General features: G+C 51.6%; 2 protein-coding genes across 8 annotated transcripts; one reads left to right on the forward strand and one right to left on the reverse strand.

Annotated features, from left to right (window-relative positions):
* The first annotated feature begins 6,443 nt into the window (after positions 1–6,443).
* On the forward strand, positions 6,444–47,245 carry Ccdc63 (coiled-coil domain containing 63). Of its 7 annotated transcripts, none has more exons than XM_046446260.2 (14): positions 6,444–6,556; positions 14,014–14,137; positions 14,912–15,457; positions 19,712–19,808; positions 20,212–20,381; positions 22,669–22,858; positions 29,219–29,338; positions 32,751–32,932; positions 34,526–34,707; positions 38,210–38,430; positions 40,161–40,235; positions 42,693–42,885; positions 45,547–45,747; positions 46,781–47,242. In XM_046446260.2, the coding sequence occupies exons 4-14, from the start codon at positions 19,800–19,802 to the stop codon at positions 46,906–46,908; spliced, it is 1,671 nt and encodes a 556-aa protein (XP_046302216.1). In that variant the 5' UTR covers positions 6,444–6,556; positions 14,014–14,137; positions 14,912–15,457; positions 19,712–19,799; the 3' UTR covers positions 46,909–47,242. The 7 variants fall into 7 exon arrangements, with proteins under 7 accessions (XP_046302216.1, XP_046302215.1, XP_058435855.1 ...); XM_046446259.2 differs by having other exon boundaries at positions 6,456–6,568; XM_058579872.1 differs by having other exon boundaries at positions 6,456–6,568; positions 14,917–15,457.
* A 1,271-nt stretch (positions 47,246–48,516) lies between these two features.
* Myl2 (myosin light chain 2) lies at positions 48,517–55,766 on the reverse strand. Its single transcript, XM_046445992.2, has 7 exons — positions 55,699–55,766; positions 54,391–54,480; positions 52,023–52,098; positions 51,031–51,135; positions 50,349–50,427; positions 50,218–50,266; positions 48,517–48,798 (listed from the first exon to the last, which is right to left on the reverse strand). The coding sequence occupies exons 1-7, from the start codon at positions 55,699–55,701 to the stop codon at positions 48,700–48,702; spliced, it is 501 nt and encodes a 166-aa protein (XP_046301948.1). The 5' UTR covers positions 55,702–55,766; the 3' UTR covers positions 48,517–48,699.
* Between the last annotated feature and the right edge of the window lie 14,279 nt (positions 55,767–70,045).

A 70,045-nucleotide genomic window follows, 5' to 3' on the forward strand; every position in this document is an offset into this window, starting at 1 on the left:
ATGAATTAATCCATCAATGAGGACGAGCCCTTGTGATCCAGCCACCTAGCCAAGACCCCACCTCTGATCACAGCTGCTCTGGGGACCAAGCCATGAGCTTTTGGGGGGACATAACAAGTGTGAGGTTAAGAAACCTGGACTTGCAGGTCATTGGTTTGCAAGAACAAAATTGGGGGATCAGGTTGGGGGACTATGTGAGCAGGCTAAGTTTGTTCTCTGTTTCACTGATTGGTGAGAAGCTCTGGGGTAAGTTTCTCTGAGCACCTGCTGTATGCCAGGCATTTTCAGGTACATCATCATGCGTGGTCAGCAGTTAGATCTGGTCACTGCATTATGAGAAGATGAGGCTCCGAGAGGCCCAGTGTCTTGCCGGAGGCTGCACAGTTGTTAAGCTATAGAGCCTGGCCTGATGACCTTTGGATCTGCTCTTGATCCTATGGACTTGCCCTGCCATGTCCTGACTCTCACTGGGACTGAGGCTTAGGAAGTGGCATATGGGCCTTGGCTCTCTCCTGTCCCAGCTCTGGTGGCAGCTTGGTCCTGGAGATGCCCCAGGGATGCTGATGCTTATCCTTGGCCTCAAGCTGCTGCGCAGGCATCTGGGTGGGGGGTGGGGTTGGTTGCTCTGCACTGTGGGTACAGATTCTGCCCTGAGCCCAGAAACCATGTCCTCTGAGTCTTGGCTGCAGGGACTTCAAGAGCAATCACAGGAAGGTCTGGAGAGCGGGGCCTGGTCTGAGTGGGGAAGGGAAGGATTAGCCATGTCCCTGGGCTGTACTGGGGCAGGAGAGTCCACCTTAAGGGGAAGACTCAGCTTCAGGTGACCGTGAAAGAGAAGCAGGAGGCTGGTTCATCAAAGTGACACTTAGCCTTCCAGCCACCCTGCTAAGTTGCATCCAGAACCCCATGGGGTGCCCAAGCCCCATGCCTAGGTGACTGGTACCACATCCCTTTGCCAGCGAGGAAACTGGGCTCGCGGGGGTTGTTGGACTTGTCATGCAGACAGAAGAGGGGAGCTGGGGTCTAAACCCAGGCCCCTCTGACAGCCGTGCTGGGCGCTCTTTCTATGCCGTTGCTTGTTACGTTTCCACCACAGCCCTGAGAGGTCGGACTTCTATTCTCCATATTTTAATAGAAGAGGACAGAGGCTCAGAGAGCATAAGTGACTTGCCTAAGGTCACACAGGTGGTAACTGGTGCAGCTGGAATTTGAACCCATGATTTCAGGGTCCATATTTCCAATCAGTAGGTTATGGAAGGAAGGAAGGAAGGAATGGAGGGAAGAGACAGAAACAGACAGGGCAGCCATCAGGGGGACATGCCTGCGGGCCAGTCAGGTCCCAGGTAGCAGTTATCTGTGTCAGAGCTGGGGTCTCACCTTCTGAGTCCTGGCCTTCCCTGCGGCCCATGTGCCAGCCCAGGCTCACACAATAGGCTGGGGACGCTCCTTTATGGACCATGTCACCTACCAACTTGCTTTGGGCCACAAAGAAAAGGCAGCTTTGAATGTCAGAGGGGTCCTTTGGGAAGGTCATTCCGTCCTGTGCTCTTGACTGGGTCTCAAGAGCATTATTATCCCGCGGCTTCTGAATCGAGCCCAAGTTCTAGAAAGGACTCAGCTACTCTGCCCCGATATTTCAGAGGGTACATTCTCAAGGGTGTGAGCCAATAACCTGGGCTTTCTGGGCCCTCTGGATTTTGGCCAGAGACCCCCACGGAATGTGAGGGGGTCTTGTGCGAGATTGGGGCAGGGACCATGCTCCTCATACCACCTTTTTTTTTTTTTAATATTTTCTTAGTTATCAATGGACTTTATTTTATTTATTTATATGTGATGCTGAGAATCGAACCCAGTGCCTCACACATGCCAGGCAAGCGCTCTGCCCCTGAGCCCCAGTTCCAGCCCCAAGTCTGTCCATTTTAAGCACGTGTCAGACAGTGTTGAGAATGTGACATGGGCCCTGCCTCCAGTTACCCTGTGAAGGACATCCTCTTGTCTCTTCACATAATTTTGTTCCCTCTAGTACTAGTTGTGGCCTTGGGCCAGTCCCTTCATTTTTCTGAGCATCCATTTCTTTTTGATATTAGAAAGATGCTGGGATTTGCCCAAAGTCATGCAGTTAGTGAGGAGGAATGCCAAGTTCGTCCATCCACAAGTTTCCTGAATCCTTAAGGTCTGAAAACCTTTTACAGTTTTGAGCCAGGGAGTGGGCAGAGCTGATTGACACCCCTTGATCACAAAGAGATTACAATTTTGAGAAGGGTCAATAAATGTGGCTTGTATTGCCTGGATCGTTTTCGTTCACTGATGTCTACCTGGAGGGCTGCATCTTGGATCTGGAGGCAAGAGTTCAAGGATCAATTAGTAATGTCTGCTGTGGGATCAGCCTTGGGGAAGTAAATGGTTGCCTTGCCTCCAAGGCAAAGGAGGGAAGGGGAGAAAACTACTTCAGAGAAGGCCTTTTGAGATATGGCCCAAGGGCAGAGTGTTGGCTGTCTGCAGGCATAGCCTCCACCCAACTGAATTCTGTGGAGATTGATAGGCTAGAGAGAATACAGGCTCTGTGGATTCAAAGAAATTTTGAATTAAAACCCTGACTCAATCATTTATCCAATGCTTGTCCTGGGGCATATTATTTAACCTCTCTGAACCTCGGTTTCCTCTTCTGTAAAATGCTGAGGTAATTGGGATGATGGCCAAGTGCCTGCTTTTGCCACATTGAACCCTGACAACTGTGCTTCACCACCTTGCAGGACTCCATAGTCTGCATATGAGGCATCCCCTGGTGCATCACTATGATTGGCATTTCCTGAAGTTGGCAACCTGCGTCAGGCAGAGGCCCAGAGAGGACAAGTCACTTGCCCAAGTCACACAGCTAGCACATGGCAGGAGCCAGATTTGAGTTCAGGTCTGCCTGACTCCACACCCCCCGCCTGTCTCCACCATGCCTTCCTGCAAACCACAGTTCACCAAATCTGGACTGGCTCAGCACCCGTGGGCTGAGGGCGGGAGACTGCGGAGCCTGGGAGCTTCCTGCGCGGGAGCAGGGAAATGAGCGTCGGCCACCACATCTCTGCACGGTGCAAATCGGGGTGGTGGGGAAGAGGGGTGCCGGGAGAATCTCCCCCGCTCTGAAGCTGAGAAGAAAACTCTCAGAGATAGAGGGTGACCCCCGTGCTTTCAGTGGAACAGGGTCAGATGAGTCTTGGGCCAAGGCAGAGAGGTAAAGGGGGGTGGGAGGCACATTTGGGAGAGAAGGATTCTCAGCTCTCAGCAGATGCTGGGTGACTGACGAGCTTGTCACAAATCCTGTGGGTGGGAGAAAGGGAACCAATAGGGACCGGGAAGCGCCCAGGCAGGCAAGAGTAGGAGGAAGACTGTTCCAGAATCCGAGGGGGACTCCCCAACAGGAGCCGGACTGCGGTGGGAGGAAGCAGATGGGCCTGGCCAGGCAGAGCCCTAGATAGTACCCCAACCTCCAGAGGAGGGAGACCATCCTGCGGGAAACCAGGGCGCTTGTACCGGGGAAGGCAGGCGGGAAAAACCAGCAGACATTCTTTAGGCAGCCCCAAGCCAGGTAATTCAGAACATTCTGGTAGCTCTCAAATTCTTTAATTTGATGACCCTTAATTTGATCATCTTTTATTTTCAGGGACATTAAATGGAATTAAATGGAACTTTAAAATGACCCAGATTCAGGACAGGTGATGCCTCGGAGGCTTGGGCACAGATTGAAGGCTCCGGAGGTCTAGTGAAGCCCAACCTTGGGTGGCCTCTGCGCCTGAGTGTGGATGTTCCCAGAAGGTGAAACACACGGTCCCCAAATGCCCTGCTGTGATTCATCACCAGCAAAGATCTCAGGAGCAGGTGTGCATGAGGGAATTTCGGGGTCACAGCGGGTAATCCGGTCTGGCCAGGCTGAAGCAGGTGACCCGACTGTCCGCCTGATCCTGAGCTACTGGATAAGGAGATTAATCTAAATCTGTCTGAGGATAGCACGGCTCTTTAAGAGAGCCTGGGACCCAGAACCTGAGGGCTGAACTCAGGGACTTCATGCTAAGTCCCCAGCCCTCTGCCTGTGTGGCTCAGACATCCTCAATCAGTTCCTTGGGAAAACTGCCATGTGGTGGAGCCATGGTGGGGGTGGGAAACACAGAGCCCGGGGGACCTGGGAGGAATGGAAAGAGAATATTGCAGGGGGACTGAGGTGAACTGGGGAGTCTCCCAGCTCAAAGGCGGCAGGAAGACCCGGCACCCGCTGATGGTCACTGGGTTTGGACTCCGGCTTTGCTCCTTATATCTGTGCCACCGTGAACCTGTCTTGTGGCTGAGGGGTCTCGTTATCTCTGTCGTACGGATGAGGAAACTGTGGCTCAGAGGAAGCCTGGTGGCTTGCTCAAGGGCACAGCTTGCTACCCCAGGAACTGCTCGGGGGCCAGGACTAGGCAAGTGGAGAATGCAGGGTCCAGGGCGGGGCGCTGGCCTCACCTCAGAGACCTGCTCTGTGGGCGGGAGCTAAGTCCCCCTCCTGCTCGAGGCCTGGGTCTCCCCTGAGACCTGGGAAACGTCCTGCGGCCTTTCCCATGGAGCGGGGGGATGGGCAGGTCGGAGTGAGGGAGCCCCCTCTGTCTGTCCCCTGGCTGAGACCTCCAGGAGCCCCCTCCCTGTGCCTTGAAGGGGCACCTGCGATTTGCTGAATCGGGGAATTTCCTGTGTCATTGGAAGCCGGTGATGAGGGTGGCTGGGTCCTCCGGGACACCAGCGAAGGCCACCTCCATTGTCCCTCGGGCTCCTGTCAGGCCCTTTGGTTACAGGATCAGCAGCCTCGCTCTCACCCTGGAGCACCGTCAGGGCTTCCTGTTAGAGATGCGACCCTCCCCCTTGTGCCTGGACCTCCTTGTCTATAAAATGGGACAGGGACGGAGCCCCTCCTGCAGTTGCCGAGGGCTGGGTGAGTGCCAGACCCCCAGCGTCCCTGGGCAGCCTGCGACTCTCCTCGGCCTCCCCTGTCCCCACCACGTGCGCTGACTCTATTAAGTTATTCTGTTAAGATGACTGATGTGGTTTCCGTTTTCCTGCCAGAACCACTGACTGGTGCGCTCCAGGCCCCCACGGAGCCGCAGGTGCCTCTGGGACCCAGGGTGAAGGCCACCAGGGACCTGAAAACTGCGTCACCACGGGGCAGGAACGGCTCTGCTCATGCAAACTGGTTCTTAGCAGTTCTTTCCAGAAGTGATAGTGTCCTCCGTCCACGTTTCCTCAACCAAAGTCGGTCCCTCAACCACTCCTGAGTTCAGTAAGGAATGGGCCGTGAATACCACTGACCAACAGAAGGACCGGTGTCTTTGGAAAGATACAGAAGCGGTATCTGCTCTCTTCTTAACAGTCAACCCTAATGAGGTCCCTGATTAGATTTTCCCGGACAATAAAATCCAGCAAGTTATTGAGCATTTGCTTTGTGCTGGCCTAAGCACCCGTTTTCAGAGAACCCGTGTGGTAGGCAGCTCTTACCCTTGGTTTTTAGAAAAGAAACAGACGCTCAGAAAGGACCCCTGACCCTCTTGACTACCAAGCTGTGAGAGGCAGGGCAGAGATTTGCACTGAGGCGTCAGATTCGGAAAACCCGTTTCCTTGCAGCCACGCTCCGTGACTGTCTCTTTCTCCTCTTATTCCAGAAACCCAAGAGTGAGGAAAAGCTGGTACTTAAGCAGCTCAGCCCTTGACCTGGCAAACCCCACCCTGCTCTCAGGGCAGCAGGGGTTGTGCCGCGTGGCCCAGTCTGGAACTCGGCAACCCCGAGACCTGTCCAGGATTCCGTTGCCCACTGTCCACCTCTAGACTTGGCCAGAGCTACCTCCACCCTGCACTGGGCTCAAGACCAGCCTGGCTCAGGATTCTGCCTATGAGCTCTCCAGGCCTGGGGAGAGAAGGTGGAGGGTCCTAGTCCCCTCATTTTAGCTCTTCCAGAAGGGGACACCTCAACCTATGGCAGACACCTGACTGTTCTTATGGCAATAGCCATCTGAGTCTCAGACATCAGTTTCCCCAACTAGGACACAAGTCGGAGAGACTCTGCTGTATTTTGATACAATAATAATGGCAGCAGCTGCCTGGGGGCCCTAGGCACCGGGCTCTGTGGTCAGTGCCTGTTGTGATTTCTTTCATCGGATATGACGTGACTCAGGCACAGTGACTGTCGTGGAGGAAGGACTTTACACCTGCCGGTTCCCAGAAATGGGGCTCTGCACGCCAAGCAGGGCCATGCAGAGGAGCCTGGGGAGGGGGGTCAGGAGGCAGCGGGTGGGGGAGGTGTCACCGAGTCTTCTTGTGGCTTCCACAGGAAGGAACAGGTGGGCGAGGCAGGGCAGCAGGCCAAAGAGGCTTCGGATTGGCTGGTCTGTGAGCTTCCGGCGGGATCTGGGATATGGGTACTGCAGAGTTCTCTGGCACGGGCACTGGGCTGTCTGGGGCAGGGGCGAGTGGGCTGGAGCGTGAGGGCCCATGGCAGGGGTCCTTGGGGGCAGGAGCTCTGGACTGGTTGGTTTGCATCTGAAAGGTATGCTTACAGGTGAGCTGTCTGTTTTCTCTAGAAATAAGCTAATCCTGGGGGTAGTCCTTTCCAGTGTCCCTAAGTCGCCAGGGTGTGAAAGCATTTGAACAAAAAGACATAGTGGGCAGTGTCCTTCCAGTATCATTTTCTCCATATTTGAAATCAATCTGCTGAATCCGCTGGAGTGAAGATTGGCCACCAGGGGCAGAAGGAGGGCTTAACAGAGGCTTAAGAAATAAGAAGTCTTGAGATGGAAGTTTTCAGGTTCCCTTTATCAACTCGTGGCACCATCCAGGTCCCGGATCTTTACCCTCTTTCGCTTTTCTCTGCTCAGCACATTGCGAGCTTGAGACTACACACTACTCTATATAGTGCCAAGAAGGCTGCTGTCGCTCCAGACATCAACACCGTAGACAAAAAAGGGTCCCAACAAAAGATTACAGTGTTTCAGTAGTCAGTTGCTGTGGAGCCAACTGAGCCACAACTATGTGGCTGAAAAGTACCACAGTTATTATTTTGCCTTTCTTTGTGTTGATGTGAGTACAGCTACGTGGCTTTTCTGTTCCACGTGGCACTGGCTGCAACTGTTCCTTGAATCGCATGCAGCTGGCAGCTGCGCTAGGCTGGAAGGCTCCAGAAGGTTCCATTGCCTGTCTAGGCCCTTGATGCACCTGAGTGTCTTCCCCTGTTTAGCTCAGGCTTCCTCACAGCTGGTGGTCTCCAGGTAGTCAGCTGCCATTCACAGTGACCAGCCAGTCCTCCTTAAGACCTAGACCTGCAGCTGGACCTCATTACTCCTTGGTAAAAGCAAGTCACAAGGGAGGAGACGCGGAGTCCACCTCTTGGTGTGTGGAGCTGCAGGCTGTGGTTAAGGTTTAACTCATCAAGTGGACATTGTCCAAACCCTTCCTGTTCCCAAGAAGAGGCTGGCCCTTGCTTGACCCCTGCGAGATAACTTCTAAGCCCTCAGAATGTCCCACCTCTTGAGTGCCTTTGTCACTGGGCCACACCCAGTGGTTTACCTGATGATGCCTAGTGGTTCCCTTGTGTCTATGGGCTATGCTTGAACTTGACCTTGGAGGGTTGAAGACTGAGTAAGATTGGACACGTGGTTGTCAACCATGCCTATGTGACTGACCCCCAAGAGAGACCCCGGACTCCACGGCTTGGGCGTGTCTTCCTGATTGGCAGAACTTCCTGTTGTCACACATCGTCACTGTGAGGATAAAGCAGTGTCTAGGGGGCAGCTAGGCTCATTCCTGGTCTCTCCTAGACTCTGACCCCTGTGACTTCGACCTTTGCTGCCTTTAATCTGTGTCCTGTCACCTTGATAAGCCAGGGCCAAGGCTGGCCGCCCCTCGGACGTTCCTGAGTCCTTCTGTGGGGTCGTGAAGCCCAGGGCTGGTCTTGGTGGCCATCTTTGAAGATCACCTGCCACCAGGAAGTGAAGGCGGGCAGTTCCAGGGGAGCCCCTAACAGACTCCTCTTTGTGCCTTGTTTTCCTGGAGGCTCTGCTTAGATCAGGAAAAACCCACACCCTGGACCGGGCGCCCTGGGCTGCAGCAGAGCAGCTGGGGAGAGGCAAGCAGCTAGCGCAGGTCCCCTTGTTGATGGGGTGGGTGTGGCCCAGGGAGGTTAAGTGCCTTGCCCACGCCCTCACATCCTTCCTGACTCCAAAGCCTGGTCCCGAGGTTGAAACCTCTACCACTGCACCCGGCACGACACCCTTCAGGTGGGAGACCCCGTGGAAATGAGTTAGGCACCCCCGGGCACACTCCAGAAGGTCCACGGAGGCGGAGAAGTGGCCCCCTCTCCTCAGAGCCATGACCATGGAGAGCTGGGAACATCTCATTTATCAAGAGAAACAACTTCAACGCTTCACTTTTTAAAACAAAACAAGGACTAGATGGTGGGTTTCCAGTTTGCCTCTGATTTGAACTGGTGGCCTAAGACATATGGAAGAATCTGTGTCAGGGTAAAAATGGCTTCTGTATTGAGGAAACCACCTAGGTGGGACATTTTAGTCTGGAGGGAGCCCTCCCTTCTCCCCCAGGGCTCCCTGGCCCAGAAGGATGAGGAGACAAACCTGGTGGAGTCTGACCTATGAGGGGTCCAGGAGAACAAGAAGTAAGGACTCAGTCACCTCATCTGTAAAATGGGGGTGTGAATGCCCACCCTGAGGTTTAAGTGAATTGTTGTGTGAAGGCACTGAGACAGTGCCTGGAACATAGTAATTGTTCAACAAACGTTACTTTTTTTTTTTAATCATTACCATCGTTATATTATGGAGGAGAGAGATTTGAGGTTGCTGTGGAGTAGGAAGTTATAGGGGCACAAAGGGGTTATGGCCCAGGGAGGAAGGTATTCAAGGGAGAAATTCCCTGCAGTGAGAAAGGCCACAGAGCTCTCTTGGCCTAACTTCTGGATAGTTCGAAGGCCGCTACATCTACAATCAGGAGGAGAGGCTCCAAGAGTTAGGGCTCTATGTTTTTCTCATACAGAAGGCCTTGTGTGCATCATGGTTAGCCAGAGCTCCAGCCACCACACCCACAGTTTAGACAGGAAGTGGGGTAATGGCAAAAGAAGGGCAGCCTGCTTGCCACCCGAGTCAGCCCTTCTTAGGGAGCTGTCTTAGAAGCCCTGAAGGAGACCCTAAGCCATAGCTGCAGATACAAGAGATTTGCTCAGAAAAAGCCCCCGGAGGAAACCGTCAGGGAAGAAAAGGAAGCAGCTGGGGTCCAGGTTCAGGTCACCTCAACCCGGCCCTGTGGATCTCGAAGTGCACAGGGCAGCTCAGAGTGTGTCCCAGGGCACAGGACAGGAGCTGGCCCTGCACCGCAGCGCACATGCGGGTGGCTAGGAAGAGGACCTTCCAGGAGCCTGTCTCCATGCAGGGCAGGTGGCACAGGGGCCCAGTTCTGTGTCCACAGCAGGATGATCCACGGGTGCTTGTGCATGGGACTGGTTAGGGTCAAGGACATGGGGCAGGACACCAGGATCCGATGCCACCTCGGGTCAAGTGTCTGTTGGTTCCTAGTGTCTCTTGGACTGACGATGCATCCAGGGTCTCCCTTGCCCGCCACCCTCGCCCAGCCTGTGGGCCCTTCCTGACCCCCACCTGGGAGGGGGTGACAGGCAGAAGATGATGGCACAAATGGGCGGGGGTGGCCCAGTTCTCGACATTTTCCCACAGACAGGAACAGCTGGCGTGGCTCCTGGTGCTAAATTGAAATTAATGCTGGCCCCGTGCCTGGGCTGGCTCCCAGCGCTGTCCTCAGAGCAGAGTGTCTGCAGCGTGGAGCCCAAGAAGGTCACTTGCTGTCACAAGGGAAGGTGAGGAGGGGCTGTGATGGTCAGGGGGCCCAGCAAGAAATGGAACCTGAGGCGACTGGTCAAGAGACGTTAAAGAAGGGCCTTCTCTCAGCATGGGCCAGGCTCGGGGAATGGAGCCGGGAGGTCAGGGCACTGAGGGGCACCATTGCCCCATGCAGGAGGCTGCAGAAGGGCCCGGGTGACTGAAGGCCAGGGAGGGGTGGCATGGGGAGAGGGGTCATGTGGCAGGAAGCTGTGGACGTCGTGACGACCTGCAGAAGCATGAGAGGGACTTGAAAAGCCACGTCCACCCCGCTGCATGCTCTGGTCTCCTGCGGGCCCTCCCATCAGCCAAACCTGGCTGGAAGCCAGAAGGCCGGGGAGTCCACAGTGAGGTGCCACCCTTCAGTTTGAAAAGTGTCTTCTGGTACGTCTCTTCGGGAAACTTTTTAATTCAAGCGTGACATGCACTGGGACGGGCCGGTCACAGGTGAACTTGATCCATGCAACCCGCTAAGACACGGAGGCTTCGCCCTCCCTGGGAGGACTGGTTTCCTGTCTCCCTTCTCCACCCTCCTCTCCCAGGAAACCTAGATTCTGACTCTAAAAACATGAGTTTTCCCCGATTTGGTGCAGGTACATAAAGGGCATCTTCAGCATGAGCTGTTAGGGGTCTGGCCTTTGCATTCCACGTGTCCATGTCCTTGGCTGTACTTTCCCCCTTGCCGCAGGAGAGATCACGTTGCAAGGACATCTCTGCAAACCCTTTGCCTTATCTAGGAAGAATCTCCAGATTTAGGTGTTCTGAGTGGAACGGGGTAAACATTTTTTATAGCTCCCAAAACGCTTTCTGAAGGATGCACGACCCTTCTCCCTGCTCATCTGGGAAGTCTGTCACCAAGGTTAAAAAGGGTGACTCGAGCTTTCACTGGGAGAGAGGCCAAGAGGGGCCCAGGTCTAGATCCTCCTGGGGAAGGATCTGAAACTAAGTGCTGAGAATTCCCGCCTATGGGCCTGACAGTTCTTGGTCATAAGCCACAGAATCCTCTGTGCTGGGCGAGGTAGAAACGCAGCCTACTGAAGGCAACTGGGTAGCCAGTCCGTGGATTACCTGGGGGGTTTGGTGACTGTGTGGCAGGATCAGAACTCAAATCCCCAGGCCCTTCAGTTTATGCTCTGGACTCTGAGCACTGGACGTCTGGCCAGTGCCGCTGTCCCCAGACCTACGGACGGAATTCCTCTCTTGTCTCTTTGACCCTCAGGATCTCTGCTGGCCTCTTTGGGACCTTCAGATCTATGTGATTCAGGGTCCTCCACTCAGCCTGAACATGACTCAGGGCATTATTAGCAAGGGAGACACCAGGGAAGAGTTTTGAGCATGGTCAGCCCTTGTGGCCTCAGTGGGGCATTCCATCGCCCCTCAGTGTTCCTTGAGGGATGGATTCGAGGCATCCCTCCTCCATCAAATAGCAAAATATGTGATGCCCAAGTCCTTCCCAGGAAATAGTATGTGTGCATGTGCCCTTGCAATCCTCTCAGGTACCTGAATCACCTCTTGATTAATCCTAAAATCTAAAACAGTGGTCACACTGCCTTGTTTAGGGAATGATGGTAAGAAAAAGCCTGTGCACACTCAGTACAGGCAGGATTCTTTTCTAGAACGTTCTCCATCCACAGTTGGTTGAATCCCAGGATGCAGAGGTCTGGCAGCACTGGGTGGGAAATGGTGACCCTGGCCCTGACCCCGCAGTCTCTCAGCCCCAGTGCCAGACACCTCATCACCTGCTCCTCAGTCCTTTGCTGCCCCAGAGGGTGTTCTGTGTCCAATTCCATTTCCAGGGAAAGAAGCTCTGATTGGTCCAACCTGGTGAGACCTTCTCCTGTCATCCAATCAGCCACAGCAGGAGGGAGGACTGAGTGACATCACGGCCAGGAACTTGGAGGGTGGCCCCTTCAGGAGGGCCCTGCGAAGTGGGACGCTGGAGCTTGTTTTCTTTCTTTGTTTAAAATGATTGGTCATCTCATTAACCACCAAGATGGCAGAAGTCAGAATCCAGTCGGACTGCCTGACACTTATTTATGTAATAAATAAAATAGATCAGTGTGGCTTTTATTTGGAATGACATAGTATCACCGGGGAACTCCAAGGATTTCCCCAGGAGAGGGACCTCAACCCAGGATGAGTGGTAAATTTTCAGTAGCTTTAAGATTTTGAGTGAAGATTTGCAGGTTTCCAGAAATCTAGGGTTGACAGGATGAGGAGAGGAATTGGCTTGGGGAGTGACAATTCTGGAAGAAAAACTGATCTGGAGAGTGAGAGTATGAGGACCAGGCCTTTGGATTAAAGTTACAGTCTCCTCATCCTTCCTTTTGTCTATGTTCTTTTTTTTTTCTTTTTTTTTTTTGTGGGGGGGAGGTGGAGGGGATTGACCACTTGACCTCTGAGCCACATCCCCAGCCCTATTTTGTATTTTACTTAGAGACAGGGTCTCACTGAGTTGCTTAGTGCTTCGCTGTTGCTGAGGCTGGCTTTGAGTTGAGATCCTCCTGCCTCAGCCTCCGAGTCACTGGGATGACAGGTGTGCACCACTGCACCTGGCTCCATTCTGCCTTTTTATTTCTTCCACCTACCTCAGTAGATGGGATGACATATTTCGCCATCTTTGCAGGCTTTAAAGTTCCCAACTTGGTCCTGGCAGACTTGAAAAATTGAGGCTCAGAGAGTCCTACCAATTTTCTAAGGGCACACAGCACATCAGCAACTGAGGGAGGACTCCAGTGTCCTCTCTTCTATACAGTGCTCGTCCACTCATGCCATCTTTTCTGAGAATTATTTTCACATTCTGGGAGGAGGGCGGCATTTGTGCCACCTGACCATGGCTGCTGGCTCCACATGATTGGGCCAATGTAAAATCTAGGCTGGGACAATTGTATTCTCTTTCCTGGGAAGTCATGATTAAAGTATTGATTTTTCTTTTTTATAAACTGGGCTCCAGAATGGAACTCATAAGGAGAAAGCTGGGAGGGAGAGGGGAAGGCAGAGAAGATAATCTTTTTAAAAAGAGGCCAGGTGGAGAGACCAGGTGGAGAGAATTTGAGGGACGAGCTGCTTTGGTTTCAGTTTTCTAGTTCTTGGTTTTTGCTGCTCATGGGAACCTGCTCCTGCTTACCAGATAGAACGCTAGAATCCATAAACTTCACCATGGTTTTGGCTGCAAGAAGAAAACATAATCCATTCTGTCTTAAACTGAGAAGAAAACTTAGTAATTCTCATAACAAGAAATGCAGAGATATGTGGTCTGAGGCCTGGTATGATCAGGATTCTAGATACATTGTTCTGTAATTCTCTTAGCACATTCCTCTATTATATGTTGGCTTCGATCACTCACTGGCTTCCCTCATGATTACAAGACGGCTGCCAGCAACAACAGCAGTCACACTTCCATGGAGCCAGAAAAGCATCTCCCTCCAATCCTGGACCAACCTTTCTTGTTGAATTAGGCCACCTTCAGTTATGTGCATCTCCCTGGACCAGTTGCAGTCTCCCGCAGAATACCATGCACTGGTTGGCTTACGCTTAGGTCTTTGGTCCAATCATGAGCAAGGAGCTGGAATGGCTGCTGGCCAATGGAGTTGGGGCTGGAGCTGTGGGCTGGAATCAGCTCCTGGGCACACAGGTTACATGGGAGGGGGACAGTGACCTGATCAAATCGGAGTGTGCTAGGAAAGGAAGAAGGGAGAAGAGGGGCTGGGGAGACTGAAAGCATCATCTCGAGTTGGTCTGCGTGGGTTCCTGGTCCTGGTAGCCAGAGAGGCGTCGGTTTCCTGGTCTGCGCCCAGATGCCTCTGCCTGGCCCTCCGCAGCCTGGCTAATTTCCCTTCCATTCTGAGGCTTCCGCTCTTGCCAACATTTCTCGCCACTGGCGCACTGCTCTGGCAAGCTGGCATCTCATTCTGCTCCAGGCCCCGCTGATGGAGCTAAAGATCCCTTTAGCAGAATAGATTCTGGCATGTTCTAATTTAAAAAGCCTTGTACTCTCCCCGGCAGGGGGGCTGAGATCTGAACCCATGAAGTCACTGAGCGTGAATTCCTCTGAGGAAGGCCTATTTTTAACAGTTCCTGAACCTAACTGAACTTCATCATCTTTCAGGCGTTGACACTTAAAATACGTGCATCACACGCAGGCACGGAGCTGCTCTTCATGCACCAGAGACGGCAGAGACCAGCCTTCAGAGGGCCGCTCATCTGGGGGCTGCGGCTCACCCAGCATGGTGGTGAGTAAAGCAAGGGGCTTTAGAGACAGGCGACCCTGGGTTCAAATCCTGCTGCTCCACTAACTGCCATGCTATTTTCTCCAAGCTTCAGTTTTCTCATTTATAAAATGATGGTAACATGTGTCCATGACACTTTGTATCATCATTTAGAGGCAAAGCCTGACAGGGGGCTGTTGGTGATCTTTATTTATCCCACTTGGTGTGAGTATTCATAGGTCTCCTTGTAGAATCATTTGTGTGCTTGATCCAAAACCCTATACCCACACTGTCACACTAACATCCCTCATGGTGACAACATGGCTGCCAGCAACATCAGGGGCACCTGATGTGTGCTGTATGACCTTTCTGAAACCAAAATACATCCTGTCCTAGGAGTTTAGGGACAAGAAAGTGGAAACTCTTACTATGGCCCAGCTACAATTCACTCAGGGGGCTGGGAGGTGAAGTGGAAGTCACACGGACCCAAAAGTGCCCTAGGAAACCGGGATCCTCCATTAATACCTGACAGCGCTGTCATTATTGAATTTAGCCCCAGAGGAAGTGTTTTGGGGCCAATTGTATGAAAAGCGTTCATCTTTAAATTTTCAAACTGTTAGCACAGTGAAATGCTCAGGATTAGTCGCCCTTGACCTTGAGTCACCCACCCTTGACCGGGGTTTCCTGTGTCATGGTCACAAGGGGCAGGAGAGGGGTGGTCCCCAAGGAAAACAACAGGCAGACTCCCAATCACTGGTGAAGTTCTTTCTTTATAATCGATTTTTAATTTTCTTGCAGAGTAGTGGGACCAGGGCTGGGTTAACTGCGCGTGAAGTTGGTACCTGGCAGGGTCGCTGAGAGCGCGCGGATAAGACGACCGCGAATGGAGAGTGGCGTGGCCGGGGACCGGAATCCTCAGTAAGAGTGGCCTAGGACTGAGAAGAGCGCTGGTGGTTGCACGAGGTCACTCCGGGCCAGGAGGGCCCGTCTGGGCATGACTAGCCCGGCAAGGGGTCGCCGCAGGTCGCGGAGGAGCGTGTCCCGGGTCCCTCTCTTTCGCTACAGCTGCAGGTCGGGCCGGGGGGCGCGCCCCGCAGCGCCTTCCAGGGAGAATGCCGACTGTGCGCGTCACAAGGGCGCGCGCTCCGGGCCGAGTGCGGGCGGGGTGGCGCAGCGCCGCTGTGCAGCAAGCGCTCGCGTCGTGGGACCCGCGGCCGGTGAGCGCCCCGCCCTGCCCCGCCGCAGCGCCGCCTGCCGGGCGAAAGCAGCACTGCGGCCGCCCGCCACCCGCGCGGACCTAGGGGCCCTGAGCCTGGAAAGCCGCCTGTTCCCCACCAGACATCGGTAAATTGCAGTGTGTAAAGAACTCCTAAAACGTCCGACGCGTTTCCATTTTCCTCCCATAACGATCCTCATTATTATTATTTTAATGGTGTGTCTTTCTGCACCCCGGTTTAGCTGGTCGCCAAGGCGCAGGTTCAATTCCTGAGTTGCGCAGCCGCGGCTCAGTCTAATCCACACAGGAGCCTGACAGGGTCCCTGCAGGACCCTCCACAGGCCTGGCTTATCCTTTAAAGTCAGATTGTTAGAATTTGGAAGCAGAGGAGGGGCCGGCCTACCCTGCCTCAGCTAGCCTGGAGGGGATGCCATCCATTCAAACCCCGTATTTGCCAAGAGCTCACGGGGTGCTCGCCAGGGGACTATGGCCTGACGTGGCCTGACCAGGCTCTGACTTCTTGGCACTTTCTGCTCCCCAGAAGTGGGACGGCTTTGGTTCCTCCCAGGAATAGCAATTACAGGACATGTGGGAATGCAGTGCACATTTAGGCAGCAGCACAGAGTGGGGCTTGTGGCCAGGAGAGAAGGCGCCACCCATTCATGTTCTGAAACTCTTGAAGGCTGGTTGGATTGGATTCTTGAACTGTGAGTTTGAGAACTCTGAATGAGAGGGTGGTAAGACAGGGACCAGGACCCCTGGGGCATCCTCCAAAGACCCAGCTATGAGGCTGAGGGAGGACCTATCACCAGGGAGCAATCCTATCCCCAGAAGGAGAGGATTGTGCTGGCCTCTGGAAGCTGAAGAGAAGCCAGTAGCCTGGAGGAGCCTGGCTCTGGGTATGCATGTATGTCTCAGCAAAGAGAGCTCCAGCTCCCAGGGAATAATACCCAGCACAGCCAGTGATCTCAGGAACAGACACTGGATAATCCTGTCAGACAAGCACCATTCATCCATCACATGAGCAGGCTGTGCTAAGGGCTTCACACACTACCCCACGTGGGTGTGGGTACTCCCATCTACAGATGAGGAAACTGAGCCCAGTGAGGCAAAAGCACACTGCCCGTGAAAGGCAGGTGCACCCAGTCTCGCTCTGCAACCAGTGCATCCCAGAACCACTTAGGATCCAAAGAGCCCTGGGACGTAGGAGAGCCCCTGGACAAGGTGAAATTGAGCTGCACAGAATCCCAGAGTTGAAAGGGGTCCCATTAGAATGAAAGGTTTCCTTTGCCCAAACCTTATCAGTGAGGGAAATCCGGCTGCAGCTTGCGCCCCCATCCAGGGCTCATCCAGAGGCAGTAGAGACATGGAGCCATTGCCCTTACCCTGCCTTCCTGCCTGTGGGAACGTCCCCACATTAGATATTTTCCTTTAATGATGATTTACCAAAATTCAGTTAGCTTCCAAGCCTTCTAGAACCTGCATTGCCATCCACTACTGTCCCATTACCTATCAGACTGAAAGTCATTTTCAAAACTGATCATGTAAGTTAGGAATGCTTTAGGCTGTAATGAACAAGTTACCCAATGAGGATGCCTTCCCAATAGTGACACTTATTATTTTACTTAACAAGCAGCCTGGAGGAAGGCAGTTCCAACAAGGGGCAATAGCAAAGCTTGTTAATAAGAACCAAAATTTTCTTTGTGCTCCTCAGCGTTACAATGATATTTCTTCTCATGGTCATTGCATGGTTGCCAGAGCACCAACCATTGTGCCTTCCCCCTAATTTCCAAAAGAAGAAAGAGAGGGAAACATGGACAAAGTTCTGTTTTGTCACAAAGGAATAGGAATACACTTCTCTTTATGTCTCATTGGCCAGAGCTGGGTCACATGCCCATCTTTAAACCAATCATTGATAAAGAGAGGTGGAGTTACCATGATTACTGGAAACCAATCACAGTTCATCCTCTGATACACTGAGGAGGGGGGGACAACATTAAAGTTATGTTAGGAAGAAAGATATTAACTCTAGCTAGCTTAAGTCATTCCAGCTGCTGTAACAAATAAATCTTCACATTTCATTGGCATGGTGCACAGAAGTTATTTTCTCATTCATAGGAGTCCAATGAGGGTGTTCATGGTTGGCAGGTGACTTCTTCCATAATTTGATTTGGGAATCTGTCTTGTGGCTCAGTCTCCCATAAACGCCTATTGGGGAAGAGAGAATGGAAGGATCACATGCATTTCTTTAAGTTATGGCCCAGGAGTTGACTGCTTCCATCCCATTGGTGAGAATTCATCACATGTCTGTGCCTGGATGCACAAGTAGCTGGAAAGTATAAGCTGTAGCTGGAAGCCACCTCAGGTGGCCACTCTGAGTGACAGGGAGGTGGCTGTTCAGCCATTCAGGAACAGTGGGTTTCCAGGTTGATCTTTTGCCTGTCACCCTGTCACTCCCCACTGGCTGTGGCCATCTGTACTCCCGTACCGATCATCTTCTGAACACTCCTTTTATTCACTTGTATCTCCACCTTTGCCTGGGCTGCTCTCTAGGCCCAGAATTCCCTCTGCACTTTTCCTCTCTGCTTGGGTGAGTTCCTGTCTGTTCTTCTAAATCCAAATTAAAAATCCTCTCCCTTGTTGAGACTTTCCTCTACTTCATCCTGGGCTTCATTCACAGAATTATTTTTTTCTATTTTTATCATTATTTATTTATTTAGGTACCAGGGATTTAACCCAGGGCTGCCTAGCCACTGAGCCACATTCCCAGACCTTTTTATTTTTTATTTTGAGATAGGGCCTCGCGGTTGCCTTTAAACTTGTGATCCTCCTGCCTCAGTCTCCTGAGTAGCTGGGATTACAGGCATGTGCCACCGCACCAGCCTATCCACAGCATCTTTTTAAAAATTTTTTTTTTTTAGTTGTTGATGGCCCTTTATTTTATTTATTCACATGAGGTGCTGAGAATCGAACCCAGTGCTCACAAATGCTAGGCAAGTGCTCTACCACTGAGCCACAACCCCAGCCCCTATCCACAGCATCCTGAAGTCTGATTCACCACTCAGAGGCAAGTGATAGAAAACTCAGATTGCTTTAATGGAAAACATTGATTCATGTAATTGACATAATCCAGAGGCATCTTCAGGCTTGGCTAAATCCAGAGGCTTAAATGATGTTTTCAAGATTCAGTCTCTTTCCATATTAGCTTTATTCTCATGTCCCTGCAGAGGCAAGATGGCTCTCAGTCATCCCTAACCTCATTCTCCTAGGCTCAGGTATGGGAGGAAGCGAAGTCTCTCCCTTCTGAGTGTTCCAGCTTCAATTCCACTACACACTCTGCTTAGCGGAGCAGGAGTCACGTGACCACCCTTGAGCTAATACTAGGCCAGATGGCTAGGCTTATGCAGATTGGGCAGGGATCTGGCATTCTGATTGGTCCATATAGAGTCATAGTTCCAATCCTAAAACTGGTGGGAAGCAGTGATCCCCTGAGGGGCAAGGGAGAGGGAGGGTGTGGCTTTTCACAAGCAATTCAGGGCCTCACCAGGAGACAGGGAATGCTGAATCCTGCAAACCCCAGGAGACAATCACGACCACACTTCACCATATGGAACAACCCATTTACTGAGCACTTATTATGTGCCAGGAACAGTGCCTTACACATAATGGCCTGCAAGGTGGCTTCTAGAATTTTCCCCATTATCCAGATGATGAAACAGAAGCTCTGCAGAACTGAAAGGCTCGTTAGTGGTTGTGGAGGAATTTGAGCTGAGATCCGGTGAACCACACAACCAGTGCTTTAATCCCCTACATTCCGGGACCCCTCCTCTATGGGTGGCAAAGCTAGAATTTCTGCTTTAGGAACCTAGCTCCTGAGTCTGGAATTGGGGACTCAGGGAGTCTCACAGCCCATAGGGCTTAGAGAGTCAGTGTTGCCCCCTCCTCTGAGTAGGCCAGGTGAGGTTCAAGTGATGACCTGATAAATATGTCACTCAGTGCCACTGGCTCCTGCTCTAAAGGGGTGTGGGTCCACCCACAGTTGTAGCTGGGGCACATTTTGTTTCGACCCCATAAGGGGACACACCACCCCAGTGCCACTTTGCCCCCTTTTCCTTAGGACAAGGAGCAGAAGGGTAAGTGACATGCCAGAACCATCTGCCCAGCTCCTAATAATAAATCCTGAGTGGAACAAGTTCCGGGCAAACATTGCTTTAAAGGGGGGGCTCTTCTCACACCCAGGCAGCCATCTGCCTCCTCCTCACGTGCCAAGCTGTGGGCGGGGGACGGGACTGTGGAGAGTGGGGAAGGGAGGAGGTGTCACTTGGTCCTGCACCGCCAGAAGGGTGGCTTACAAGTTCTCTTCCTTTTATCACTGTGGACAGGACATTGCTGAGACAAAGAGGTGCGCTCACTGGCTTTGACCTCCGTGGGTCCAGTGTCTGAGCAGAGGAAAAGTTCAATTCCTTCAAGATGCCGGTGGTAGGTAACCGCAGCTCCTGGGGACAGTTGGACACTCTGCTGTACACTCACTTCACAAGTATTAGCTCTTTGTCATTTTTTTGATGGGAGCCTGGAAGCTCAGAGACAGCCAGTGACTTTCTCCCAAGGTCACAAAAAGTGGCAGAGCTAGGACTTGAACCCAGGGCCCCAAAGAATACCCTCTTCCCAACATAGCAAGGAACCTCTTGAGTACGCAGTGTTGACAGGAGACATCTCGCCATCCTGGCAACCCAGGGCCGCTTTTCCATGTAGCAGACGAGCATTCACCTCGTCCTGGGTGGCCAGCCATGGCCAGCCATGTGCAGGCAGCCATCCTCCCTTGAGCCCCAATGCGGGCATTTCTGGTCACCTCACCCCTCGCTCTCCGCACCATCTCAACCAGTTGAAGAAGCACAGGAGAAAAACCTCGGTAACTCCTCCGGAACTTTCCGAGAAGACCAAGGAGCAGCTGGCGGAGGCTGAGCTTCGGCAGCTGAGGCTGCAGTTCCGAAAAATGGTGGAAAGTCGCAAGTCCTTCAACTTCCGCAGCCAGCTGAAGCTCTCCAGCCAGCAGTGAGTGACCTTGGAGGGCAGCGGGGTTGGGCTTCGAGGGCTCACCTTCTCCTGAACCCAGTCCTTCGTCGAAAGGCTCCACTTCCAGGGGAAACCCGCTGGACGCGGCCTCAGCAGGAAGCGCGTGTTGTCAGCGTCCAGGGCGCGGAGGGGACCCCAGGGAGCAGGGTGCCCACCCTCAGGGAAGGCCCCAGGGGAGGCTTTCTGGTGCCTCTGTCTCTCTTTCCTGTCCTCTCTCCGAATTTCATTCTTGGCTGGAAGAAAATGATTGTCCCCAACTCTTGAGTTTGCCAGTGACCCAGGGCCACAGTCTGAAATCCTTCCCAAAGTCCCACAAGAGAGGGGAAGTGTGATTGGCTCCGCTTGGGTCACGTGTCTATTCATGGTCCAATCAGCTGAGTGGGGCGGGGCCGTGGAAGGAGAAATGGGAGGGGCTATCCCTGCCCTGGGCCCGGCCTGGGGGAGTTCTTTGAGCTGTGCAAACCCTTGGCCTTCCCTATTTGTGCGTCCTTAGGGGAACTTCATGATAGAATATATGAAACTAGGTTGCCCTAGAAACAACGGTGTGTGTATTTCTTTGGGCAACAGAAAGGTGTTCCCTAGAGTTGAATAAACAAACAGAAGCGGGAATTCTGAGATTCCCTCCGCGGGAATCTAATGCCTTAGCTACATCCGTAGTGTTTACAGAAAGCTCACTGTTAGAAAATCTCACTGTTGGATGATGCGTGAAGTTCAAAGGATGGAGAAAACGGTTCCTTAGATTTCCCTTGGATTCACTTAATCAGGGCCGGGGCTGGTCCACATGGGACATCCCTGTGAATTTTTAAAAGGCATCCTTTCCCAAGACACTTTACTGCCATCTGTTGGAAAAATGGTCATTACGTAGGGATTTTATTAGAACAAGAAAAAGTGTCTCCTAGAAAAGTGTAATCAACACATCTGTGATGCTTTGTGGGCATTCTCCAGGGTGGTGCTGCCCACAACCTGCACATCTGTGCCTGGCCATCTGACTCCCAATAGACGCCTGGTGGACATCAAGAGATGCCTCCTTCCTGGTGTGGCTACTTCGCCCCATTTGATCTGGTTTCACTTTGGTGGAACTGAAGGGAGGGGTGGAAGAGCAGGGAGTCTAGTTTCTTTACAGTTAGCACCTATAAATAGAGCCAGAACTGAGGGCAGGGCCCTAGGGCACTTTTTCCAAGTGCCCACCCCTCACTTAAACCACCCTGAGAGGGAGCACTTTTAAAATCTAGGGGTACCTCACTCTCTTACCCAGTCCGAGCTGTCTACAACAGACAAACCTTCCTTTAGCTTTAACCACCGTACCAAATGTCTGATTCAGGTAGAGAGGTCTTTCTTTTCTCTCCACCTTAAGGAAGACCCCCTTCCAGGAGGGGCTGAAGAAGGGGAGAAAGTCCAGTTGCAAGCTGAGAAGACTAGGTGCTCTGGTCACCAGCTATGTGTGGCTATTGAAGTTGCAACTGATTAAATGAATCGAAAACAGAGTTCTTTGGTTGCTCGAGTCACATTTCCCATGTGCACTGGCCACATGAGCCTCCATGGGTATTCCTGGATGGTGCAGATAGAGGACATTCCCATCCTTACAGAATGTCCTACAGGACAGTGGTTGGCAGGCCATGGCCCAGGGTTCAGATCTGGCTGGCTGCCTCTCTCTGTAAATAAAGTTTTATTGGCACACAGCCATACCTATTAGATTATGCATTGTCTATGGCCACTTTTACACTGTAGGGGAATTCAGAGCTTTCAAGAGAGACCCGTGGCTCCCAAAGCCTAAAATATTCACTCTTTGGCCTTTTATAGAACGAGGTTTGCCAAGCCCTTCCCTAGAACATTCTTTAGCATTCTGAGCCCTGCTTCCAACACTTCTATGAGCCTGCGGAACACTCAAGGAGCATCTGATCCACTAGGTCCCAGGTTGGGGCCTGAGATTCTGCATTTCCCCAGGCTCCCAAAGGACACTGAGGCAGTGGTTCTGCAAAACACAAAAACCCGGCCTTGGTGCGGTTTCCCATTGTTGAGTTGCATCCCCGCTCCAGCCCTCCTTCAGCATAGACAGAGGAAAGGAGAGGAAGAGACCATGTCAGCTTAGTCAATCACTGGCCCTCCAAGGAGAGAAACTGGATCTCAGGCAATCAGGGCTCTAGACCTGGAGGGAAGACTTTGGTCAACCAGGTGGGAAACACATTTCCCAAGTTACAGTGTCTAGAATGTTCCTTGAAAGTAATTCCTGAGGTTCCAGGTTAACCGCAGGCTGCTTTTCCAACAGCAAGGAAATCCAGGCCCTGCAAGCAGAGCAGAATGAGATCACCCTGGTTTTGAGTCTCCTGAAGTCCTCGAAGAACTTGGATCTGAATCAGAAAAACTACCTTGAGCTGCGTTTCCTGTTGCAGGCCAGGGAAGACTACGAGGCCATGATTAAGTCCATGAAGGAGTTGCTGGTGGAGCTGGACGAGAAGGTGCGACTCAAAGGTCACCCAGAGCAGGAGGGGAGGAGGCATTCCCAGGATGCCTTAGGCAGACTGACTCTGTCCTTCTCCTGACTTCCCCTAAATGCTGCCACCCTTGTGTCCTCGGGGCTCCTAGTTTCTGGGCTTAATCCCAGGACACCACAATCCTGTCCTTGGGGCATCAACCAGGGGCAGTGGGGTCAGGCTGCAGCAGCGAACGCCACCCTTCCCCAGGCTCCATGCCTTCAAACAGTGAAGGCCTCTTCCTGCATATGTACCATGGGTGGCCAGGGGTGGGAAGCACCCATTTGGAACACTGCCAGGTATTACGTCAGGGAAGAGAGTTCTGGAGGGCCTCACACTGGCCCTGGAGCCTTATTGGCTCAAGATAGTCATGTGACTCTACCCATCCACACAGGTGTCCAGGAAGTGCCACCCTCCCATGGCAAAGAGTTAAGATTTTCTGGGTGGCATTAATGATCATGTCCCTGACTATGCATTGAAGTGCCCTGCATGGTCCATCCCTGCCCACCTTTCTGGATCACCTCAGGGTCTTTGCACATGCTCCCCCATCACCACCCCAATTGTCTTCTCGGGGGCCTTCTATGTGTCTTTTCTCCAGGGTACAGTGTATCTTCTTCTACGGGTTAGGCTGCTGTCCGGGAGCAGGCAGCACCCTTAGTAGCAGGCATTGGGCCAGGGTTTAGGCGGGGCTCTTTTCAAGGGTGTGAGTGAGCACATTGAGAGTCTGCAGGACAGCTACAGGGGGCATGTGGGGTGGACCTGGAGCAAGCCGGAGGAAGGGAAGACCCGACTCCTCTCTGTTTAACCCTCCAATCCTTGCTTAGGGAGCCATCTTGAATCCTTGCAGCTCAGTCTCTGGCATGGAAAAGGGTAGGGAGTAGATTTTGAGGCAGTGGTTCTGCAAAACACAAAAACCTGGCCTTGGTGCAGTTTCCCATTGTTGAGTTGCATCCCCACTCCAGCCCTCCTTCAGCGTAGACAGAGGAAAGGAGAGGAAGAGACCATGTCAGCTTAGTCAATCACTGGCCCTCCAAGGAGAGAAATTGGATCTCAGGCAATCAGGGCTCTAGACCTGGAGGGAAGACTTTGGTCACCCAGGTGGGAAACACATTTCCTTACCCTCTTCAAAGGCACCCACGGCACCTCCCTCCTAAGCTCTGCTCACAGTTGCAATTCTGCCTTGAGACGGGGTGGCTTAATGTCTGTCTCATCAGTCTGTCTGATCCATTAGGGTAGGACTATGTCCTCTCAGTCCCCGTGGTAATGCCCATTCCCACACCTGTCTGGCACACAGCAAGTTCTCAATAAATATTAACTGGTTGAATGAATCCAAAAGATCTCATTACATCTTTTCTCTGCCTCAGACAGTGATCTTCTGCCGTCAGGCCAAATGCTGTAGTGGGCTTGGGCCTTGCTGCACCGTGGCCCTCCTGCCTCCCCATCCCCTACCCGCACCTGGGTGTTCGGTCCTCATGTCCTTTGATTCCACAGTGCCCTCCTTCTCATCAGGCCTTTGCAGATGCTGTTCCTCTGCTGGGGTGCCCTTCCCATCCTCTGTGCTTGGTGACCTCCTATTCATCCCTAAGGTCCCAGCTCAGGCACTATTTCATCTTTCACCACTAGATGGCCCTATTGAGCCTGCCGGGAGCACCTTGCTCATTGCCCTCCCAGGCTCACTTCCAAGACTGGCTTATCATTCTCTGAGCGCGGGGACCATCCGCCTTGCTTGTCGCCCTTCTCTTGTCTGGCACGGGAACAGGTGTTTAATAAGCATGGATGGGTGGGTGAGGAAGGAGGCAAAAAGTGAAGAGGGAAATTGAAGAAAAGATGGGACACGGGTCTTGAGAAGCACTAGGCGAGGACAACCTAGTGTGGGATCCTCAAAAGATCGTGGTGTCACGGCCCCATACAGAGCCTCTTGGCTGCGTCTCATCCCAGGACGGGCAGGCTCCAGAATTCCCTTCCTGTGTCCTCCACCCCTGGACAGAGCTTCGTCCTTGCAGGAGGTCGCTGGAGCCTCACGGGGCTCTTCCTGGCCCCGGGAGGATGTAGCAAGTGTGTTGGAAGACAGCGCCAGGCTGGGGAATCCATTCCTCCTTCGGCTCAGCCCAAGGCTCCTGGCTCTTCCCAGCATCGCCAGAGCTGCATCCTGCCAGGATGGCGAACTTAATCAGGAGGAGCAGAGGCTGGTGGCTCCAGGGTAACCAGTGAAGAGGGCAGCATCCCTTCAGAGCAGCGATGTCAGGGCGTGGAGGCAGCACTTCATGGTGGTGAGCCAGGGAGCAAAAGAGAAGGAGAGGAAGGGGCTGGGTCCTGCCAGCCCCCTCAGGACACGCCCCCTTGACCTGCAGACCTCTCGCTAGGCCCCACCTCTTAAAGGTGGCACAGCTCCTAATAGCACCTCTCTCGGGGAACAAGCCTTCAACACACAGGTCTTTAGGGAAGCATTCCAGATGCACAATTCAGCACTCTGCCAGCCTGTTTTATTTTGAGGGGGATGAGACTGACTGAACCTAGAGTTGCTCTACCACTGAACCACATCCCCAGCCCTTTTTATTTTGAGACAGGGTCTAATTTGCTTAGGGCCTGGTTAAGTTGCTGAGGCTGGCCTTTAACTTTCGATCCTCCTGCCTTGGCCTCCTGAGTGGCTGGGATTACAGGTGTGCAACCACTCTGTGTTATTGTTTTTTTTTTTTCCCCCTGAAACCCAGGATGTGTTTTCTTTTAGTTGGCTCACATTGCTATTTCATGCCAGCCACCTGGCCATAGCTTGTGACTGCAGGCAATAGATTTATCTTTCTGTGTCTCAAAGTGACAGCTGGGACTGTGCCCTAGAGACTTCACGAAGGTGTGGGGACAAATGAAGGGCACTGAAACTCAGGGGTGCTGACACAGGACCCCTGACACAACTGCTTCCAGAATTCAGCAGCTTAATCTTGGCTCAGGGGTCTCTGACCCCAGCCAGAGGCAGACTCAGTGTGGGTGACAAGCTCTGTCACTCACCCCGAGGCACCAAAGCCTCCTTCACTGAGGACCCCTCAAACCCAGAACAGGACCTGGGCTTCAGATCATCCTCCAAGGTGAATTCTAGCAGCTGCCTCTAGACAAACTTCTCACTCTGAAGGGATGATTAAATGGTGGTGACCCCTTATTTCCTTGCTTTCTTTACATACCAGGTTCTCCCCAGAAAGCCTCACCCCTTAGTCACAGCTCAAACCCCAGAAGATAAAGTGCCCCTGATACAGTTGGGACCTGGTCCTCGCCTGTCTCGAAGGGCACTTTTCTTCAGAGGACATTTTCAGGCCAGCCTGGGGACTCCTGGGACTCTGGTCAAACTGCTCCTTCTCAGTGGGGCTGACGAGTGGGTGGAGAATAAGGATCTTTGCCTAGGTGTAGACTGAGCACACTGCAGCTGGCTGTGCCCATTTCTAGCAGAGGGTGGAAATGACACATTTGAACATCTATGGAGTGAGGTTTAAGGGAGAGTGACCCCGAGGGGGGGGCATTTGTAGGACTCTGGGGCTGAAGGATAGAGACATCAAAATTCTCCCCTGCCAGCTGGGATGGGGTGTATTTCACTTATCTGAAATCAGAGTCAGCTCATTGTCCTATTGGAGAAAGTGGACAGTGTGTCTGTTAGGCATGCTTTGGGCTGCAGGTAACATAATACCTAACCAAGGGGCTCCAGTCAAGGGGTATTTATTTATCTATTTTTTTTAAAGTAAACTTTGTATTTTGGAATAATTCTAAATCCACAGAATTATTAATTAAAAATTGTTAGTTAAAAAGCTAACACAGAGGCTTCCTACAGGCCCTTCATGCTGCTGTTCACCTTAGGTTACTTTATTTATTTATTTATTTATTTATTTATTGTTTTTTTATGTATTTATTTATTTATTTTTTTAAGAGAGAGGAGAGAGAGAGAGAGAGAGAGAGAGATGGGGAGAGAGAGATGGGGAGAGAGAGAGAGAATTTTTAAATATTTATTTCTTTTTTAGTTCTTGGCGGACACAACATCTTTGTTTGTATGTGGTGCTGAGGATCGAACCCGGGCAGCACGCATGCCAGGCTAGCGCGCTACCGCTTGAGCCACATCCCCAGCCCCACCTTAGGTTACTTTAGGACATTCATCAGGACCAGGAAATACACCCTGGCACATGACTGTGAACCTGACTACCATATTTATTGGGATTTCACTGGTGTTTCCATTCATGTCCTTTTTCACTCCCAGGATTCCATTCAGGACAACACAGGGCATTTAAGTTATTTGGGTTTTCTTTTTTCTTTTTTTTTCTTAACAAGAAGTCCCCTGGACAGAGGTGGATGATGTCAAGATTGTGGCAGCCAGGCCTTCCCCGTGTCTCCCCCTGCGTCCCTCCACCCTAAGCCATATCTGCTTGCTTCAGAGGAGGAGGTGACCTGGTCTACAAGGCCAGGTCTCCGGAGCAAGGTCTCCCTAGCCCCTGTCCCCAAGAAACTTTGCCTCAGAGCAACTGCCCCCTAGCTCTCCACCTAGCTCTCTTTCTCCAAGGGGTCCCTCTCTTCCCCTCCTTCAAATAACCTAAAAACCAAGCAAAACACAAAACATAACCCTCCTGGGATTGCAGGTGACTGCCCACATTCCCCCTTTCTAGAAGTTTCAGGGAGATTTTTCTACTTTCTCTGCTTCCCTTTCTAGGGCTGGGGCTGTCTCCACTTCTGTCCCCAGTGTTCGGAGCAACGTCCCCTCCACTGAAACTGCTTTCTCTGGCTTCACCAAGGAACTTGACTTTCCTAAAACCAGGGCCTTGCCTCCGTTTCCCTTCCACTAACTACTCCCGAGGAACCCTTGTCCTAATCCCCACATCATGGATTTGTTCTGCCTGCATATAGAACAGCATGTAAATGGCCACTTTCAAAGTATGTCTCCATGTCTGGCTCCTTTCATTCGACATCCTTTGCCAAGACCCCTTTTCAACAACCAATAAATACCCTGTTGTAATTCACAGATGATACGAAGTTCCGATTACTTACTCTTTTAAATCATTGTGGTGCCCTAATTATAGTGTAAAGAAGAAATAAAAGAAAAGCTATTTACACTACAATTAAATTTATTTCCATATTTGAATGTTCTAGTGTGGTATATCGGGAACAGGGCCAGGAAACTCATTTTGTAGAGGCCCAAACAGTCAATACTTCAGCTTTGTAAGTTATAGTCTCTGTTGAAACAACCTCACTCCACCTGAGTAGCCTGAAGGCAGCAGCCTTAACAATACGTAAGTGAATGGCTGTGGATGTGTCCCAATAAAACTTTATTAATAAGAACAAACAGTGGGCAGGATTTGGCCAAGGGCTGCTGTTTTCATGGTGACCAACTCTTGGTAAAGTTCCAGAACAATTTATTTTGTGTGTGTAGCACAGGGGATTAAACCCAGGGCCTTGTGCATGCAAGGCAAGCCCTCTACCACCTGAGCTACATCTCCTGCACCCCCCCCCCTTTTTTTTTTGCTGAAATCTAACCCATTGTCTCCCACATGCAAACACTCTGCTACTGAGCTGTGGCCTCAGTCCAACTGCTTTCTTTTGATTTATTTTATTTTTTTAAATTTTTTTTGTTTTAGGTGGACACAATATCTTTATTTTTATGTGATACTGAGGATTGAACCCAGTGCCTCACGCATGCCAGGCCAGTGGGCTACCACTTAAGCCACATCCCCAGCCCTTTCTTCTGATTTATAAAGTCACTTTGTTCCTGGATCAGTCAGTGTTTTATTAGAATTGAATGAAAAATACAGTGTATTTACATGGAAAAGACAGTTTGCTGACACATCTTGAATGCCTGATGCTGCCTCACATGTCATGACATGTGTGACATTTTGTGACCAACCCATTAAATGCCCAAAGTACGCTTGCTCTGCAAGAGCCAAACAACACCTGCTCAAGGTCCCAGATGGCCCCTTGGGGTACACTCATTTCTGCTAGAGACCATGGCTTAGGGAGGCAGAGTCCATACCCACAGGTGAGTGGAATTTCCATGCACAGGTGAGATCCCACACTCTAGTTGTTGACCGACCTTTATTTTTATGTGGTGCTGAGAATCGAACCCAGTGCCTCACACATGCCAGGCAAGTGCGCTTCCACTGAGCCCTAGCCCCAGCCCAAGATCCTACACTCTAAATTGCCTCATTTTACCCAAAACTAAGATTAAGCTGAACTGAGCAGACATCCAAAAGAGAAGAATTGACAGGACAAGAAAGGGTATTTCCATCTCTGCGTTAGCCCTCTTCAGCAAGCCCACTGTGGAATCTATACCCCTACAGATGCTAACACAGCTGCCTGCTCTCGCGCTCCGTCTCTCTTTTGCAGATTGTTCACATGGAAAAAAAAATCTCAAGCCAAAAACAGATCTTCACAAAAATGCAGAAGGCCAACAACCCACAGAAACTGCAGAAACAGATACACATTTTGGAGAGCCGGCTGAATCGGGTATGTGGGGTGCTCCCCTCTCCCCCCACCCCCTTTGCTTATGGTGAAGAAGGGCATCCTCTGAACTATTGGCAGACCACACCCATTTCCCTGTGGACCCAGGAGATGGTGAACCAGTGATGGGCACACAGAGCAGGAAGCAGTCTAGAGTTTGCCATCTACCCTCTCTGCACTCTGTCCCATCTACCTTAGCATGTGCTGCTGTCTTCCATCCGCCCCACCCCCACCCCCACCGTCCGGGGGATGCCTACCCTCTTCAAGCAGAATTAGATTCCACCATGGCAGTGAGACCTTGCTTCTTGTCATAGCCAGTGACTTACTGTTGTGCTGTTGAACGACATCATCCACTTAGCTATTAGGCCTTACATGATCATCCTCAATTCACAATGACTTTTGTATTAAGTAGGATTTTCTAAATTGCTAACTGACTTTTAAACAAACAAACAAAACCCCCAAAGAACAATGACAAAAAGGAAAGTGTTGGTCCAAGAACTGAAAAACTCAGAGGTAGAAGTGGAGCCTTCAGGCATAGCTGGATGCAGGTGCTCCAAACATGTCCTTTGGACATCTTCTCTGTCCATCTCTCCCCTGGGTAAACGTCATCCTTAGGTAGCCCCAGACATGATCAAACGCCAGCAGAAAGGGAGCATCTCTTTCCTAAGGGTTTAATATGCCTGTCCCAGGGGAGGGGTTCCCATTGGATCAGCTTGGATCATGTGCCCACCCTTGAGCCAATCACTGTGGTTAGAAGAATGGAATACAGGGACCTGAGGCCTGTGACTCTTCTTGGTTGGCTTTCTCTCCCCCAGAGTGGTAGCAGAGAGAGGGGACAGCCCAGTCTAAACTGTGTGGCAGCAGAGTGAGGAGAGGTGGTTCCCCCTGGAGGATCAGGAGAAGGAGGAGGAAGGCTGGGCGGAGACACTTTACAGCCCAGCAGCTCCTGCATCCAGAGGGGGACAGGTCCTTGCCTCACTGTGCAAAACTCTTAGCTTCCCCCAAACTCTGACCACCAGGCGTTACCCAGGCACTCTGCAGCGAGGTGTCCCCTCTTATGTCTCGGAGAGATGTGATTTTGTATCCCAAACTGGTCCCCTCTTCCCCTCACACTGGACAGGACTGGCTATGCATTCCAGTGGATTAGGGGCCATCTCTAAAGATGACTTCCGGATCCCAGAATACCCATGACCCTGAAATCTCCACCTACTCCAGAGAGCCTGAGAGCCCTCCCAGTAGGTCACATCTTTTATGGCAGCTGGAGAACCCCACAGGGAAACCTGCCAAGAGTCCAGGGTTTAAAATTTAAGGAGGTGCTCACGCTCAGGCTTGGGGAGATGCTGTGTTGACACTTGACCACGAGAGCTCCCTTAAATTTTATGGCTGGCTACCTCAATTAAGCCTGCCTTGACCCTGCAGAAACCTAACATCTCTCATAATGTGCTTTGAAAACCTTTGATGGGATCAAAGCCCTTACTGTCAGGAATCTCTTTTGTAGTTGTTTCTTTTTCCGTGTCTATGGGAGAAATTCACTCTAACCCTTTTTATATTTTTTATTTCGAGTCAGGGTTTCACTATGTTGCTTAGGGGCCTCACTGAGTTGCTGACACTGGCCTCAAACTTGCAATCCTCCTGCCTCAGCCTCCAGAGTTGCTGGGATTAGAGATCTGCATCACCATGCCTGGCTCACATCACCTTAAAAAAAAAAACTTAAAAAATTATTTTTAAAAATAAGCTTTATCATGTATATTTAAGGCATAGTTGGTGATGTTCTGGAATACATGTGGAGAGTAAAGTGGTAACTGTAGCAAAGGAAATTAACATATCCATCACGTCATATGGTTGTGTGTGTTTTTGTGGTGACAGTAGCTACAATCTACTCACTTCCCAGGGATTCCAAACACAGTAGGACTTTATTACCCATCATCCTCACATTGCGACTCTAACTTGTTCATCTGACACGTCTGCTCCCTCGCATCCTCTGACTTGAAGCTCCCCACCCCTCCCTGTAACCACTGTCTTTCTCTCTGTCACGTGACTTCTGTTCTGTGGCCAACCCTGCACGTAAGTGAGATCACACAGCATTTGTCCCTCTGTGTTTGGCTTATTTCACGTAGCGTAATGTCCTCCAGATCCACTCATACTGTGGCAAATGGTAGGATTTTTTTTTTTTAAGGCTGAATATTGATCGTGTGTATGTGTGTGCATGCATGCATGTGTTCAAGTTCCTTGATCCGTTCACGCGTCATGGACACTAGGTGTTGCTGTGCCTCAGCTACAGCGAGCAAGGCTGCCTGCTCCCAGCTGCCAATCACATTTCCTTTGGGCTCATACCAGAAGAGGGTCATAGGGTCATTCTACTTTTAATTTCTTTAGAAACTTCCATAAAGTTTCCCATAGTGACTGCACCAACCCATATTCCCATAGTGTAACCCACATCACTTAAAAAAAAAAACTCTTTAAAAAAACTAAGACAAATTTATGAAGATGTACAAAAAAAAATTAGAGGGAATAAAATAATGAACCCCCACATACCTATCACTTTGATCTAATAATTGTTAATGATTTGCTTTAATGGCTTTACCGTTTTTCACCCTGGAGTATTTTAAAGTAAATTATAGGTATCATGACATTTTAGCCCTGATTTCTTCAGTTTCACCTCTTACAATTAAACATTTGCTTTCATAATCACAATATCAATATCACATCTTACAAAATGAGTATTTCCTTCACATGACCCAATACCCCATCCCTACTAAAATTTCTCTAGTTGAACCAAAAAATGTCCTTTAAAAGTTGGTTCAAGCAAGGTTCATACAATTGTTAGGTCTTTTAAGTTTCTTTAAATTTAAAATAGTGGCTCTTAATCAAGAATGATTTTGCCGCTAGAGGGACATTGCCTTCTGAGGGACACACTTTAGCTTGTCACAGCTAGATTGGGGGTGGGTGGTAGTGATATTTAACATGCTAAGAAGCCCAGCCCAGCCCCCGCCACAGAGAATCATCTAGCTGTAAGCACCAGGGTCTTGTTAAGTTGCTGAGTCTGGCCTCAAACTTGCGATCCTCCTACACCTGCCTCTAGAGTCACCGGGATTTCAGGCATGTGCCACATGGCCAGCTTGGCCAGTTATTTCTGATGGTGTCATTTAACTTGTTCCTGTCTCTCATGTAGTGACCCCAAACTGGAAATTAGGTCTAAAAGTCATTGAGGAATCTGAAATCCAGAGAAAAGAATCCAGCAAAGGCCACTTAGCCAGTTGGTGGCCCACTCCACCATCACCCGGTGCTCCCCAATGGTTGTTCCATGGCCTGGGATGTGAGGCAGCGTGTGGGACCTTCCCACCTTCCATCTGCCTTCTGGACGCTTGTCTTACAGCCCAGAGAGCAGCCCTGTTTTGAAACACAGCCCTTCCAACAGGTCACTGAGCACTTTGATAAGATGCTGACTAGCAACGCCAAGCTCCGTCAGGAGATTGAGAACCTGCGGTTTGAGAAGGCCACTTATGACAACATCTACCAGCAGCTGTGCCAGAGCCTGTTGTCGCAGAAGAAAACCATGAACTTAGCAATTGAGCAGTCTTCTCAGGCCTATGAGCAGAGGTGTGCTGGGGAGGTGCCCACTGCGGTGTGTTGGGGGACCTTAGACCATAAACCCAATGACTCTGAGCACTGACAGCATGCAGCTGAGGCCAGAGGCTGTGTGTGACTTTAGCCCTCACAGCGGCCCTAGGTCCCCCTTTTACAGACCAGGACAAGGAGGCTTAGAGACACTAAAATACTTACCTGAAATCCAGGTAAGTGGAGGGTGTGCTGGAGTTAATACGCAGACCTCTATTTGATACTGTCCCCTCAGGAGCCCCTGCCTTTGGTCCTGAGGGACTGTCTCCATCGCCTCTCTGTGGCCTGCAGTTGGGCTGTGGAGAGAGCAGGTGTTAGAGTGAGAGGAATCTGGATTTGAATCTTTGCTCCATCGCTTCACATCATTGTAGGATCTCTTTAGGTGGGAAAGAGGGTCAATAAGATGAAGGAGCGCCTGGGTCACGGTGACTGTCAGGTAGTGGTGGTGGTGATGTGGTGATGATGATGGTGGTGATATTGATGATGATGTGGTGATGGTGGTGGTGGTGATGACGGTGCTGATGGTGGAGGTGGTGATGTTAATTGTGATGTGGTGATTGTGATGATGACGGTAGTGATGTTGATGATGATGATGTTGATGGTGATGATGATGATGGTGATGGTGATGGTTGTGACATTGTTGATGGTGATGATATGGTGTTGACGGTGATGGTGGTGATGTTGATGGTAATATGGTAATTGTGGTGGTGATGGTGATGGTGATGATATGGTGATGTGGTGATGGTGATGGTGATGGTATAGTGATGGATGGTGATGGTGATGATAGTGATGATGGTGGTGGTGATGGTGATGGTGATAATGATGGTGGTGATGGTGAGGGTGGTGATGGCTGTGACACTGATGATGGTGGTGATGGTGATGGTGGTGATATTGATGGTGATGTGGTAATTATGGTGTTGATGGTGCTGGTGATGGTGGTGATGGTGATGGTGGTTGGTGATATTGATGGTGATGTGGTAATTATGGTGTTGATGGTGCTGGTGATGGTGGTGATGGTGATGATTTGGTGATGATGGTGGTGATGGTGAAGATTTGGTGATGTGATGATGGTGGTGATGGTGGTAATGGTAATGGTGGTGGTGATGGTGATGATATGGTGGTGATGGTGATGGTGATGGTAGTGGTGATGGTGATGATATGGTGATGTAGTGATGGTGGTAACATAATGGTGGTGGTGATGGTGATGATGGTAATGATATGGTGGTGATGGTGATGGTGATAATGATGGTGGTGATGGCTGTGACAGTGACGATGGTGGTGATGGTGATGATGGTGATGGTGGTGGTGATGATGCTGGTGATGATTATGATAATGACAGTGGTGCTGGTAGTGAGGATGATGATGAGACAGAGATGACAATGGGAAAACACACTTCCTGTGCATGGCCTAGAGCTTGCAGCTCCAGTTGTTCCAGTAAGTTAGTCTGTTCCACTCCTAAAGTCCTTGGTCAGTAGGAGACCTGGTGGCTGCTGGCCAGACAGGAAGCCCCCAGGGCCACAGGGAGAAGGGAAGAGAGTGAGGTGCCTGGGGACCTCAGCCCCTGTATCCTCGCAGCATGCAGGCCATGGCCCGCATGGCTGCCATGAAGGACCGCCAGCAGAAGGACATCTCTGAGTACAACCTGGAGATCCGTGAGCTGGAGCGGCTCTACGACCTCGAGGCCAAGCTCAAGTCCTTCCTGCACGTCAAGCTGAAGGACCGCATGGAATTGGAGGAGGACGCGAAAAAGAAAGAAGGTATACCACCCCCACACACCTCCCCACACCCCCACACCCCCACCACTCCCCCACCCCCCACCCCACCCCCCGGCGCTCCCCAGTCTCCTTGTGGTAGCATCGCCAAATTTAGCACAAAAAAATAATAGGGCTGGGCTGGGGCTCAGCGGTAAAGCGCTTGCCTCACATGCTTGAGGCCCTGGGTTCCATCCTCAGCACCACATAAAAATAAATAAAGAGACTGGGTCCATCTACAACTAAAAAAAGAATTAAAAAAAAAAGATGCCTAGTTGAATTCAAATTTCAGAGAAACAATGCCCAGATTTTTAGGATAAACATGTCCCAAGCAGTATCTATGTGTCAGGGTGTCCTAGACCAGGCCAGGTTTGATGACTCACCAAGAGGACCCGAGGGACTCCGCACAGGGTCGCAGTCATGGCGGTGATGTATCACAGTAAAAGGGCACAAAATCGACAGGAGGCAAGGGCCCGAGGGGTGGAGACCAGAGGCGCACACTTCACGGAGAGCCATACAGAGCAATGACCCCTCCCTTACCTGGCACACATCATTTATGAGGGGCGCACACACAGACTGTGTTCCTGGGGACCTGTCACCTAGGCTCCTGTGCCTAGCACACAGCACAGTCGTGTGCTCCCAAGGGCAGGCATGGCAGTGCAGCGCGGTGAGCCCCCTAAACACTTAGGGCAAGCACCGGGACCCGTTCACCCTGAGTCCTGGGATGCCAGCCGACAGCACAGGAGGCCCAGGAGGAGACCAGATCATAAATGACGCTGAGAAACTCCCCAAGGACCATGGGGAGCCATGGGAGGGAGGCCTGCTGGGCCACACCCTTCCCAGAGCGCCCCCCCCTCCGCTATGTTGGTTTTCATTTTCTCTGGTGCTGGGAGGGGATCCAGGGCCTAGGACCTGCTGAGCTGCACCTCGGGCCCTTGGATTCATTCTTCCCTGTTTTTTTCCTGCCTCTTCCTGGTCAGTCATTGCTGGAAGAGCTTCTGAGGAGCCCATGTCTTCCTCTAAGATAACGACCCACAGCTTTTTCACATTTTGGGCCTGTGTCCACCCACCCACCCAGCCACCCAGTCAGTCACCCACCAATTTGTTCACCTGTCCATCACCCCTCTATTCATCTGCCAATCATCCAGGGGTCCTGGAGCCAGTCCATCTACGGGGCCACCAGCTTGTGCAAGCTCCTCTCCTAGGTGCTTGGCACATGTGAGTTCCACATGACCCCATGACAGCATGAGAAGTGGGCTCTGTCACTGACCCCCAGAGGTCCATGGCAATGTGAGTGGCAGGTCCAGGGCTCCCTCCCAGATGTGTCCGCCCCCACCACTACTCTCCTCATTCTTAGTCCTGTCCCTCCTGTGCCCTTTGCCCTCAGAATGATCTGTCAGGGTCATGTTCTTTGTGATCTCTGGACCCCTCATCCAACTGTCCACCCACCTGATCCATTTCTAATCTTTAGTAGACTTCCTGACTACAGCCTGAAACGGGCACCATGCTGGAGACCAGAGGGGAGCAGTGACCACAACTGTGTTCACCCTTTGTTAGTCAGCTTTTAATTATTTTGTCACTGTGACCAAATGATCTGGCAAGAAAAATTGGAGGAGGAAAAGTTTATTTGGGGATCACAGTTTCAGAGGTCTCAGTCCATGGATGGCTCATCCCATTGCTTTGGACCCAAGGTGAGGTTCACATCATGGCGGGAGAGGATGGTGGCGGAAGAGGGTGGCGGAGGAGGGCAGCTGGGACACGGCCACAAGGAAGCAGGATGTCACCCAGGATGACATATACCCCCAGATCACACCCATGACCCACCTTCTCCAGCCACACCCACCTGCCCACAGCTACCACCCTCTCGGGGTCAGTGCACCATTTAGGTTGAGGCCCTCATAAGCCAGTCACTTCACCTCTCAACCTTCCTGCCTTGTCTCACGTCTGGGCTTCTGGGGGACACATCACATCCAAACCATAACATCCCTGATGTCGTGTGGCTTACATTCTGGGTACAGAGCCCTGGAAAACACACATACAAAGGACACAAACACTTCGCACTGGGCAGACCCTTGGGAGGAAACACAGACACGGGATGGAGGAGGCCAACGAAGGTCTCAGGAGAGGGGACACAAGACTAGTGGTGCAGGCACCAGGCATCCAGATAGCAAGAGCAGCCAAGGCAAGGCTGGGGGTGGGACGGCTGGGCTGGAGTGCAGAGGGGTCCTGGAGTCAGTCCTCCAGGGACACTGAGGGACCAACTGACCACATGCCAGGAGCTGGAGAGGCAGAAAGGACACAGTGGGAATAAGACAGAGATCCTGTCCTCACAGAGTTGACCCTTCAGGGGATCCAACAAGTGAGAAAACACAGAAGCCCAGTGCAGTGGCCCACGCCTGTAATCCAGCAGCTCCGGAGGCTGAGGCAGAAGGATCGCGGGTTCAAACCCAGACTCGGCAACAGCGAGGCCCTAAGCAACTCAGTCTGTCTCTAAATAAATACAAAAATGGGCTGGGGATGTGGCTCCGTGGTCAAGTGCCCCTGAGCTCAATCCCTGGTACCCCTCAATTTGAAAAAAATAAAAATAAAACACAGAAGTTAAGCAGATTCTTAAACTTCTTTTTAAAGTTGATTCTTTGGTTCTCAGAAACCCAAGAGCACAAAGAAAATAAAAGAGGGTAATTGACAGGCAGTGACCCAGGGCTGCTTTATCTAGGGTGGTCAGGGTGGGCCTGTTGGAGGAGGTGACACGAGGGAACCTGTCACAGGAGGCCCTGGAGGAGACCAGATCATAAATGATGCTGAGAAACTTCAGCTTGACCCCAAGGACCATGAGGAGCCACATCATGTGAGCCACATCATGTCATGTGCCCAGAAAGACCTAGAAAGAACCTTCTGATTGCCATGTGGAGGCCAAATCAGAGAGATAAGTCTAGGTTCAGGGATTCTGTGATTCTAGGGTAGTGAGAGTGAGACTCAGAGAAGAACTTCCTTGAAGGTTCTCATTCCTTGAACTCACCAAGCTCTGAGCCCTCCTAAGAATCTTCTGTCCCCAGACTAACTTGGCCACTGCCTTGACCTTCATTCTTCTCAACCGTCACCTCTACAGAGAGGCCTTCCCTGGCTACCCACCTAACGCAGGACCCCCATCTCCGTGCCTGATGTGCCTTCTTCCAGCCGCAATGGTAATACGCGGATTTCTTCTTCTGTTTACTTGTATATCTTGTTTTCTTTCCTCTCTTTGTCTGACTCCTCCTTGAAAAGCTCCCTGGGGCCAGGGTTTTGTGTCAGCAGAGCCTCGCCCAGGGTCTGGCACTTAGTGAATACTGAATTAGGTCTTGGTGAAGTGGAAACACAGAAGCCCGGTGCAGTGGCCCACGCCTGTAATCCATCTTTTGGAAAAACCCAGCGCCCGCCCTCCCGGGACAGGGCCACCATGCTGTGGAGCACACGCTATCTGCCTGACCCGGAGCAGAAGGGCTCCTCACTGTCACTGTTTCTTCTCTAGCTCTCAAGACAAAAAGGCAAAGGAAGAATAGCAAGGGAGAGAGTTTTGAGAGCTACCAGGTGGCCCACCTCCGGCTGATGAAGCTGGTGGAGGATGGGAACCTGAGCCAGCTCATTGAGGATTTCCTGGCCAAGGAGGAGAAGAACTTTGCCCGGTTTACTTACATCATGGAGCTCAACAACGACATGGAGATGATGAACAAGAAGACCCAAGGGATCCAGGTTGGGACAGCTCTTGTTTGCCTGGGTCTGGGACCACCTGTTCCCACAGCAGCCCTCCCTAGGGCAGCCTCCCTGGGATGTTCCAGACATACTCTGAAGTGAAAAGGGCCCCAAGGTCACACCAGCCTAGCAAGCATCGCTGTGTGTCCCCCGCACTCCCCCTACGATCTAACTTTTCTGAAACTGGCATTTGTGTCTCATTTAAGACGTACATTTAATGGGTTCGGGTCCCCTCTATCTCCAGTAGGGACACTTATAATCCATGGCATACTTTATAATCCAGAGAGATGTAAAGCATAAAATATTTACTATTTATGATATATCTGGCCCTTATTCCCCTGCTGCAGGGCGGGTCCCAGGCTGCAGACTGGACAAATGCAGCCTGCCTTCTTTTTTGCTCCTCCACTTGCTAATTTGCTAATTTATTAGTTTCCAACGTTTGAAAAATCAGTATATTCCACATGCAAATCGCATTTCCTGTTTCTCTTGGAAAATCAGATCTGACCACTCTGGCCCTTATTCCCCCGCGAAGCCGAGTTCTTCCCCCGCCGTCTGCGCCAGGCTCGCTACTGGCCCGCGCAAGCCCGCCAGGCCTCTCGGGCTCGGCGCATCGCCGCTGCCCCCTGGTGGTCAAGTGCGGCACTGCATGGGCTCTGCGGGCCGAGCGCGGTGAAGGGAGAGTGGGCAGGTGAGGCCTGAGTTTCCACTCTGCAGGAGGGAGCGTCTCTCTAGACCCAGTGGGACAAGGACAAGCCATAGCAAAAGATGTGAGGACTCCAGGGTTTTTTTTTTTTTTTTTTTTGGTACTGGGATTGAACCCGGGCACTGTACCACCGAGTCACATCCCCAGCCCTTTTTATTTTGAAATAGGATCTTGCTAAACTGCCCAGGCTCGCCTCCAACTTGTCATCCTCCTGCCTCAGCCTCCAAAGTTGCCAGAATTACAGGCATACACCACTTGAAGACCCGGCTTCCCTGTGGTCTCTGAAGCTGGGACCTTGTTAGAAATGCACATTCTTGGATTCAGAAACTCTGTGATCAGCGTTTTCACAAGCCTCCAGGGGATTCTTGCTAGAGTCTGAGAACTCCTGCTCCGGAGCTGCCCAGACCAGTGCAGTAGCCACTAGCCACATGTAGCTATTTAAGTTTAAATTCATTGCAATTAAATAAAATTGAAAAACCAGTTCCTCAGTGGCACTAGCCACATTCTAATACCCATATGTGATGACCACACTCCGTATTACTGCAGGTTGAAGGTCCCCACTATTCACAGAAGATGCTGGTGACAGCCCCCTAGGGAATCTCCAGAATGGATGCCTCACACCCTCCCATACCATCATTCTGCTCTTCATTAAGAAACCTCAGAACTTCCGAAGCTTAGGAGCGGCTCTGAGGTTCTAAGACTCTTGAACAGGTCATTTAACTCCTGATTGGGACCAGGTGTGGTGGAGCACGCCTGTAATCCCAGCAGCTCAGATGGGAGGCTGAGGCAGGAGGATCACAAGTTCAAGGCCAGCCTCAGCAACTCAGCAAGCCCCTGTCTCAAAATAAAAAATAACAAGGGCTGAGGAGGTGGCTCAGTGGTCAAGTGCTCCTGGGTTCAATCCCTGGTACAAAACAAACAAACAAACAAAAAACACCTCTTAGGCCTCTGGAGGCACAGCTTCTTTTGAGGTGTGGTAGGGGAGAGGAGCACCCCGTTTCATCACAGTGGATTTTCTCCCCGGCAGGATGAGATCACCCACCTGCGATCCCAGCAGCAGTCTTCCCACGATGACAGCCGCTCTGTCCTGAAGGAGCTCGAGGTGAGCCGGGTGCAGAGCATGGGATGGGGGGTCTCTGTTGTCTGTGGGTCAGGCAGCCCGTCAGCTGGTACCTGGAGCAGGAAGCTGTTAGCCCCATGACCCGAGGCTGGCCTGGGTGACATCCAGACATGTTTCCTGAGCAGGTACTATGTGCCAGGCACTGGACTCAGTGCTTGGAAGTGGACGCTGTTGATCTCTCCAACTTACAGATGAGGAAACTGAGGTTCACAGAGGTAAAATCACTTGACCAACCTAAAGGAGCTGGGATGTGTTATGACATTTAAGTTGTACTTGGCAGCTAATAACAAGGACCCAAGATAACAGTGGCCTAAGCAAGACAGAAGTTTCCTGGTTAAATACATCGGAAGATTGGCACTTCAGGGCTGGTAGGGTTCCATCATGATGTCATCCATGGCCCAGGCTCCTTCTAGCTTTCTAGTTTGCCATCCTGAGTGTGTGCGTGGCTTACATTCCAAATGTGCCAGGTCATTTAACTCCTGATTGGAGCATACCTGTAATCCCAGCAGCTCCTTGTGGTTGCATCATAGCTTCCACAGGTCCAGCCATCACATATACATTCCAGGCAGGGAGAAACTGGGGAGTAAACAAACATAAAGGGTGGGGGAGGGGGTCTTGCTATCTGTCAACCAGCTTAAGTTATTTTCCAGAAGATTCAGCTAAATAATTTCTGTATTTACATCTCATTGGCCATCCATGTTGCAAAACAGGTTTGGAATATAACTTAGGGGCCCTCATTGCCACCCCACAGTCAGTCAGGTCTTGTCATTAAGGCATAAGGGGAGAATGGATAGCAAATACTTGTCAAAACCTTGAACTTCTCAGGAGGTCTGACCAACTTCCTCCTCTAATCCAGAGTTCCTGGCCCAGGAACCGTTCTCCTGGGGCACCTCCCATTCCCCCTTTGTGGCTTGTGTCAGGGTCCCTGGGACACCGGCTCCACATGGATGAAGGTGCTATCCTCCGACTGACCACTGGAGGGCAGCAGAGCACGTGCTGCCACCGAGGTGCTTGGGCTCAGAGCCGTAGCGAGGGGGGAAGGCGAAGGGGCCCTGCAGACCCCCAGGCAGGATCCAGGTCTTAGGAGGACTCCCACCCCAACGAAGAATACTTGCCTGCGGTCCCACATCCTCGCTTGGGGCCACCCAGAGTCCAGACTCTTCTTTGGGGTGGAGACAGGCATTGCCGGGGTGGGGGGGCAGTGGAGAGGCTGCTAGCCCCCCTCTGCCTGTGGTCCCTGCATTAGCTCTTTGTTCCTTAGGTTTTAGCTTGACTTGGGGACTCCTTTTCCAGTGCAAATATCTAAGCGGGAGAATCTGTCTTAATAGCAGTAGGTTCCCAGGTTTTCCTACCCCTCCTTTCACCAGTTTCTGCCCCTCTGGGAGAAGGGGTGAGCCTACTCCCTCACTGGGATCCTGGGAAGGCTCTCAGAACAGTTGCTTCCTAGCTGTGTGACCTTGGAACAGTGAGATAACCTCTCTGAGCCTCAGGTTTCTCATCTGTAAAATGGGACAATCATCCTACCTGCTGCTCATGGCTGGGGAGACTTGTAAAACCGTGACTTGTGCCTGTGACCTCCTGAGCCCCGTGTGGCCCTCCGTGGTTCTCCTAGGGCCCAGGCCTGCTTTGCAGTCCGAGAACTCAGGGAGCGGGAGGCAGGATGGGATGCAGCCATTCTCATTTCCAGCCGCAGGTCAGAATCCCTGGAGTCCTCAAAGTTCCCTGCTGCGCCGGTCACAACTGGTCACAACTGGAGCCAGTGAGATCTGACCCCCAGAGGGTGAAGCACAGGTTGCAAATATTGTAAAGCTCCCTGGTGACCACAATGTGTCACCCAGGCTGAGATACAGTGGGCTCCCAGAGAGTCTCAAACTTCTCTGTGCACCAGTGTCACCTGGAGACTCAGATGCCTGCCCCAGCCCTATCCCGCAGGTCTGGGTGGGCCCCAGAGCTTGTACCACGCCCAAGTTCCCCGGTGACCTGACCCTGCCTGTCTGGGGACCCCGCTTTGGAAACCACTGGGCTGGTGCAGATGTTCTAGACCATGGATGGTGAGAACTGTTTATGGGATGGCAGCCAGCACCTGCAGCTCCTAGGATGGGAGGAACAGAAAAGGAAAACAGAGAACACCTTTGGACACTGGCTGGTGAGGCCTGATTCCATGCGATCAGGTGACACACAGAGCTGTGTCCTGCGCCGCGCTCCTTCCTTTTCAGAAAGCCCAGGTGAGGACTCACCTTAAGGGGAATGAGGCAGTGGGCCCCGCACAGTGTGGTGCCTCTCTTCTAAATGCACAACTGGGGCCATTTAACTGGTCCTGCCCCCCTCTGAGGGGTGAAGCCAGTGACTGGAGATCCAGATCCCCGAGAGTCCCCGGCCCCCTCCCCTGGAGAGTCCCGTCCAGCGGGCTGACTCCGGGGAACTGGTGTCCACCCCCAGGAGAAGCTGAGGAAGACCACGGAGGAGGCCAACATGTACGAGGACAAAAACCGCGAGCTCAGAAAGACCCTGGAGCATCTCAAGACCTTGGTGGAGAATCTGTTCAAGAAGATCAACTGCGACGCCTCCAAGATACTGGTGCAGTTGGGGGAGACGGGGAAAGTCACCGACTCCAACCTGTCCCAGTATTTCTGTGAGTCGCCCTGGGGCCGTCCAACGCTTAGCAAGCTTTTCCAGTGCTTTCCTTGACCAGGCTTGAGAACTCATTCCTGCAGAGGTGGTGAGCCTGGGGGTGAAGCCCGGGCACCAGAGCCAGGCTGCGTGGGTTCAAATCCCGGTTACGCCCTGACTAGCTGCGTGGTCCCCGACAAGGTGGTTTTAATTTTTTGTTTTGTTTGTTTTTTAGGGCTCTTTTCCTTTTTCTTTTTTTAAATATGGTCTTCCCAGTCAAACAGGACAGTAGAATGTCTTTGGACATAGCATACATACCGTTATAACTTCCCATTCTGTGGTTGTACATGTGTGGAGTCTCCCTGGTTGTGTGTTCCTCTAGGAGCATGGGAAAGTCACGTCCGATTCATCCCTCTGTCTTTCCTATTCCCATCCCCACTCTCTTCCATTCATTCCCCTTTGTCTAATCCAATGAACTTTTATTCTCCCCACCCACTTATTGTAGATTAGCATCTGAATATCGGAGAGAAAATTCGGCCTTTGGTTTTTTGGGATTGGTTTATTTCACTTAGCATGATTGTCTCCAGTTTTGTCCATTTACCCACAAATGCTACAATTTCATTCTTCTTTATGCTGAGTAATATTCCATTGTGGATGTATGCTACATTTTTTAATCCATTCATCTGTTGAAGGGCACCTAGGTTGGCTCCATAGCTTAGCTATTGTTAATTGTGCTGCTGTAAATATTGACGTGGCCGCATCACTGTAGTATGCTGATTTTAAGTCCTTTGGGTATATGCTGAGGAGTGGGATAACTGGGTCAAATGGTGGTTCCATTCCAAGTTTTCTGAGGAATCTCCATACTGCTTTCCAGAATGGTTGCGCCAATTTGCAGTCCCACCAGCAGTATGAGTGTGCCTTTCCCCAACATCCTCACCAACATTTATTGTTATCTGTATTCTTCTAGGCAAGTTTTTGAACATCTCTGTGCTTTCTGTTCTTAAATATTGGGGGGGAAAAGCAGGGTTAAACCCTAGAATTACTTCATAAAACTATTGGGAGGAATAAATAAATGAATAGTTCTTTGAGGAAAAACTTCAGGGTCATTGCAATAGATACAAAAAAGCATTTACTAAAATTCAGGATCCCTTTATGATAAACACTCCCAACCAGTTAGAACTGTTAGAAGAGAGCCTTCTTAACTTGATAAAGGCATCCACAAACAAACAAACCAAAAAACCCACAGCTAACCTCATACTTAATGGTAAAAAGCTGAATACCTTTCTTCTAAGATAAGGAGCAAAGCAAAGCTTTTGCTCTCTATTCTTATTCAATGTCATAATGAGGTCCTAGACGATGCAATAAGGCAAGAAAAAGAAATAAAAGGCACACCAATTGAAAAGGAGGAACTAAAGTGTACAGAACGGTGCCTAGTGTAGCAAATGCCTGGTGACTGTTGCCTGCGTTTCTAGGCAGGGCCCTGAGCTCAGGGTGCAGAGGGAGGGCACACCTACCCCGATGGAGTCCACTTGGAGTGAATGGCTTCATTGCTCTTAGAGTTGACCCTGAGATTCTTCATAGAATCTGGTTAGTGGTGGGTTACAAGGATTTACAGGCATAGCACATAGTGGTACTTGTAGCTACAGTTGATCTCAGTGAAAGGGTTCAAGGTGAAAGCAGCACAGAGAGAAACATCCGTTCAGAAACCACATGATCAACCGTCCAGGGTGGGCCACCCTGACCAGGTCCTGGTGGTGGGATCCTTGAGATCCAAGTTCCAAGATGCTGGCCACCTCACCACCACATCTCAGTTCCTGCCTCAGGGCCTTTGCCCAGGCTGTTTCTGGAACACTGGTCCATGTGCCCAGTTCCTCCTCATTCTCAGACCTCAGTGTGTGTCCTTTTCTCCCATGAGACCTCCCTGCACTGCCCCATGTGAAGCTACCCTGTCACCCCTGCTCCTGGGAGTGCTGTGATTTGACATTCCCCATTTGTGAGTAGAGAAAGCTTTTTCTATCCGAGGCTATGAGGTTCCCAAGAGCCGGTAGCACAGTTCAGCTGCGAATATTTCTGGTCTGATTTTTAGATAGAATCAGTTTGGGGTGTGTGCATTTTGTTGTTGTTGTTTTTTAAATGATCCAAATCCAGGAGTTACTGAGATTAGAGAAGGCACTTCCCCCAGATGGCGAGGTCCCTGGAATCCACCCTCCCCTGGCTGGTTCCTCCATGCACACGGAAGGAGGGACTGCTCCCCAGAACTCTTCAAACGCCAGGCCGTTGCTCAGGGAGGGCTGTAGGAAACAGCATCCCAGGCAGAAGGAACTGCATGAGCAAGGACCCAGCGACCAGCACAGAGTGCAGATTGGGGAAAAGAGTTTAAGGCTGGGCTCTTCCCCCTTCCCAGTTCCCAATTCTCCGTCTAACCCACGTCTCAATCCTTCTTTCACTATGGCCCCCTGAGGAGCCTTCAGGATGTTCTTTTTCTAGTGTCCCTCCTGGCGAGATCTGCACCCCAGGTGTCCAGGCTGTGTGTCCATCTTGCTTCATGAGTCAGAGGTTCTGTTTTTGCTTCTCAAGGGGGACCACAGGGTGTGACCCAGAGAAAGCGGGTCCTGGGGGGCTCTCGCAGGCAGGTCCCCACAGCCACCCCCCCCCCCCCCCCCCCCCCCCCGCTCTCTCGCAGCCCTCATCGAGAAGAAGACCAACGACCTGTTGCTGCTGGAGGCCTACATGCGAATGCAGGAAATGGACATGGACACCGAGCCGCCCCCGCCCTTCCTCAACCCTTTCTGGGGCGGCTCTGCCCTCGTGAAGCTCCCAGAACCCCTCAAGGTCACCCCGCCCTTGCTGAGGACTGACCCCTTCAGCGACAAGATAGAGGACAGTGAGTGCCTGCCCCTCTGGGTGGGGCGTCCTGGCCAGTGCCCTGGGGACTGTCTCTCCTGCTGGGGGTCATCTGCCTGTAGCCCTTCTACATGGTTTCTGGGGACAGCAGAGCCGGGCCTTTTCCCTAGGCAGGGCCTCCCATCGGCCCCACTAGCCTTTGGAGGGCAGTTTGGTAACACTGAGGTCAGAGAAGGCACTTCCCCTGGATGGTGGGGTGGTGCTGGACAATTACATATAATAGCGGGGAGAGGGAGGAGGAGGTGGGAGGAGGAGGGAGAAGGAGGGAGGAGGAGGGAGGAGTGGGGAGGAGGGAGGCCTCTAGGTCATCAAAGTCAAGTGGGTACATAAGCCGGCGGGCCACCTCGGGAGTGTGGAGTGTCTCTGGTGGTGGGTTGTGGAGTGCTTTGCATCTAATTTTAACAATTCTGTCTGTTTGTTGTGGGCGGGGGGGGGGAGGGGGGTTTGGACCCAGGGGCGCTCTACCACTGAGCTCCTCTTCCAGCCCTTTACATTTTGAGACAGGGGCCGGCTGAGTTGCTGAGGCTGGTCTTTCCATCCCTCTGCCTCAGTGTACTGTCAGGGACTCACAGATGAGGTCTTTTCTTCTGTCCAAGGGAGTGTGGCTGCACCATGGGTGTGGATTAGAAGGGGTGCCACTTGTGGGCAGGTTAATTTGGGAAAGGTGCCCTTCTGAATAGACATGACCTGGCAATCAAATAGGAGTTGACTTTCAGCCCCTCCACTCACCCCTGGCCTCTTTGTGCAGTGCATATCCTGAACAACTGCACATCACAGCCTTGTCTCTTTGATATTAACCAAACACCCTTGACATTCTTATCCGGGAGGAGAAACAGTGATTGTCTGGACATCCCTGGAAGCAACCTCTGCCAGTGGTTCCCTTCCCAGCCCTGAGGATTCTCACGCCCCACCCCCCAGTGTTGTAGAGGTACCCAGCCAGGCTCGGGTCTCCTTGCCTCAGGTGCCCGTGAGCAGGGCAGAGCCACCTGCTCATAAGTGTTCCCCCTCTGCAGTGGAGCAGCCCCTGGATCACGGCAGCCTGCGGCAGCTGGTGCTGGACAATTATGCCCAGAAGGAAGTTGGCGGGCCCACAGCCTCACCAAGCGAAGCCCGAGGCCGGCGCGACCAACCGAAAGAATAAAGGTTTTGTTCCTAACCTCAGTGCCTCGATGCCTCGGTGCCTTCTCCTTCTCGGCTGCTGAGGGAGCGGGCACTGGGCCCAGGCAGGTGGGGGTGAGAAGGCCCGGTCCCAGGGCCGCCGCAGGAGAGGGACCAGGGGTCAGTGCTACCGTGGACCTTCGAGCAGGTGGCCAGAGGCGCAGCAGGGGGCCGGCCTGTGTGTCGCCCATGAGTCTCCAATCCGGGGCTCCATGCCCATGTCAGGGGCTGTGCGCCCGCGTGCACACCTCTCTGTCCCTCTCCCCGGTCAGCTGTCACTTCACAGCCCCATCCCGGTTGTCCTGCCTGAGCCACCCTCTGCCTTCCTGGGTGAGCTGAGCCACGGGGGCTGCCTGTCCCTGCAGGGGCCCAGCACAGGTTCTCTGGAAGGACTGGGAGGTCATGGGGGACACACTGTGGCAGGGTGTGGGCTGACACAGGCCCTGAATGCCCTGGGTCCTGCCCCACCCCCAGCACTGGATGGCTTTGTAGGTGGCCCCAGCTCCCAGCATCCAGGGTGACATCAGGAGCTGCAGGGACAGTCCCACCTGGCTCCTCCAGCCTCTGGGACCCTTTGTTCCCTGCACGTGTCCCCAGCTCCACTGTCTCACAAGCGGGGATCTTTGCTGCTTTGTCACCATTCACCCCGGCCTTGTCCCGATTCTTGGGGATTCCCTCCCTGGGAACCCCCTTCCCTTCTCCTCTGTGGTCCTTGGGGGAGTTGTCCCCCCATCCTCAGGCCACGAGGGCAGAGGGCTGATCAGGTGACCCAGGCCTGCCAATCAGAGCACTGCACTGGCCAATCCCCAGCAGTTAGCTCAGGGTTGGATCAGGTACCCCAGAGAGACCCCAGGAAGGACCTATTCAATACTTGTGTGAGGCTGGGAAGACAGAAGTTTGCCGAGTGGGTAGAAGAGCTGGGAGCTGCTGAGAGCCATTTTGCCATCACTGAGAGCAGAGCAACCTACAAGAAAGAGCTGTGGGGAGGCCGCCACAGGGTTGGGTGCATTGTTTGAGTTCCTGGAGGCAGCTGTGCCTGAAGTCCTTGGACTTACTGGTTTTGTGAACCCAGTTGTTTCTTAAGTTTGGATTCTTGCAGCCATAATAGACCTGAGTGCTTCAATATGAGTCAACTCAAGCCCAGGCCTGGGCTCCAGACAGGAGCAGAGATCAGCCCCCCTCCCCCAATTTGCTAGGAGAGAAGTACAACTTGTACTTTATCTGACCTGAAATGGCCCTCTTATGGTTAACAGGCACGATTTTTGCCTGGTGAGCTATGTTCTTAGCCCTCTTCACTCTCACGGGGCCCATCGCAGCCTCTGGGAGACGATCCCCATGGCGTTCCCAAAGGAAGGGTGTCATGAAGCCGGGCTCTATGAACACTTGAGCTGTTGGGAAGCAAGGGCTGTGGTATCCAGTTAATAGGCCCTTGATTGGGACAGTCCTAAGTGAATGCAAAGGTCTATCTCAAATAAAGAGTCACTAAGATTCAAGATAAGGACAAAAGGGTCAGCACTAGCTCATATGCCGCCTTTGTGCAGATCAGCAAAAGGCCCTCCTTTCCCAAGGCGCTTCTGTCTGAGGAACGTCATGACCAGCACACAAGCTCCTGTTTATTTGAACTTGGCCTCGGGATGGATTTCCAGCTGCAGGCTGTGTGGCCACGTGGTCATCTGTAAGTATCCAGATGGAGACAGAGGCGGGGCAGGGTGGAGGCCAGGCAGGGTAGAGGCTGACTGGGAAGGAGACCGGAAGCCCAGGTGGCTGGCCCGCTTCAGTCCTTCTCCTCCCCGTGGGTGATGATGTGCACCAGGTTCTTGTAGTCCAGGTTGCCCGTCACGTCAGGGGGGAAGGCCGTGAACATCTGGTCGATCTGCAAACACCAGCAAGATGCTGAACAAGACAGAGGGGCTGGAGCTAGGTGAGGGGCTCGTGGCCCGGATGCAGAGGCCCCTGGTTGCAGGGGTGTGGGGTGGCCATCCTGGCCTCCCCCGAGGCTGGGGCTTGGGGTCCAGCTGCCGCTGTGCAGAGTCCCCTCTCCCGAGGCCATGCCAGCTCTAGGGCAGCTCACCGGGGCCTGGTGTGGGGGTGAAGGCTCAGCCTTGTGCCCAAGCCGGACCCACAGCAGGGAGGTCCCAGGTAGAGACCCTCTCTGACCCTGAATCTCAGCTCACACCTTCCGCCCTCCTCAGGTGCTGACCCCAGCCCCCCAAGTGGACGAGCTGCTGGGACGTTCCTGGACACCCAGCCCCCACGGGGAGCAGAGGGATCAGCGACCCTTCAGGGGTCAGGTGGGTCACATGAGGGAGCCTACACCTGGCGGGGTCTGTGGCTAAGTGGGGGTGCGCAGTGGGCCAGCTGAGGGTGGCCGCGCGGGCGAGAAGCCGGAGTCTTCGAAGGAAACTAGGACTCTAGATCTGTCCTAAACACTAGATTTCCCACTTAGCAAGCGTCACTGGTTCGCTTGATACAGCTGATGCTGGTGCCGCCCAGTCCCAGAGCCGAGCTTTCCTTTCTGCCTGTTTGAGCCTCACAGAATACCTCGAGGTTCGTTCCACTCTTGTTTCCACCTTACGGATGAAGAAACCGAGGCACAAAGGTTAAGGAGCTTGTCCCAGGTCTCCCATCCGATGGGAGGTGAAGGACGCTCTTTTCATCGCTTGAGTTTTGTAGGTAAAATGTAAATAGAATTTTGAGCAAAATGGGGAACTGGATGGACACGGGCCCCAGAGGCCTCAAGATGGCTACTTTAAATGGACTCCTTAAGGCTCCTTATTAATGTTCACATGACAGTTGCTCCTTGAGGACCTTTTGGCAAATTAGCTAGAGTCCCTTCTTCTGGACTCACTACTGCCACCTGCTGGGAAATGTGTGCAACAACAGCCTGATCTAGGATGCCTGTAGGAAGGAAGGTGCGGTGTGGGGGGGTGTTGATCAGTGCTCAGGTTGCCCGACAGTCCATGATGGCCCTTCAGGGCACAGTAAATGGGCGCTCTCACGGTGTCTCAGTGCATGTGGGGAAGGCAGGACCTGGAGTCAGACAGGCCTGGGTGTGGGTACCCGCTCTGGCATTCACCATTAACATTGTCATTTTAGACAAGTGACTTACTTCCCCAGGCCTCAGTTTCCTCATCTGTAAAATGACAATGATCCTGATCCTCACAGAGTGACTGAGAGAATGAATGCGGCCAGGGCTCCCTCCCTCTCGCTCTCTGGGACGGGTGATTCAGTGGAGACAGAGCCCCTGGGAGGACCAGGCGCTGGGTGGGAGGGAGTGTCTGAAGGACCCTACCTCCTCCTTGGAGAACCTCTCTGCCTGTGTGGTCAGCATCTCCCGCACGCTGCAGAGAGAGGACAGAGGTGTAGGTGCCAGGTGGGGGCAAGGAGAGCAGGTGCCACCCGCCCCCTGGGGAAGCCACTCACTAGTCGGCCTTCAGCACCCCTTTGCCTTCCGGGTCGAACACCTTGAATGCGTTGAGGATGGTCTCCTCGGGGTCCGCCCCTGAAATGGAGAACATGGCCCACAGGTGCTGCAGGTGGCTGGGGACCGTGGCACCCAGGACGCAGGGCCCAAGACCCTTCCGAGATGGAGGGGCCAGAGCAAGCCTGCATGCCTAGCTAGGAGGAGACCCTTCCTTCCTCTGGGCACTGAGCCTGGGGTTTTGAAAGAGGGCTGAGAGGCCAGGTGTGTCTGAACTAACTGCAGGTCAAGTTTGATCTAGGTTTCAGAAAGATGTGGGTCTTGACTCTGAACCCTGCTAGCTGTGTGGCCTCAGGCAAGTGACTTTCTGTCTCTGAGCCTAGGTTCCCCACCCACAGATGGGGGAAAAGAGTGAAACCTACATCCTAGGTGCTGCTCAATGAGGTAAGGCACCCAAGTGCTTAGCATGAGCCTTGGAGGGACGACAGCTGACATTTCTATCCTGTTTTCCCTCCAGTTCCCTGGTGCGTCCTTGGGAGCTGCCCACTTTCTCCCAGCCCTGTCCATCTAGTGCTTAAATTGACACCCAGAGCCGAAGACATGCTAAGAGGCACACACATGAGCACATGCATGCGTGCACACACACACACACACACACACACAGGAGCATGCGCACAGGCCTACCCTTGAGTTTCTCCCCAAACATTGTCAGGAACACGGTGAAGTTAATGGGCCCCGGGGCCTCCTTGATCATTTCATCGATTTCCTCGTTCTTCACGTTCACACGCCCTGCAGTGGGGACACGGGGCCTCAGTGCTGGCAGAGGGACAGCGGCTGACATTTGTCATTGTGCCTCAAGGAATCTCCTCCAGAAACAGTCAGAAATGGGGAGGACGGGGCCAGAGTTCCCTGGGGAGATGCTCCCCACGGGCCGGACAGCCAGGCGCAGCCCCACAGCCCGTGGGGGGACGGGCTGGTTCTGGGGACTGAACCCAGGGGCACTTTACCCCTGAGCCGCATCCCCAGCCCTTTCTGTCCTTATTTTTTTGAGACAGGATCTCAGTGGGTCGCGGAGATTCTGACACACCTGCTCTTGGTCCTGCTGATGCCTTTATAACCCCCTATGCAAATAAGAACAAGCTGCCCCTGGCGACCCTCTCTGTTTTAGATATAAAAAGCTAGGGTAGCTATTCGCGGTGACCCTGAGTTCTGAGGATAGGGATCGGTGGCGGTGGGTGGGGGTGGCAGATTGGACACGTATATTTTGAAAGAAGCTCCGTGCTCTCCCGATCACACCCTCGAGATGTTAAATAAAGCTGAGTCCAGAATAGAACGATCCCAGTTATTTGAAAAAAACAACAGATATGCCTAGAAAGACTCCAAGAGAGAAACTGAAAGGTTAATGCGGAATGTGGCCTTTCGGGGGACCGTCGTCCTCTCCCGTATGTTTTGCAGAATGTCTGCTTTCTAGTGAGAGCTGGCCGCGCCGGAGCTGCTCCTAAGAAAACTGAAAGGTATGGGAAAGCGTCTGTCCCCTCCTCTGAAGTTGTCTGAAGGTCAGTTGTGGCGCCGTCTTTCTTTGGGAAAGGACAAGCTGTTGGCTTTTTCTGAGGGTCTCCCCTCCCACCCGGGGGCTATGGGACAAGGGACCTGCCAGTGGCTGGCAGGTGACATACCAAGGGCGGCAAAAGTGTCCCTCAGATCGTTCTTGTCAATGAAGCCGTCCCTGTTCTGGTCCATGATGGTGAAGGCCTGTGGAAGGGAAGGGACCGGCTGGTCAGTCCAGGAGGCTGGGCTGAGGGTTGGGGCACCCAGGCTTCTGGGATCTTCTGCACTCAGCCCAGGCACAGCCACAGGGGGCAGGTGGGAAGGGCTGCTCACAGGACTGAGGTTCTTTTGAGGGTGATGGGAGTGTCCTGCCATTGGAGAGCAGTGACAGTGGAAACCTCCTGACCTTAATAAAAACCACGAATGAGGGCTGGGGATGTGGCTCAAGCAGTAGCACGCTGGCCTGGCATGCATGCTGCCCGGGTTCGATTCTCAGCACCACATACAAACAAAGATGTTGTGTCCGCCAAAAACTAAAAAAAAATAAATAAATAAAAATTCTCTCTCTCTTAAAAAAAAGATATTTAAAAATAAAATAAAGTTGTTGTGTCCACCGAAAACTAAAAAATAAATATTAAAAAATTCTCTCTCTTAAAAAAAACAAAAAAACACGAATGGCACCCTTCACCTGAAGAGGCCAACATCCTGATATGTGAATTACACCTCCATGAAACTCCTGTTTTTTTTTTTAGGTGAAATCCTGGAGTCTCATGTGGTCTCCCCACTCCCATGCCTGGGCCATCTGTAAAGCAGGGTAGGCCGGTCACCTCCCCAGCTGACCCCAGGGAGATGCCCAGAGCTCTGTAATCGCTCAGGCATGTCACAAATGGGGCTTCAGGGTACACTTTTTGAGTGCTTTGCTACAGCTGGTTTCTGGAAGTATTTGCACCTGCTGTGCCCGCCCCCCCCCCCCCAGCAGCTGACCTCAGCCCAGGGTGGGGAGACGGAGCTGGGGGTGGCCTTGCCCCTGGATGGTGGCACTGTATCCCTCTTTTCCTGGTGGCCCATGGGACCGGCCTGCCAGCAAATCTGAATGCTCCTGTCTGCGAGCCCCAACCTGGTCTCTCAGCATGTTCCCTCCCCAGGGCCAAGTGGGCGTGTGGTTGGCCCAGTGCGAGCCCTCACTGCTGCTGGACATTAATGCAGTCTGTCCTTCTCAGCCCGTGGGCAGTGGCTGCGTCCTGCCCGACTGTCCTGAGGTTTGCTTAGTAGTCCCCACGGTGGGACCACACGTCCAACGGAGCTGGTGCTCCGTCATCAGACTGTACATAGAATGGGGGGTGGGTGGGGGTGGGGGTATATAAAAAGAAACAGAGAGGGAATTTCATCAAAACAGAGGGAAAGTCAGTGGAGGAGACAAAGGGACTGAGGAGGGAGGATCCAACTGAAGCTGGGTATGTGCATCGAGGGTGTGGCACATGGGAAGCTGATTAAAAAAGAAAAGAAACTAAACGGATTAAGAGGGGTGTGTGGGGTGGTGCTGGACAGAGTTGAAGCGGCTGGGCTGGGTTCCCTGCTTTTGTGATAATGTCAGGGTGCACCCTGGTGGTGCACATAACTAAAAAGGACACATTTTGCAAAGACTGTAGGTTTTAAAGCTCAGAACATGCTGCTTTTCCCTCTCAGGTTGGAAAAAAAGTTGACTATTGCTATCTAATTACCCAATATTGATGGAAATGTGGGGGAAAGGCAGTTTCTTCTTGGGGCTGTGGGGACAGGGATTCGTAGTATAGGATTCTGGACTGGGGTTTGCCTCAGCAGCTCTGCTCGCTTTCTCTCCCCCTCCTCCCCCTCCCTCCTCCCCCTCCCTCCTCCCTCTCCCTCCTCCCCCTCCCTCCTCTCTCTCCCTCCTGCTCCTCCTCCTCCTCCCTCCTCCCCCCTCCTGCCCCTCCTCCCCCTCCCCTCCCGCCTCCCCCTCTCTCTTTCTTTAAGTTCCTTGCACCCTGGGGGTTCTGCTGCTGGGAATTCACCCCCAGGAAATCATCAGAGATAGGAGCAATGAGGTGATCTTTATGATAATAAAACATTCCAAACAAATGCACCAAGAAGTCATTTAACTAGATATAGGAAAATGCTGACACTGAAGTGCTCAAAGGAAAAAAAAATGTAGGCACTTATGGGGGTGCAACTTTGATCAGTAGATACACACGTCACAAAGATGACTCCCAGGCTATGTCCTGACACAGGGACTGATTATTTCCAAGGGGTAGAATTGAAGGTGCTTTTCTAAAAAAAGTTTTTCAACCAGGAATACGTTTTAGCTGGATGATCAGCAGAAGTTTTTAAAGATGACCTCCTTAAAAGGTTCCCACACACATTCCCACTGAACCTGGATGTTCAGAGGACAGAAAGGTCCCTGCTGGGAGCAGGGAAGGCAGGAGGGCCTGTCTCTGGCTGAGATTTCCACCCAGGGCCTTGCCTGGCCAGCTCACCCACCTCCTTAAACTCCTGGATCTGCGTCTGTTCAAACATGGAGAACACGTTGGAGTTGGCCCCCTCTGCCCTCTTCTTGGCTTTCTTAGGCGACTGGGGAGAAGAGCATCGATTAGAGGAGGCAGAGGCTGGGAATTAGAAAACCAGGCCACCCTGGGTGAGGGCTGGGCCTGCTCAGTGGCTGCCGTGACAAGGGGCCCCACTCATCTCGTGGTGCTGCTGGACGGGGAGAGGCCTGGAAGTAGTTTCTGGCCTATTGCAAGAGACCGTGGCTCTTGTGGCCCCTCCTCTGCAAGCTGGGAGCCAGCTTGGTCGGGGTCAGAGGCCACACCTGCAGATCAGCCAGGTGGCACCCATCCTCAGGACAGCACATGAGAAGAATCGACTGGAGGGAAGGAAAAAGTCAGGCTCACCAAGCCATCAGGAGTGCCGAGATGAAATGACGCCCTTCTAGGGCGTTACAACCCATCTGCTCCCCGCCCCACAACTTTCCCTTGATCCAAATGGCAGTGAAATCGCCTTCCTAAATGTCCCATCCTTGTACCATGTCAACGGTGTGGAGAAGAAGGAATTAACAACCCCCCCACAATCCCACTTCTCTCTGACTTTAAATAACAGCAACTGCTTAAACACGACACATGCATCAGTTCATTTAATTCTCCCAACTGCTCTGTCAAGTAGATGCTATTATTACCATCCCTGTTTCACAGGGGAGGCAACTAAGGTTCAGAGAAGTTAGGTCACTTGCTCAAGACGGCACAGCCACAAAAAAGGCAGACCTTGAGTTGAACTTGGACAGTCTGACTCGAGAGTCTGTGCCCCTAACCACTGACCCACCATGCCCTGAGTTGGGGGCTGCCTCTTCTGGGAGGGGAACCCTTGCCCAACAGTACGGGAGGGAAGGATTTAAGTTTGCAAGTTCAAAAGGTGAAAACGAAAAGATTCTTTTCCCCAGCTGCCTGAACCAGAGAAAAGAATTACAATTTGATCCTTAAGAGCGCTCGATCCCATTTTGCAAGCCCCGGGAGATATTGATTCCTCGAGAGGTCAGCAGACGAGACATAAAAAAAGCCAACTCTTTTATTTTGTTTCTGTGAGTTCCTGGGAGCTGCTGTCAGCTATGGCCACTCAGGGCACTGACTGGGGTTCCTCTGAGCGTGCAGGGCGCACAGTGCTCTTTCCATGGGGGGCTACAGTCTGTGGGAGCTATCTCTCCCCCTCTCTGCTTTGGTCCTCAGCTTGAAGCTAGTGGCATCCCCTTCCTGCCCTCCCTGCCCCCAGCATCATCCCCTGGAAATCTGAGGTACTCACCATGGTGGACGGACACAGGGCTACTTCCCGAGTAGAATCCCACGCACTGCCCAGCTCTTCCCAGCCTGGGAACAATAAATACTTCCTCCCTGTGTTTAAAAATAACCCCATGACCACTTTTGGCAGTGATAGGTGAGCGGACGCCACCTAAGGCCCCCCCACCCCATGCCGTTCTTCTGAAGTCAGGGCAGCTCACTGGCGGCCACTGCCACGGGGTGGGTGACACGTGAGACCCAAAAATGCATTCAAGGTTAAAGAGACAGCGGCTGGATCATGGGAGAGATGCTGCATGCTTTCCATGGTGCTTGGGCAGGCGACACTTGTGCTTGTCAATTTGGGGAGAGAAAAAGGCAGAGAGAGGAAGTCTCTCTCTGTGTCATGGTTAGCCCTGGTCCCACCTCAGGGGCTTTGCTTGTGGGGTCTCCTCTACCTGGCACACCTTCCTGACAGTCATCTGCAATGCTCTGTCCCTCCCCTCCTTCCCATCTGTACTCACACACACACACACACACACACACACACACCCAGAGGAGCTTTTCTCTGCCAGCACCAGAATGGATGTCTCCCCAGCTCATGGATTTTTGTTAAAGCTCTGGGTGAAAACACAGGAGCTATAAATGGCCAAGAAAAATGGTTGTTGCAGCCACAGGGATGGAGAGGTGGGGAGCCCTGGACATGGGTGAGGATGGGCTTGGGCCCACTGAGGCGGGCAGGTGTCTGGGTGTGTCCCTGAGGGCATCTGTCCAGCGGGGCTATCTCAGGAGGCATTTTACCTTACGGGGCCTGTGGAGAGGTGCTTAGAGCAGAGCTCTGGCTGGAGAGTGGGAGGTGCGGGGTCCTTGACAGGGCGCTGGACCTCTCGGCCTCTGTGTCCGACTGGAACATGAAGACCACAATGGCCCCTTCGAGGCTGCAGCTAGGAGAAGTGGGGTTGCCTCAGGGGATTCTGGGAACACTGCAGCCTGACAAGGGCACCGGGCCACATGTCTGCTGGGCTTGGGGTCCACAGGGGGGAGGAAGGAGCAAAGTGGGCAGCGGGGGGCATCCCTGCCCTCCGGGCTGGTGTGGCCTGAGCACCTCCCCTCTTGACCACAGGCCCTCAGGGCTGGACCCCTGACTGCTGGCTGCCTGTGGGACTCTGAGAGCCAACAAGTTTCCTGCAACCATTCCGGAGTCCAGCTGAGCCCCCCCAAAAAACACCGAGGCTCTCAGAAGCCAGAGAGAACCCTGGCCTGAGCCACCAGAACAGGAACTTCTAGAACAATCAGAAAACAAACCAAGTGTATTGTGACCGATTGCTGCAGTGAAAATGTCGCCAGACGTGGTGGCTTCATACAGCACGTATCTGTTATCTTGCGGCACTGAGGGTCACAAATAGAAAAGGGCCTGCAGGCGGCGCCCCCACTGTGGTTCCCGTGGGGAGTCCTTCCCTTGTCTTCTCCAGCTCCCAGAAACGCCCACATTCCTGGGCTCATGGTCTGCATCATTCCAGTCTCGGAAGCCAACCTCTCTACAGCTGGCCCTCTTCCCTCCCTCTCCTAAGGACTCCTGTGACTGCGTCGGGCCCACCTGGGTAATCCAGGATGACCCCCACCTTCAGGTCCTGGCCTCATCCATCACATCTGCAAGCCCCTTTGCCATGGAGGGTCACATTCTCAGGGCTTAGGACCTGGGCATCAGTGCTAAGAGGAATGGGAAACAGGTCAACAGTGAGCAATGTCAACTACGATGACAAAGCTTTAGTGTATTGAAAGGCACTGATGTGCATGCACATGCACGCGCTCCAACAAAAACAAGAACCAACCCCAAGCCCCACCCCCCAAAAAAAGGTCATTTTATAATGTTTATTTTTTAGGTGTAGTTGGACACAATACCTTTATTTTATTTATTTTTATGTGGTCCTGAGGATCGAGTCTGGGGCCTCGCACATGCTAGGGGAGCGCTCTGCCACTCACTGAGCCACAACCTCGAAAGGTCACTTTTACTGAGTGATAATTTGCAGAAATTATTCATTGGCAAATTTAAAGGAAGAGACTAGGAGATGCCTCCAGCAGTGTAAGGCACGCGTCTCTTTATAAATTACTCCATTTGGGCGTCGTGTTAGAGCAACACAGAGTGGGCTAAGTCAGGGGAGAGGCACAGAGTGGCCTCACATTGTGAGAGAAGGCAGCAGCATGTTAATGTCATTATCTTTAAAAGCCCAAGAGTTGGATAACTCCAGAAAGTAAAATGGAAAAAAAGAAAATCAAAACCAACCAGCCAATGAAAACATCTTGGAACTTCAAGTTCTGCTTTCTACACCAAAAATTAAGTGGGTGAGTTAGAGGGCGGGTTTGTATCTGTTGAAAGTTGAGGAAAATCATGACGAGATGCCAACGACGAACACCCCAGACGCAGAAGCCTAAGATGAGCAGGAACTCGGGGACACGCTCTTCACAGAGGGTGTGGTGGTGGATGGAAAGGCCCCCGAGCTGCACGCTGGAGAAAGTCAGAAAACCCAGGCCAGGGTCAGTCCTGGCAGCATCTACGTACCCCAGGGTCAGGAGAGCATGGGACAGACCTGAGGGCAGGGAGAACACAGCCCAGGGGAAAACTCAAGAGGCCGGGACAGGGAGAACTGAGGGTTCCTACCGCAGGCTGGAAGTCCTGGTCCCCTGCTAGCATGGGGACAGGAGGAGCGATTACTTTTGATTCTCCTTTCCTGTAGCTCAGGGCTTTGTTATTGAATAAGCCATGCCAGCTGAGTCCCGGCCAGCTGTGAATGAAGTTTTGATGTCTGAATTTACAGAGAAGCCACAGAATTCTCCGTTACCCTGGGCCTGACATCGGCCTCCCCTCTTGTCCTTTTTCTGTTCCAGGATCTAATCCAGGATAGCGCATTGGACTTGGCCTTCCAGACCCCTCTCTCTCTTTCTCTCTCTCTTACACACACACACACACACACACACATATCTGTGTACACAAGTAGACTTCTTTTCACACTGATGGTGTCACACCACGTACACAGACACCATCTCACTCCAACAGTGTCACATCACACACCTGAGCACAAATGCACACATACCTCCTGCCCCTGGGTCTTTCCACCCCTGGATGGGCTTTGGCCACCTTCCTGGCAGTTCCTTGCTCCCCTCCCTGGTGGCAGCCACAGGGCCAAGGGAGGGCTGTGAAGCTAGCTCACTTGATATGCACTCAAGCAACAACTGAAAAGGTGCCAAGAGCAATAGAGTTTTTTTTTTTGTTTGTTTGTTTTTTGGTATTTGGGATTGAATCAGGGACACTCAACCACTGAGCCACATCCCCAGCCCTATTTTGTATTTTATTTAGAAATAGGGTCTCACCGAGTTGCTTAGTGCCTCACTATTGCTGAGGCTGGCTTTGAACTTGGGATCCTCTTGCCTCAGCCTCCCGAGCTGCTAGAATTACAGGTGTGTACCACTGAGCCTGGCTTTTTTGCCTGACTTTTTTTTTTTTTTTTTAATTAAAAGAGTCAAAGTAGTCACCATGGGGAACACAGATGTCCCTGTGCTGGTTGGACCATTCAGTGCCCCTTCTGTCTTTCCTTCAGTGCTGGTCGGTGGGAGCCCCCCCTTTTGAGCCCTGGGGCCTCTGAAGGTTTTAAGGCCGTGCTGGGGGCATATTTTAATTCATGCCCTTTGCAGGTACTTTTGCCACGTTAGTTCCCAGAATGTCGTCATTACATTCCACACTCTCAGGGAAAAGGGACCCTTCTCCATGTGACTGACTGTCGAGCACCCAGCAGAGCTAAAGAGAGGAGGGTTACCCTAGGACCACACTGCTTTTGAGATAGCCAGGCACAGGGACTCGGTAGCCTCTGGAGACAACGTGCCGTGAGGCCCGTGTCCCTTTAAGGATGGTGGTGAAGTCAGCCGTCTCCCAAAGAACAAAGGCATACCAGGCTCTGCCAGCCCAAAGCTGCTGTGTGACGACTCTGTCACCAAATGATAGCCTATCTCCTCATGTCAGGGCCCCTGGCTGTCAGGGAGAGCCACCAGTGGGGAGGGCAGCCTCTCCTGCCAGCCAGACGGGCACGACCAGCAGAGATGGGCTAGGCAGGGTTGATGGGCACCGGGCGGCCCAGGTGCAGAGTGGGTGGGCAACTTTGGCCTCCGCACTACGGCTTCCTCATTTGCAAAGCGGACATCCAGTGGGCCTTGCCTCAAAGAACCAGAGTGAGCTGATTAATACCTCTGAAGTTCTAGAATCCTCTGGGCATGGCCATGTTCAGTGAACGTCCGCTCTTACTTCAGGGCACTGGCTGGGACCCTCGCCAAGGGGCTGCGGGTAGAGGAAATAACATGTTCAGATACTAATTCATCTTCTCTCTCTTTTCCCAAGTTCTTTTATTACAATGACTTTGCCCCTCTCTTAGGTTCCCATTCCCAAACCAAAGTCCTCTGGCATCTCAATTCTGCCTCACTGGAGGCCCCTACAATGTCTTGCAAATCTATTGTCCCCCAGGGTGGGAGCTCCCAGTTTGGGGTCTGCCCTCTCCCACCTTTCCACCCCTAGTCCTTCCTGCATGCCCCACTCTGATGCCCCCACTGACGATGACTCCAGAACCCTCCATGGCTCCCCACTGCCCCAGGAGGAAGTCTCTCCTCCTTGGCCTGAAAGTTAAAATCTTACACTTGACCCTGATCTGCTAGAATGGCATGGTGATTGACAGCTGAGTTCTAGGTCAGCTCTTTCACTTCCTTGGTGGCAGGGACCTGGACAAATGCCTTACCTACCTTAAACCTCAGATTCCTCAGTCGCAGCACCCCTAGCCTTGGAAGACCGATGTCACAGCAGACCCACTTACTCTGCCCGGCACCGTTCACAGCACGGTCCCCGTGGTCACTCACGCAGGGAGTGTCAGTGCTGCACAATGCCAGGCACTGTGTCCATGCTATGTGATGGGAGGCATATGGCGGTTATTGCGTGTGGTCATGGCCTTCCCAGCCTTCTCCCTGCTGCAGGCCCCTGCTGCAGAGCTCCTAGGGACAGGGGCTCAGGGCTAGCTGAGTTCCAGGGGACATGAACTGAGTCCTACAAGGGATATTACAGCTTGAGCCGGTCCTTGGGGTGACTGCCAAAGTCTGAGGAAAGCAGGCCTGTCCCCACAGTGACCACACAGCCACTGCACAGTGAACTCACCAAACAGGTCCCCAAAGAAACCATCCTCGCCCCTCTAGCCGGAAGCACTTGGGTCAGGCACCGCCGCGCTCGGGGCTGAGCCTGCTTATTTAATTTTCATAGAAGCACTAAGTTAAGGCAGGCGCTGATGTTAGACCCATTTTGCAGATGAAGAAGGCTCCAAGCAGAGCAGTCACAGTCACACAGCCCCACTGGCAGCACTGGGCAGCGCTGGGATTCGAACTCAGTCCCTACCACCACCACCATCCTCACTCTGGTGTCCCTTGGGGCCCAGGGACCCAGCCCCAGCTCTCACCCACCCCTCACCCAGAGCAAGATCCACCCCTGGCTGCCAGTGGACTGCTGCTGGCTTTTTCTTCCCTCGTATTTTTAGCCCTGGGTCACCTGCCTGCCTGCAGTGGGCAGAGGCTCCCAGACAATATCGTTTTTACTGCTGCCCTTCAGATGCCCGCGCCCAGCTGTCTTGGTGGCATTCCTGGCCATTGTTACCCTCCACGAGGCCTGGATTCCAGAGACAGCTGTGGCCGGCAGCCTGAGCCCCTCTGCTGAAGAACGTGGCATGGTGACAGCCGGCTGGTCCTCATGCCGGGTCTGGAGCTATATAAAGGCTGCGCTGCTGGCTGCTCAGGCCGATGACCTGGGGTCCTCGGGTGAAGGATCTTCAAGTGCTTCTTCAGCAACACCCAGCCGTGCAGGGCTGGGCAGGCCCCTCCCGCCCTCGCAGACTTCATGGGCTTGGACTCAGGAGTGGTGGCCACAGCCTCACCCTGGGGACGTGTGGGACCAGCTCCTTCTTGGTTCTGGCAGGAGGCGGGGGTGTACTGTGTGTCACGGAATGTCCAGGGTGTCCTTGGTCTCCGCCCAGTAGCTGCCAAGAGCAAGCCCCCTCCCAAACTGTGACAGCCAGAAACATCTCCAGACCTTGCCAACTGTCCCCGGGGAGTAGACTAATCCGGTTTGGGAGCCACTGACCTAGAGAATGGTTCCTGGGACGGGAGAGTGGGTGTCTGCCAGTGAGGAGGCTGGAGGAGGCCAGGGGTGCAGGAGCCCACCTACTCTGCGTCCCCTGGCCAGGGCTGTGGGCAAGGGGGGGTGTGGAGACAGGCCGGTGGGGGAGATGCCACCCCTGCCACTTGGGGCTTGGGTGGGGAGGGTTAGTGGCTTTTTCTGGGTGAACCTTTCTCTTCTCAATTACAAAATCGGTTGGGTCAGAACCCAAGCCCCAAGGAGTGAGGACCATGAGGTGTGCAATCCGAGTTGGAGGTTCAAGCGTCCTCCCTTGAATTCATGTGGAATCTTGAGTTGTCCCTGAGCTCAGCCCTGCAGTCAGTGCGTAGCCACTCCTGTCCGGGCCCCTGTACCAGCTCACCTGGGTGACCCCAAGAATTGCCACTGTTGACCCTCTGCAGTCCATTTCCAGGGGGACCTTTGTAAAAGCCACTGCCTGCACTTGCAATGGCTGCTGGCTCCCCGAGGGAGATAGCCTCCACCTGCCTGGCCTGCAGCCCTGTCTATACCAGGGCTTCTCCTGCCCTGGTGTGCTCGACACCCCCCGCCACTGCCAACATCAGGGCTGGCCACTCCCCATGGCGGGGCTCTCCTTGCCACATCCCTGGTGTCTCTCCTGAGCAATGACTCCAGACATGATGGTCTAGGATGAGTCCAGCATGCATGTGGAGTGACCTGGACGAGGTCCTAGGCCATCCTTGGGGCTGTTGTCAACGCCCATGTCATAGGCACCACAGACTCCCCAAGTCTCTGCAAGCCAGCCTAGCCCCCTCAGACTGGCCAAGAGAGCCACAAGGTGATGGCTCAGGGGAACCTTCTGGAGTATGGGCTTCCCTCTTTATCTCTTGCCCCCAACCCTGTCACAGAGGTCAAGGAAATCTGTTCACTCTCCTGCCAACTCCAACGAGGCTCAATGAGAGGAGTGCTGCTGTCGATTAGCAGTCTGCCGTGGTGCTGGGTTCAGGGGTAGTGCCACCTAGGCCACGTGTCTGTCATTCTTCCTTTGCAGGTGTCCTCCGAGACCTGAGACAGAAAACAAGTTCTTGGCCCATGTGTGTTGAGGAGAATAGGAGAGGATTTCGGGGTTGAAGCAAATGGAACAATGGAGCAGTTCTGTTTCCCCCAGAAAAGCCACACAGAAAAAAAACTAAGTGGGCCTTATTCTCCTGGGTGACTCTGAACAAGGGAATAGGAGCCTGAGGGATCAGGGGGAGGGTGTGCTAATACCTCTGCATCCTAGTTGGGGGCCAGGGCATTTCACAAAGGACAAAAATAGATAGGACAGAGGAGAAAGACAAAGAGGGGGGATTAGGAGCCTGCTGTGGACTGAAGGTGTGCGGCCAACTAGGGCCTCTGAGGTGAGTCATGGTTCCAATGGGAACTGGCCCCAGGGCAGGCCATGGGTACAATGCCCAGAGGCTGTCCTCAAGGTGAACTAGGGCACATCCAGAGAAGTTGAGAAAACCAGGCTGACTTCAATTCTGAGCAGAGAGCTGAGACCCTGGTCAGTGAGAAGTGGGTTGGGCTGCGGGTGTCAGAAAACCACAGGCAGAATCCCACACCTGCAGGGGGTTGTTGTTCTCTCATAACAAGGAGTTTGGGAATAGGCAGTCCCAGGGCTGCTCAGTTGCTGGACACCATCGGGGATCCTGCAACTGTTTCTGTGATTTTACTGACATTTCCTTCACGCTCCCAAGATGGTGGCCGCAGATCCAAATGTCATAGCTTCACACTCCATGTTGGACGCAGGAGGCAGGGTGGCCGGGAGGGAGAATGTTTCTTTACATACACATCTACTTCTTATCTGGGAGGAAACTATCTTCTTGGCGAAGCGCCTGGGAGGCTCTCCAATCACATTACTGGCCGTAACAATGTAAGGTACCCATGCCCACACTAAGCCTGGTCTATCTTCTTTGAGATCAAAGACTCTGGCCAAATCCTGAACAGAATCAGAATTCTGTTAGCAAGAAAAAAAGATGGCAGAAGGATTTGGGGTAGGTGACCAATAATGTCTGCCCAACAGCGCCCCCCCCCCACACTGCCCAGCTAAAGCAATATTTCCCAAATTTATATATGAAAACACACAAAATGTTCTGCAATGAAGTTCCCATAGCCACAGAGTGAGTCTAGTTCAAAAGATTCTTCAGTTGCAGAACTTCTCAGAAACCTTAACAGTAATAATTACCATGTATTGAATAATTGCTTCATAACAGCCACTATACTAGGCTATTGTAAGTCCTCAGAATAACTATGGGACAAATCAAGGAAGTGGGCAGACTCAGAGCTAGGACTCTTAATTTTAGCCCCCTAGGTTCTAAGGGACATATCACTTCTTTCTGGGGAGACGATTTACTAAAACGAAAAGCTTCAAAACTTACAGCTTCTCTCTTGCTGTACTTCCTCCCCACTGGATTATCCCAGGCTAAAAGAATTCGGATTAAATGGACTCCCCTGATTGAAGTTTTTTCTGTTACTTTTTTGTAATATTCTGTTCCTTTCTTTCTGAGCACTTACCAGTTTCAAATTAAAGTTTTGCATTCATGCCCTTGCTAGGCCCATACCTGTGTTCCCCACTAGAAAAAACAGCCCCAATGCTGGCTGAGATTTTTGTCTTTTCCCTATGGTATCCAGCACCTAGATCCATTCGGGGCACATAGTAAATGCTCAGTAAAATTGCTGAATCTACAAATGATCTGCAACTGAATTTGCACATTTGTTTAAGAGTCTGGGTAAAAACTGCGTTTCAAATTCTAATTTTGTGGGGAGGATCGGATAAATGATGTGAAAGAAACCAGAAGTTAAAACAAAAAACAGAAGTTAAAAAAAAAATCCCTGGGGAGTTGGTTTTGACTTACAGCTGATTTCTATCAAGGTCAAATCTCTCAACAGGAAAAATCCATCCGCAGCTACAGCGAGACCGCCTGCAGACCCGGCAGCTGAGAGTAAGCTCCATTTCCTCCTACGCTCTTCTTTCAGCCTGAAAACGCCCCCACATCTGGCTTCCTGGAAGAAAACTCAGGAACATGCATCCCCATGACCTTTCCACTTCGGTCCTTCCCAAATGTCCAGTCTAATTGCTTAGAGGTAAGAGGGTGGGGGGAGTTGGGGTGGCAACTGCTGAGCTTCTGTCCTGCAGTTCTCCAAACTCCCCAGCAGGGAGCGATGCTACTTTAAGGCTCAGCAAGACTGCACCTCAGCGCAGAACGGAGGGAGCAGAAATCTGGAAAGGGCGAGGGCCATCTTTTGTCCCACCTGTCTCTGCCAGGCCTGCCAGACCCATCTCACCCATGCCACTTTTGGAAATCGGAAGGGTGACTATCGAATGAAGTTTTTATAAAGGAAAACCATTTGCTGGTTTGTAGCTCATTCGTTAATTCAGGACTCAAATATTAGGCGCCTACTATTTACCAAAGCCCCCAAGAAACAAAACAGACAAATCCAGGCTCTCCTGGAGCTGGTACTGTGGCTGGGGACCAGGTAGCAGGTCACAGATGATAAACATAAGTCAATGACCCAGGTTTTACGCATATGCACAACAAATATATGCCTGCCTGCCTTCACCAAAGTGTGTCATGCCATACACACGGTTACATAATCACTTATTTGCTTAATAAGATAACAAGATAATCATTCCATGTCAATAAACATTGATCCATGTCATTATTGGAACAGCTGTAGAATGTCCAATTGTATAGATGTCCCATATTTGATCCAGAACCCCCATTAAAAGGCATTTAGGATGTTTCCTGTTTTTTTCCAAATTAGACATGAGGCCACCATTCTCAGAACATTCTTATGTGTCCTAGTGTCTAATTGCACCCCCCCCCAACCCCCAGTGAAACCTAGGACCTCACACTTGCTAGGCAAGCCTCTACCTGAGCCACAGGCCAGTCCCTCCAGTGGCTTCCTGGGATGCACTTTTAGAAGCAGAGACACTGGACCTAAGGTTGCACACTTTCCAAGCCTGTGAGGCCCGGATGTTTCTCGAACCAGCCTCTGGAAGGTCTTCAGGGAGACCTGCTATGGCCTGAGAATGTGTCCTTGGTGGCAAATCACTTTTTCTGGAGAGAAACCAGCATCCTACGAAATTGGCAGCATTTGTCTCCAGGGACTGGCCGGATGGGTAATTTTTATTTTAATTTTCTTCTTTATTCATTTCTATATTAAATTTTTCTACATTGGGCATGCCTAGCTTTTTATATTAATTTTTCCTCATGAAAGCAATATTAGATTGTTATGAAAACCCAACACATCTGTATCAGCTGGGAAAAAAAAACACGCAAGAGAAGTATGTAAAGCAGAAAAAGAGGGCCCCCTGTGTCACCAGAAGCTGCCATACTCTATTCTGTGTGTCCAGCTTTTAGACATGGTCCAGCCCCTGCCGCACATTCATGTTATATGAACTCACCCCCAAAGAATACTGTCATAATAATTTTAAAAATTAGATTAAGCTCATGTTCCACATTGAGAAAGAACATCAAGTGGGCTCACCCAGAACACGTTTTCTGTTCCTAGCTTTCTTCACTTGACAACACATCTGAGAGATTATTCCCTACAGGGACAAGGGGGCTGCTTGGCTCTTTGTAATTGCTGTTAACAAATTTCCATTGTGCATAAATCATGTGAGTTATTTGCTTGATCCCCTGTGGATGGACACAGCTTGGTTGATTTGCTGTTATAAACAATGATGCAGGGGACATCTCCCTGACATATGTCGCTGGAGGCCCCTTGGCAACAGGACCAGGCTGAGCAGGCCTAGAAGCTTCAACAGCTTCCTCTCCGTGTCCTCTCTGATGAGGAGACTCCCAGGCAGGGCGACTTGGACTGGGACATTGTCAGAGTCTGCCAAGCCCTCAGCAGATGTTTTGTGATGGGCCTTGAGACCCCCAAATAAGAATAGAAGTGGGATTCTTCACTCTTCATTAGGACCACAGCTGTGCTTTTCTGTAGTTGTGGAAAAAAAGAGGTCTTTCTAAAATTTTGATAGAAGTAATGTATGCTCATAGAAAAAAAATTAATGCAGACACATATAGGGAAGAAAATAAATTATCAGGAGTCCACCACCCAGATTTGGGCCCAGCTAGCTTAACATTGCTTCCAGATTCCTAATGTATTCAGACACGCGCACTCCCGGCCCCCACATTGTGCATGGTGCTTCCTAATCTGCATCTTTTTCACTTAAAATATGTCATGCACACCTCGGCATGTCTACAAATAGAGCAGAATGTCGCCCCTTCTAAAGGTTGCACAGAAGTTCTGAGCTGTTCCCACATTTATTTACAAACCTCTCTTGGTGGACATCTAGGTCGGTTCAACTTTTCATCTGATTATAAGCCACCCCCAGATCTTATCTGATGATTTCTTTACAATTAATTCCTAGTAGTACAATTGTAGGATGGTGGAACTTTTCTTTTTCAGTACTGGGGACTGTACCCAGGGATGCTTCACTACTGAACTACATCCCCAGCCCTTTGTGAAACAGGATCTCTCTAAGTTGCTCAGGGTCTTGCTAAGTGGCCTGAAACTTGCCATCCTCCTGCCTCAGCCTCCTGAGTGGCTGGGATTACAGGCATGCACCATCACACCCAGTGGGTCACAGAACTTTTTAAAAGAGATTTGATGCATGCAACAAAACTGCCTTTCAAAAATATGCTAATTTACACCCTCGCCAGCTATATATGATATTATCCTGCACCTCGCAAAACTGCTAAGACACTGAATATACTTCCAAATTGCTTTTTAGCCATTTTTATTTCTCCTCATCATCATCCTATTTCTCGTTTTGCATTGCGTGTTCCTATATTTGCTCGTTGTTTTAAAGAGCTGGCAATATATTGCGGTTATTTTTGCAAAGATATGCAAATATTTTTTTCAGTTTTTAATTTGTCTTTAAATTATTTTACTTTTGATTGTGGTAAAATATACATATCATGAAACTTACCCTTTTGATCATTTTAAAGTGTACAGTCCCCGGGGACTGAAGCACATTCTCTCCATTGTGCAAAACCATCACCACCACCCACCTTGGGAGCCCTTTTGTCACCCCCAGCTGAAACTCTGTCCCATCAAACACTGACTTCTTGGTCACTTCTCCCCAGCCCCTGGTCACCTCTATTCCACTTTCTGCATCTGATAACTTACACAATAGTGGCCTTTGGTGTGTCTGGCTTATCTCCCTCTGCATTGTGGCTTCAGGGTTCATCCATCTTGTAGCAAGTGTCAGAATTTCTGTCCTTTTTAAGGCTGAATCATATTTCACTGTGAGCAGACACCACATTGGGTCCATCCATTCCTCTATCCATGACACTTGATTTGCTTCCCCCTTTGGCTGTGGTGATAGGGCTGATGTCAACATGGTTATGCAATATCTGCAGGAGTCCCTGCTTCCAGTGCTCTTAAGTATACACTCAGAAGTGGTTGTCTTTAACTTTTAATGTTGTCTATGAATCTTTGGCATACGGAGGCTTTACATTTTAAAGGACGCATCTATCAATCTTTCTCTGATTGCTTTGGCTCTGGGGTCATTTCTACAGACTATACACTATTTTAAAAGACATCTAGATAAGGGTTCTGTTTATTCATGACTGTGTAACAACACACCCCATAACTCTATGGAGTGAAAAAAAAATAAACATTTATATTTGCCTGTGAATCAGGAATTTGCACAGGACACAGTGGGGTCAGCTTGTCTGTGACCCACGGGGCTTCAGCGGAGGCAGCTGGAGTGTGGCTAGGAGGCTCACTTCTTGGGTGGCTCACTCATGGGGCTGGTGCCTGTGCCCACTCTCGCTGGAAGCTTAGCTGGGGATCTGCACTGAGGACTTTTCTTATGATCCTCTCTGCAAAGGTTGTTGGGCTCCCTCACAGCATAGTGGCTGGGTTTCAAGAGTGAGTATCTCCAGAGATTAAGGGAAAAGTATATGATATTTTTGTGACCTGGCCCCAGAAATCGCATAGTGTCACTTTTCTGTACTCCATTGGTCAAAGAAGTCATAAAGCCCAACCCAAGTTCAAAGGAATGGAATGGGGCAGAGCTTCTGGAGGAGTTGCAGAATTCCAGAAGAGCATATTTGATGGGAAATACTGTTGCAGACATTTCCAGAAAATGTAATATACTGAGTCTGCTGTTTGGCCGCAACAGTTTGCATTCATCTCATAGGTAAAATACACCCATAGCCCCCCGAAAAGCCATCCCATTACAGGATTGGGCTCAGAATCAAGGACCAGATGCACCCAAAGACCCTCAGGGACTATTCCTTGGGGACAGCTCCTTGAGTGATTTTCTTCCTGAAGATCTGTGAAGAGCCAGGGCATCTGGCTCCCATGTGCTGGGCACACAGTGGTGAGACAAGCAGATGGTGGTTGCTCCAGCCACCTCCACCCAAAGAGGAAGGAAAGGGGAGGCTTTCTCCAACCACTGCTCCATAGCAATTTGAAATCTAGCTGGGCAGGCATTGGCAGGTGTTGCCAGTTCCTTGATTAGAACCCTGTTGTTTTCTGGATATGATTCTGAGCTGAACAGCAGTGTTCAAAGAGCAGGAGGTGTTAATTTTGATGTAAGGTAGTTTTTCAATTTTTCTAATAACTCATCTTTTGCTTCTGTAAGAAGTCTTTGCCTCACCCAAGGTCACAAAATTTTTTCTTTCTCCAGGAATCTTTACATATTTTTAATTTTTTTTACATTTAGTCAAAGGGCGCATTTTAACCTAACTTTGTATATGGATTGAGGTATGGCATGTCTGCTTTTACCATTTCAAGTCAGTGTGTATTGCATGAAAAGAAAAGGGATTGGAAAAGAAGAAGTGACGGGCTGGGGCTGGGGCTCAGTGGCAGAGTGCCTGCCTAGCATGTGCGAGGCACTAGGTTCCATCCTTAGCACCACATAAAAATAAATAAAATAAAGGCATGCTGTCCATATAAAACTACGAAAAAAAAATTAAAAAAAAAAGAAATGAAATGAGCAAGTGACATGATCACCTATTAGTAAACCTAATGGACAAAAAAACAAAAAAAAAAATGCTCTTAGAACCAGGAAGTGAAGTTAGCAACACTACAGGCTGCAAGCTCATCATTCAGGTGGTGAACAACTGGAAATCAGAATTTTAAACACAATTCCATTTACAAGATCATCAAACATAAGAAATGTTTAGGGATGCATCTGTCAAAAGATGTGATGAAA

This window comes from Marmota monax, unplaced genomic scaffold, assembly GCF_021218885.2.
Source record: "Marmota monax isolate L192 unplaced genomic scaffold, Marmota_monax_Labrador192_F-V1.1 WCK01_AAM20220418_F8-fsc00092, whole genome shotgun sequence".
NCBI lineage: Eukaryota > Metazoa > Chordata > Mammalia > Rodentia > Sciuridae > Marmota > Marmota monax.

Bases quoted from the DNA above. Each gene is read 5' to 3' on its own strand.
- Ccdc63 (XM_046446260.2), top strand. The intron at 20,382-22,668 runs GTGAGTGACCTT...CTTTTCCAACAG, and splicing joins CTGAAGCTCTCCAGCCAGCA to CAAGGAAATCCAGGCCCTGC. The intron at 22,859-29,218 runs GTGCGACTCAAA...TCTCTTTTGCAG, and splicing joins TGGTGGAGCTGGACGAGAAG to ATTGTTCACATGGAAAAAAA.
- Myl2 (XM_046445992.2), bottom strand. The intron at 52,099-54,390 runs GTGGGTGAGCTG...TCCCTTCCACAG, and splicing joins AGATCCAGGAGTTTAAGGAG to GCCTTCACCATCATGGACCA. The intron at 50,267-50,348 runs GTGAGTGGCTTC...CTCTCTCTGCAG, and splicing joins GGGGTGCTGAAGGCCGACTA to CGTGCGGGAGATGCTGACCA.